Source organism: Amphibalanus amphitrite, unplaced genomic scaffold, assembly GCF_019059575.1.
Source record: "Amphibalanus amphitrite isolate SeventyFive unplaced genomic scaffold, NRLGWU_Aamphi_draft 000456F_arrow, whole genome shotgun sequence".
NCBI classification, from domain to species: Eukaryota; Metazoa; Arthropoda; class Thecostraca; order Balanomorpha; family Balanidae; genus Amphibalanus; species Amphibalanus amphitrite.
Genome location: NW_024881950.1, coordinates 1 through 54497, shown reverse-complemented (window position 1 = coordinate 54497; position 54497 = coordinate 1). Strand labels below are relative to the sequence as shown.

The 54497-nt window shown below is 47.0% G+C and overlaps 1 protein-coding gene and 1 long non-coding RNA gene across 2 annotated transcripts; both read right to left on the bottom strand.

Moving 5' to 3' along the window:
• Window positions 1-26819: 26819 nt before the first annotated feature.
• LOC122391827 lies at window positions 26820-49384 on the bottom strand. The gene is made up of 3 exons (XR_006258413.1): window positions 49274-49384; window positions 29384-29514; window positions 26820-27743 (listed from the first exon to the last, which is right to left on the bottom strand). It is a non-coding gene; the product is annotated as an uncharacterized LOC122391827 (long non-coding RNA).
• A 93-nt stretch (window positions 49385-49477) lies between these two features.
• LOC122391803 lies at window positions 49478-53934 on the bottom strand. Its single transcript, XM_043386055.1, has 2 exons — window positions 53820-53934; window positions 49478-49991 (listed from the first exon to the last, which is right to left on the bottom strand). The coding sequence occupies exons 1-2, from the start codon at window positions 53912-53914 to the stop codon at window positions 49724-49726; spliced, it is 363 nt and encodes a 120-aa protein (XP_043241990.1). The 5' UTR covers window positions 53915-53934; the 3' UTR covers window positions 49478-49723.
• Between the last annotated feature and the right edge of the window lie 563 nt (window positions 53935-54497).

Genomic DNA, 54497 nt, shown 5'->3' with positions numbered 1-54497 from the left:
CATACGCGATCATCCGGACATTCTCTGCCGTCAGGCCGAACAGGAGCCTCTCCATTTCCTTTATCTTCCCTACCAGGACATTTTCGAGGGACTGAGGTATATCCGTACCCCTCCCAAGGTGCCCAGGGATTTGAACTTTGCCGTCCCGGTGGCGTCGCAGAGTCTTTCTGGGCACGCCCCATTCCTTTGATGCCTTGTACAGCGTCATTCCTGATTGAACGGCTCTCAGCGCATTTCTGAGTGACACCTGCCCATACGAGGCTCGCGCAGTTGTCCTTTTCCTAGTCCTCATAGTAAGGAGCCTGTAATTAAAGTCAGAATACGATATTAGCAATGACGAAACGACAATTTCTTAAAGATGCCCACATGCATTGGGGTAAGACGCCCCGGGAGCCTCTTTCCCCGCACCCATTATGGGCATCTTACACACCAGCTTCCGGTGGCGCAAATGATCCGACTAAAAAATCCGGCGATCATGACGCACTGTTTTGCAGTGTTTTTTTTATGAGCGAAATGTACTAAATTTCGCCGGCAAATAACAAATTTCACGTACTCGCGGAATTATGGAAATAATTACCGTTTTTCAAAGGCACATTTAATCTAAAAAACAGCATAAAATGCAATAATGCTCACCCACGACGTGAATTCCAGCCACAGGGGAGCAATGCCGCTTCAACCCTATTGGCCGTAGTGTCTAACGGTGGCGGCCATATTGCGCAGACCAGAAACCGGCTGCCGCCTGTGTTGAGGAATAGGGAATTCGGGACCTCGATTTACGTTTGCGGCCGCCGTATCCGTTACGTTCAAGTTACGTAGATACGGAACCCGGCATCTTACGCAGAATTGAGTGGGGAACACGATCGTATCTTCAGAATTCCTCAAATTCACTCGCCTGACCTACATTTGCCCCGGCCGAGGGGGTTGGTTGAACCCACCTCGCTAATGCACCGCTAATTAAACTAGAATTAAGCGGTAAAGTGGTCGTATGCGGCAAAGTATAATGCAGAGTGACTGGTAGGAACCCGCTGTAAGGGTCTCAGGTCAACTGGTGACCTCTGAGGTCAGGTCAAGTGATCTAAGGCACGGGTTCGGTTTTTGGTAAATAACTTCGCCAAAAATGGCCGTAGAGCCGCGATTTTGATATCATCGTGTTCAGCTAGCTCAGGCGCATCGAGTGATATACTTTTTGTTCGGGTCAGGTCAACTTAGGGTATTGACCTCAGGTCAAGGTCAGGTCAGCACCCCCAGGTCACGAAGCTGGTCGAAAGAGGTCATGTCGCATATCATTCGATTCGGCAGGTCTTCCTGAGTCCATTGGTGGCTTTCCCGACTCGCTAGCTCAATTTGATCGGGAGTTATTGAAGAAAAATGGTGACCCTTGTGACGTCACGAATGACGTCACGCAAGGGCAACAATGCAAATATGAAGCATAGGACCTTGCAAAGAGTGCATGAAATCATGATTTTATATGCTTGAGATAGTTTCAGATCATTCTCGGCGCCAAAATTATACTTTATTCACGCCTTCCCGTGAGTAAAGGATATTTGATGCACGAGTGGGATCATTTAAACACGAGTGTGTAAATTTCACGAGTGAAACGAGTGAAATTTGCACACGAGTGTTTAAATGATCCCATGAGTGCATCAAATATCCTTTACTCACGGGAAGGCGTGAATAAAATCTATTTTAGTATGACTCCCCGTGTCGTTCAAGTTCTTAGCATTGAGTATTTCAGCGCTCCGGTCAGGATTATTAAAGGGTTTTTTTTTGGGGGGGAGAGTTAAAGAAAAAAGGGGCTTGGCTTTTTGGGGGGAGCAAAAATTGATTCACGCGTCAATTAAACGTATGATTTAGCGTATATATTGGTCACCATTCCATCCAACTTCTTATGGCACCGATGTAAGAAAACTCATGCATTTGCGCCTGCCAAAGAATCGTGTATTGCATTAAACCTGCAGTAACAAACCTATGGAGAGAAATGCTACGTGGCATACTAAACGAAGGTAACTGAACGGTGCAGTCGCTGTACGTCCGGGTACATCTACACTGCGGGTAACTGAACCGATCTGCTTCTAGATCTTGTCACTGATGTTGATGTGGAAGGTGCAGTTGGTGTACGTGCCACTGAACAGCTGATCAGAAAAATAATACAAAGAAATTCACAAATATGTAGAGCAAAACCAGATAACAATCACTGGCTTTTAGAAGAGCAGCTTGAATGCGCTCGTCAACAAGAAGCAAAACCTGTCGAGAGTAAAACGAAAAAATTAACGCGTGATTTATTTTATTGACGCGTGCAGTCTTTTCTGCACTGGATCTTTTACTTTGATTGCAGTAAAAAAGCCGAGAACGCACGGGGAATCATATTAAAATAACAATTTTCATATTTCCCCATTGACTTATAAGGGTTTAACGTATTAGTTCCTTATAGCTGATGATTTTTTAGGATTTCATCTTGTTCTCCACTCAATTCTGCGTAAGATGCCGGGTTCCGTGTCCACATAGCTTGAGCGTAACGGATGCAGCGACCGCAAACGTAAATCGAGGTCCCGAATTCCCTATTCCCCAGCACAGGCGGCGGCCGCTTTCTGGTCTGCGCAACATGGCGGCACCGTTGGACACCATTTGGCGGCCGATGCGCATTCCACATTATAGAGTTCAGTGATTCCAGCGGAGCGGCACGATTTTTTTGGGAGTGAACAATCCTGGCTTCTGCTTCAAACAAAAACTATAAAAAATACTTCACAACTGTTGGTGTTGCAGCTAAGGGGTAGTGGGCGTCTTACCCGAGGGGGCGTCTTGCCCCACTCTCCCCTACATATGTAATAAATCTGACATTTTTGTTGATATTGCTATTATCTTGTGCAGCAAGGTGTATATTCAGAATGTTGACATTCAGTGTAATAAGGCATTTCATGCCGATTCTATAATCAGGGCTGGTAAAAAAGCAAATTGCGTCCCCGACCAAAAAATGAGAGCGAAAAATGACCCCGACCTTTTTACGATTCATGTATGCAGGCTGCATGCAACTACGATGCGCGTTTCCTTAGGTTTCATTTCTATATTATTTTTTTTACGAGCAGTCATATGTACTAAACTGCTTATCAGACTCGCGCTTCGAAATTTCCAGTTTGTTAATTAAATGTCACGGCATCACTCGGTCAGCGGGTAGCGTAACAGACGAAGAACCCGGAAAGGGTATGGGGCGCTACGATCGTCGAACAGATGCAATAGGTGTCGCTATTGTATCTGTAGCTCACAACGACGACGGCTAGAAACTATCGACCCCGCATGAATTTACCATGTCCAACCGGTCCGACCCCGGTTCCGAATCTAGTCGTTTGTCTAGTCGTATAGCTGGCTACGACTGGTCGTCAATCAACCCCGCTTGAAATAGCACAGCCGACAGCGGGGTCGGTGTCTAAGCGTCTGTTAGTATGTGTTTGATCATCTAGTTTGATCTAGTTTTCGTTAGCAACTGTCGACGGTAGTTTTGCTGTTAACGGAAGTGAGTTGTGGCTACTAATTGTTCATAACCATGTTGTATTGTAGGTATGTATTAGGTATAGGGGCTTTTTATGTCCTTGTTAACCCGCGCCCTGCTAGGGGGGGGTGTTTGAACACCCCCCCCCCTTGTGGTTTTTCGCGAATATCTCAAAAACGGCGGCGCGGAGCGCCGCCGTTTTTGGTACACCTTATCATACATCAAATCTACACATTTTGTGAAAATTTCAGACCAAGGTCATTCAAGGTCAGGTCACCAGGTCACTTGAAGTGACCTCACCTCATAAAAAGTTTCAATGTCTGTCATAGCTACACCGAGTGACCGATCGCTTTGAAACTTTCAGCGATTGCTAAGAGCAATAGCATGTACAAAATGTATATCTCAGAATTTTGATATCGATGACCTAAGGTCAGGTCAATTTTGCGACCTCCCCATTATAAGTCAATGGGAGAAAATTGAAATGCGCCTCTTTTGGATGAAAGACATTACAAACACTCCCAAACACTGAATTACAAGTGGTTTAGACACACTGAACATGAAAATGGTGTCCGTGACCCCTGTTTATGCCCTGAGGTCATCTTAGGTCACGAATGGTATCTAACAGTTTTTCGCAAATAACTTTTGATAGAGGCATGCTAGAGCGATGAAAACGCCTTAGATGTGTTCAGCTCGACGATACGGATCGACTGATATGCAACATGACCCTTTCCGGTCAGGTCATGACCTTGACCTGAGGTCAAATTTTCAAGTTGACCTTTCAAGGTCAAGTTATAGTTCATTCGATGCGTCTTGACGAGAGGAACACGATGCCGGTAAAAGTAAGCTCGTACAAGGCTTGGGTCAAAAGTTATTGCAGAAAAACTGTTTCCGAAAAAAGTCGGCTATTTTTGCAGTTTTTGCCCCCTGCAGGCAAAACCGTTGACGTTAGGTCAAATCTGAGAACATTATTCAGAAAGGGCATTAATAGGGCTATCGAATGCGCTTTTCCGCGGCGCTGTAGCTCTATTGGTTTCCGAGTTATGCGTTGGCTTCTTGGAAATTGTCGACATTCGACCTGGAAATCCGTGAAATTTCGCCTTCAATTACCTCTGGTGACCTGACCTTTGACCTGACCAAAAAATTGACTGAAGTGATTTCCTCATTATTTTTGACGCTCTTTCGAACGCCGCCTTCCGCGTATCGCTACGTGGCCTAGGAGCCGAGTTAGAAGGGGGGGTGTTCAAACACCCCCCCCCCCCCCCAGCAGGGCGTGGAAATCCAGGACCCCCAGCAGGGCGCGGGTTAGAGCACTTCACGGATAGGCTTTTTAGGATCCGGCCCGGCCCATATCCGGCAAGTCATATCCAGATCCGCCCATTATCCGCCTTTCTTTGAATATCAGAATCCGGCCCACCCATGGCCCGTATTGCAGCCAAACTTACAAAAAATATCCGTAATAATCCGTTTCACCAATAACTGGTTTCACCCAAAACTGGACTAACAAATTCAATCTAAGGGACCAGACAGCCATACATCTCATAGACCATCATGGTTCCAAAAACCATGCATACATTGCATACATTATCCACTTGAAGACAAGTCTTGTGACAAGTGAGTGTCATAAAATGATGCCTATTACTTTAATCAAACCTCTGCTGCCGCTTAACACATTAGGTTAATTTTTAACTTCAATGTTGAATGTTAAAATTTTGATCCGTTTTGATCCGGGTTTAACCTTCAATACCCAAATCCGGCCCGCCCATATCCGTTCTTTTTTAACAAATTTAGAATCCAATCCTATCCGGTCCGCGGATTTATCCGTGGATAACGGATTTATCCGGCCCATGAAGTGCTCTAGCGCGGGTTAAAGGGGATATACGTTGTGGCTTCAATGATATCTTTTACTTGCGTTTAGTTTCTGCTTTATTTGTAAGTTATTTATTACTGTAAAAGTTTACTAAATGTGGTAATTTTGACCCCGGGTACTTGAACTTTTACTGGTACTGTGTCCCCAACGACGTCAATAGGACATAACACTTTACCAGCCCTGTCTATAATTAGCATGTGAAGTTGTAGAGATGTAAATGACTTACAAGCACGTAATCACTTGTCGTTTCGAATATAACTGGCAGCATCATTCTTCCTACGTTTAGCGTGTCCTAGCGTCTAGGAGTATATCATGATGTGGTTAACTTCTTTACGTTCGGATTCTCGACGGTGGATGCCTTTTTAACCCGGCACCGCCTGGGCTATTTCCGTACCCACGACAGCCTGGGGGGGTCGGATCCGACCCCGCCCCCCCCCCCTGTTATCTCGAGAACCAATGGTCGTATCGAGCCCCGCGAGGCGGCGTTCGAAAGGTCTCTACAAGACCTTCCCAAAGCACTCTTAAGATTTTAAGATTGAGGTCAACTTTCGGGTCAAGGTCAGGTCAAAGGCCAAATTCAGGGGTTTTGCATGATTAGGCTTACGGACAGCGGAATCGATAGCTGCTGCTCGAAACTCACCACAAATGACCTCAAAGGCCTAGTGAAGGTACTATGTGCGTATAGGGGTCATACTAAGTACGGGTCAAGGTCAGGTCAGGTCACGAAAGGTCACGGTTTTCACTTTCTGCTACATGGGCGTGCGACACATGTTTTATGGCTTATTTTTACGCCAAATCCAATGGTAATGGTTATATGTGACCCCAGGTCACTATGCTGGTGATAAGTGTGCATTGCAAGCATAATTTTTTTTTTTAAAATTTTTTTAAATTAAATAATTTTTTTTTTTAATTCAATTTTTCAACTTTTTATTTTTGACATAAAAATGCACTTTTCTAGACGAGCTTTGTCCCAGGAATCTAGTGGTGCCATTTGTTTTCACATGCGATGTTCAGAAGTGCCTCTAATTCGCGAAAATGCTTATGACGTCACCATGCCCTATGCATGTTGGAAAACGTGTTGCATGTTGGAGCTATTTTTTACAATTTGGGGGTCAAAAATCAAGATAGAAAGTTGAAATTTGGGACATCTAATGTTCTAATAGAGCTTTATAACATATATTCCGTTTTTTGGAAATTCTCAAAGTTTTAGATTTTATTAGCTGTTTTCCAAAAAATATAGTTTTTTGAATTTTTAGGGGTCAAAAACGCATTTTATGGAAAATCCGAGATAGCCATTTTAAAGAACTCGTTGAGTTGCGTCTTTTTGTCTCCTTAATTTGCAATTTGCTTAAAACTTCGATTTTTGGCGATTTTTTAAACATTTACCACTTTTTGACTGAAAATGCCATGAAGTTACATCACTAAAATCGATATATCTCAAAAAAATTCGAAATTTTTTTCTTAAAAATTGCACAGGAGACGTCAAATTGATGGGGGAGAAGGTATGCCAAGTTTCAAGCTGATAGCGCAAGCGGTTCATGAGTTATTCAAGAAAAACGGAGGGGGGTCGGATCCGACCCCCCCAGGCGGTCGCGGGTTAACCAATCATCCGTATAGACCAAATCTAATGCACAATGCATGCGTTTAACACGCGCACCGAAGGGGGGGCGGATATCCGCCCCCCCCCCCGAGGTTTTTTCGTAGATAGCGGCAAAACTGCGGTGCGTAGCGCCGCGAAATTTAGTACGACTATTTTCCTATCAATTTTACACATGGTGTGCAAGTTTGAACCTCCTAACTTTTATGGTCAGGTCACCAGGTCACTTTGAATGACCCAACCTCAAGTCACTTTTTGCAACTTTGTCACCGTGCCAGAGCTACAGTAGATGTCAGAGGCCTTTGAAAGTCGCAGGATGTTATAAGGTCATTAGTAGCTACAATTTGTTTATCTCGGAATTTTGATATCGATGACCTAAGGTCAGGCCAATTTCTCGACCTCCCCATTATAAGTCAATGGAGGAAAGATCAACTCCCTGTTTTTACCACTAAAACGGGTCGGAATGGCCCCATAAACCATACATGACTTCATATACGATCAACCTTCACTACCTTGAGGTCTGTTTTGCTGTTGGGCAGCTATTAGGTCATGTGACGTCATCAAAGGTCACCAAATGTTTTTGCCAATAACTCCGTACAGGAACAAGATACAGCCGCGCGGATGGTCTCTCATTGTGTTCAGCTCGCCAAGGCGCATCGAATGATATACATGATAACCTCGAAGTCACGTGACCTGAGGTCAACCTTTGACCTTCACCTTTCGAGGTCAACATATGTATACATCATTCGATGCGGATTGACGAAAGGATCGCGATGATGCCCTTAGTTTGGTCTTATCTTGACTAGTTCGAAAGTTATTCGAGAAAAACTCGCTCCATATCTAGCGCCGCCATTTTGACGTTTTTGACCCCTGTGACGTCATCTTTGACCTGACCTGAAAATGACTTTTGTAAAAATTGTAGACCTTGTCCGTGCGTATCCCATGCCGTTTAACGCTTGTCGCTATCTTGCTTCGTCCTCGAGATCTCAGGGGGGCGGTCATCCGCCCCCCGCCCCCGTCGGTACGAAGTTGGCGCAGACCCCCGTCGGTGCGCGGGTTAACCCTCGCCCGTATAGGGGGGGGGGTCGAACGGACCCCCCCATGGTTTTTCGCGAATAACTCGCGTAAAAAGCGGCGGATCGCGACGAAACTTTCAGTACCCTCGCGTTCATCAATTTCACACCTACCCTGAAAATTTCATGACCCTGACCCAAATGACCTTTGACCTGCGACCTACTTTTCGAGACCATGTTTGGCTGGAATCGCGATTCGGCGTATGTCGGCTCGCTTTAGCCGCGCGTTTGCAGTCTTTTCGTGGTTTCAAGCGTTCAAGCATGTGATATGATGTTGCTCCCATGCATTAGGGTGGGTGTCAAGGTCACCTGAAGGTCAGGTCAGGTCATTGACCTTTGATGACCTCGGCTCGCTTAATTTTTCGAGTTTTACATGTTTCTAGGCCAGTTTTTTAGCTGAATTCGAGTTTAGCAACCATATGAACATTTACGAAGTAGTTTTGGTGCCTTCGTAACATGTTACGAAGCTGTCAGAGGCGGTTGCCACCTACTCCAAATACCCTTACTGGCTGACCTGACCTGACCTGACCCGACCTGGCCTAAATACATGAAGACATCATCTGTGATCAAAACTAACATGATATTCGTGATCAGCACCCCGAAAAAACCATAGCAGCCACACTTTACGACGTTCTTTTTTTTTCCAGTTTATTAACGGCACGAACATTAATTGACATTCTTAACATTGTTAACAGGCTTACAAACTGATGTTCTACCCATGGGCGCCGCCACCGGGGGGGACGGGGGGGACGCGTCCCCCCCACTCACAGAATGGAAGGGGGACGTCCCCCCCAAACTCATTACGGAGCGAGCGAAGCGAGCGTAGTCGTTCGTAGGTTAATGCCGTGGTCACGCTTTTGCTAGGCTTATATCTCAGCAACCACTTGACCGACTTACATGCGGTAATTTTTGTAGGGTAGCTAACGAGCATCGGACTATTCCCGATGCGTGAGTGACCCCATATGCACGTGCCACGTGAAAAACGAAGAGGTGTCAGTGTTGTAACAATTTCAATATCTCGGCAACTACTGGGCCGCCATTGCGCTGAAAGTTGGCATGTAGGTAGGTATACCAACTAGGCAATGCATATCCATGTGCCACAGTTGGGGTGCTGCTGCACGTGCGCACATGCAGGGGTCGATTCCAGATCTCGAGAACGGCTGAACCGATTGTACTGAAATCTGATGCATGGTTAGGGACCGGTTAGTAGGGTGCCGTGCAAAAGTCAGTTGGGACCCATTTTGCACGTGCGCACGTGCCACGTGCAGGGTGCCGCTTCCAGATCTCGAGAACGGCTAGGCCGATTGCGCTCAAATTTGGCACATCGTTAGGGACCGGTTAGCAGAGTGCAGTGCACAAGTTAGTTGGAGGTATCCCCTCGCAATTTCGCACGTGCAAGGCCCACCCCACCCTCTCGCTCGCTCCGTTGGTCGCCCCAAAAGGCGTTTTACTGGTTGTTAATGTTATCCTACTCGAAATTTGATTAGGCCCTTCGGTCCAATGAGACCATTTCAGAGCCGCAAGTATGAAAGAATTAGTGGGAGACATTGGTCGGGGCAGCCACCCCAGTGAGCCACTTGGGATGAACCCGACCAATTGAACAGGCAGCCCAGCCCACTGGCACTCACTGCACCCAGCAAAGGACTATAGCTCCAGTGGAGCCATTCCCGCATGGGATAGAGTTGCCCGTCCAGCCCGGAGCAGGGGGTTGCGGCGTGGAGGAGAAGGATTTGACTGTCCTGAGGATGGAAGAGATGGAACGGCCGGTGCCGAATCTTAGAGGGTCCAGGAGGTTTAGATACTCAGTATATGGGGTGTGGGCCTACATGCATTGGTCTGACCCCTGCCACCTCGGCCAACAAAATCTCCAGCACTTATCCGACCCATGTCATCGCGGAACTGCCGATTTTTGATATCGTGATCAACGTGTGTCGTATAACACGACTGGCCGAACACGGGCCTAATATATTTCGTCTAACCAGCCAAGAACATGACTTTACACCAATCCGACCTCGAAGTCAAAATCCGAACATTTTCGAAGACTTCAACTCCGACTCTGGCCAAAACTGGCCAAAACAGTCAACTCCGACTGATTCCGGCTCCGACCCCACACTTATGCAGTCACGCTACACTAAATTTCCAGCTTCTAAGGAATAAGCTATACGGTTGACACTTGACAGGACCACAAAACTTTAAGGCGACTTGACTACTTGATTTGGTTTTCCTGACCTAAGGTTTTCTGGTATCAAGCTTGTTACACGGGCTGCAAAATTCGTATTTTGGAGCAGTTTTGCCTAATGTTTTTTTTTTGCCAATTTTCGCGGCGCTTCGCGCCGATTCGTGCACATCCCAAAAAGAGAGATTTGTGACTATACAACGCCCCCTCCCCCACGCGGGTATGCAATATGCATTACCTATGCAATATGCATTATCGATCATATTAGTGGCATACATCAGCAATTATACCGTGATAGAACACGAGGCTTTGCCGTGTCAAACTGAATCGGACATCAGATGTGTATATAGGTAGGTACTCGGTGGGAATGCGGTCTATAGCCATTACTTTAAGGAAATACCTAGCCTAAACTACTTTCCTCAAACCAGTTGTTTTGCCACAGTTTTAAGAGTTTTTAAACTTAAAATGGTCAGGAAATAATGAATATTTGCAAATGGATGTTATATTTATTTTTACATCACTATTTTCCATCTTTCGTAGAGGCTACTTACCTATATTGCAGCGGAAGCTGATTACGCGTTGACCAAGCATAGTACGTAACTCAAACCAGCTGAATGCTAGCCCGTTGGCTAGCATTTTTCCGTAAGGGAATGGATTCCTCGGTAAGAGAATGACAAAGTGTAATCTATGGGAATGACGTCAGAAACCTAAAATCGATACCGATATGTTTGGCTAGGGCGATCGTTGGGCCATAAAAGCTACTGATTTGTTCTCGTCTCAGCTCAAGCTACAAAACTGCTACTTCAGTTCAAAACCCTATGTTAAAAGTGGCATATTTGCTTTAAACGTTGAATCCATCCGACCGAAAAAGCCACGGTAAGAATGTCTACTTTTGGGTTTTCAGTCGGTCAGTCCGTCCCCCCCAGTCAAAAATCCGTGGCGGCGCCCCTGGTTCTACCCCAAAGTATCAATTACATGGCGCTCCGAGCCTTAGTTCCAACACGCCAGACCAGCGGCAAAGGCGCTGTCGGCTGGCCCTAACCAGACCCCTCGGCGCTACGTCCACCCACGCACCCGTCACCCCCTCCCCATCCCGGCACCCAGACCCACCCACCGGACATCGCCAGGTCCCCCCCCCCCTCCTTCACCGGTACCAACCACTGGACACATACGACCGGTGACCCAACGCTCGGCTAGACATCGGGCTGGGCAGGGAACAACAGCAATCAGCCACATATCACACTGTCACACCACATATCACACTTATTTTGTAAATTCGCCCATCAACGACCTGCGGCCTATGCCCGTAACCGTACAAAAACGCACCCTCCTTCTCGACAGGCTCGGCCGCCGCCGGCGCTCAGCACCGGGGCCGGTGGCGGAGGATAGGCCGCCAGTTTTTAAATCACGCTCAAAGACAGCGAACTACGAACGAAAAAAAAAAACAAGGCCGGGCCGGCGACGCGGGCGACAGCGCCAAAGAGGGCGCCACCACGGGAGGCCGGGGCAGCCAATCCACCGGGCGACGGCTGCGACGCCGCGCCGACCGTCGGACCCCGCCAACGACCCCAAGCGGGCGGGAAATCGCCCCCGCACAGGTTTTGAAGGATTTGGATAGGAATCAGGGTATAAGCTGTGCTTAAAGCGAAAGCGAAGTTAAGGCCGTGCATCCGAAATGATGACTTTACGACGTTCTAACAGGTCCCGATTTTCCCGCCTTTGGGGTCATTGACCTGACCTGCAAGGTCAACCAATGACCTAGGACCTTAAACGTGGGTACCATCGACTTCCTCTCGTCACGGGCAACACGCTCGTTTTTTCCGCGAAGCTCTAGCTCGATCAGGGGCGAAACGGCAAGGGGGGGTCCAACGGACCCCCCCCCCCCCTTATACGTTCGCGGCTGGAAAAACACCAATACGGGCGAGGGTTAAGATTTGAGCTTACCACACGCATCAACTTGGTTGAAGCGCCGCCCATTTATCACATAAGAGCTAACTCTTTTAGATACTTAAAACGTCTAAATGTTATTGTTCCAAGTGTCTAAATGTTACAAGTGATCACTGTGCACGATACTAACCGACTACACAGCTCAGAGAACACCTGTAACCGGTCTTCTGTTCAAAGCAAGTACGAGTCCACTCGGCTCGTATGGTCGACGAGAGAGACACTATAGGCACACGATAGACCGTCAGATAGCGGGCCTGCCGACTATCGTGCAACGGCAGTACATGCAACGACAGACACCGAGTGAGTCAGAGTTTGCAGCTCAGCACCAACCGCAAACAGCGGAAGTGACTTGTGCTGATAATTCAGTAACGGTCATCTTTCCTTCCAGTTCCAACGAATATGTGTGTGAAGTATAAGCACTTTGACTTCCTGTGCTATGATGGCTAGTCATTACATTTATTTAAAAAAACTATTTTCTGCTTTTAATGTTCTGACACGCCAAAAAGGAGCGCTTATAGGGCTAAGTTAAAAACAAATGAGCTGCTTATGAGGAATCGACTACGAGTGCCTACATTTTTTCAGCCAGCATCGGCCATAGATTGAAGAATCGGTGGGTTTTTAGATGATTGAAAGAATAAAACATTTCGGATTGGTAATATTACTAAGTGCTCGAGCGAGGAACATATTGAATATAATTAGATAAATAAAAAAAGTTGACCTTTTCCTCGACATCAAAAATGTAAAAAGCCGAATAATATATTTTAAAAAACGGTGAGCTTTCGGCCACTGGCCTTTATCAAACCAACGTGATAACAATGTAACACGTTGGTTGTAACACGTTGGAACATTGTTATCACGTTGGTTTGATAAAGGCCAGTGGCCGAAAGCTCACCGTTTTTTAAAATATATTATTCGGCTTTTTACATTTTTGATGTCGAGGAAAAGGTCAACTTTTTTTATTTATCTAATTATAATAAAACATTTCTTACATACACGAGAGAACAAAACTAGCCCATACACAGCTAAAGACAGGAGTTACAGAATGGGTGCAATATGACGGCTAGCGAGAGCGATTAGTGACCTATTGCACTCCGTCTCACATCTATTGCACATTGCCTCCGCTTACCTTAGAGCGGCATGACAACCGGACGGGTGAGGTGCAGCGTTACGGTGCCGCCCCCCCCCCCCCTAAGACCCCCGCAGTCTGACCGGTGTGTGTCAAACGAGGGGATCCACCGGACAGAGCCGGCACCGCCCGCGGCTCTCCTGACCCCGTTATAAGGCGTCTGCAGACTACAGTCGATACCAGATCATCGGAACGATCCACACAGAATAGCCATGCAGATGGTGAGGATCCTTCTGCAGAAAGTGTTGCTAGAGTGCCTGGAAGGCATTCATGCTTTTGCTATTCATTCCAGTCTGAAATCGTGCTTCATCTGCCATCTAAAAAAATTACTTTCATTACTTTCATCTAAGTAATGAAAAAAAAATTACAAAAGAAAAATTACGAAAATTACTTTCATCTAAGAAAGTAATTTTTTATAACCTAACACTGTGTATCGTCTGTTTTCAGTTTGTAGTCGTGTTCCTGGCGGCGGCTGCCACCGCTGCCCCTCAGTTCGAGTTCAGCGACCAGCAGCAGTTCATCAGTCAGCCCCAGTTCGTCGACCAGCAGCCCCAGTTCCTTGACCAGCAGTCCCAATTTGTCAGCTTTCAGCAGCCGGAGGTCCGCATTGTCAGCCAGAGGTTCGACCAGGACCAGGTTGGAAACTACGAGTACGCCTATGAACAGGACAACGGACAGAAGGTAAAATGTGAAAACATTCTTATACAAAAAAAAAAATAATAATCTATGGGCATTGGAACTTCTATTAAAAAATGATCGATACAGATAACACGATGACGGTAAGTGAAAATGTTCACAGTATCGGATAACATGTCAACACTGTAAAATCATTAAGTGTCAAGAGATATTCTGCAGCGATCTATGCAAGATGTGTCTAAATGTACGGACAGGTATTTTTATCATTTATCCTTGTTCGCAGGCTCAGGAGGTCGGCCGCGTCCAGCCGGGCCCGCAGCCCGACACTGGATCTCTGGAGCAGCAGGGCAGCTACGAGTACATCGGCGATGACGGCAACACCTACCGCGTCGATTACTTGGCCAACGAGGGTGGCTTCCAGCCGCAGGCCGCCCACCTGCCAGTGGCGCCGGCTCAGATTCCCGAGTACGCCCAGCTGAGGCAGGAGCACCCGGAGCTGTTCTGGGCTGAGAACCAGAGCCAGGGTACCATCATCAACGATCAGCAGTTCGTCCAGCCTCAGCAGTTCGTTCAGCAGGAGTTCAGCCAGCCTCAGCAGTTCATTCAGCAGGATTTGAGTCAGCCTCAGCAGTTCATTCAGCCTCCTGAGTTTGGGCAGTCTCAGCTGATCTTCTAAGATCATTATGTGCTCGTATCATTGTTAGGTGTCGTTTGTATCTCAGCTTTATGTTTTACATGTTCATTGTACTCACTACCAAATGGTTACGTTTTCGTTGATGTTTGCAATAAATGTTTTACTGAACTGATTACATTTTTATTTTATATTCCGCAAGATGACACTTGGGTGCCATAATAGCCGTTTTCACGACGGGCTATCCGGCGAGTGCACCTAATTTGACCAAATCTTCACCTGATCTCTTTTACATCAAAGATCTTTATTTTATGAATTTATTTCAGCGTTTTAATCTTCCAGGTGGTGGGGGACATTTTTTTGCCCCCCCCCTTTAGTTTTTTCAATATATCTCGAGAACCGCTGCGCCGATCGTCACCAAACTTTCAGTACCCTCCCGGGAGCAGCTAGCGCACATGGTGACCAAAAATTTTTTCCAAAGGCTATGATAGGTTGGCCGCTAATGACGTCAGAGTGACGTCATTTTTGCCATTTTCGACCCAAAAAAATGTTTCGCGGGAAGAGCTATCAGGCCTACAGCTTTAGAGATACAGAAAAGTGTTTCAGATATAAAAGGTGTGGAATCAAAAAGGCTACAAAACTGCTATTTCGGTTTTTCAATTTTTTTATTTTGACCCCCAAAAATCAAAAAATATATTTTTTGAATATCATAGCCAAAAAAACAAAACAAAAAGTTTTTTTGATTTTCGAAAAAAACGGAATATATGTGATAGTACCTACCGCCTACCAAATCTACATACCAAATTTGAGATCGATACCTCTTTCTTTGGCCAAGTTATAGCGAAAAAACTGTTCAAAATTGATGACGTCAAATTTTCAAACTCAATTTTTAGCAATTCTAGACCTCGTAGCGCAAAACAAAGACCACTGTTAGACTCCCCGTGATGAGCTGCATCGAATCAATACCCATTTTATGCAAAAATATCAACTTTGAAATTTGACCTTTTTTGACCTGACCTTGACTTGACCTCCACCGGAAAGTGACCTAAACCGTACCTGATGGTCTTATAACCAACATCATTGAGTTGGAAATGAAAAACTGACCATAAAACATGCATCGCATAACCTTAGTAAAGTTGGGCTCATGTGGTGACCCTTGGTGACCTTTGGTGACCTGACCTGTGACCTGACCTGGTATGACCAGTGACCTCTAATAGCAACATATGTACTATACAACTGACGCCTTATCGCTGATTTTCGACAAAATGTGTTTTACTCGGTGTTATAGTGCTTTCCCTAGAAGCCCCGTGAACGGTGAAACATTTTATCTTTGACCTGACCTGTGACGTCATCGGTGACCCCGAGGTCAATGAAATATGGTTTCTTTCGACAAATTTGACAGGGCTATCGAACGCCGTTTGAATTTTCCGGATCCGTCCAGTAGTTTCGGGGATACGGGGGGGGCAAAAAAATGCCCCCCCCCCCCACCGCGCGGAGGGTGGCTGGTAGGCCCACCGCCTGCCGGGTTAATCGATGATGCTCTCTGATAATATGACAAAGCAGGCATATAAGCAATTATTACAACCCTAGCTGATAGCTACTAAGAGATACACTAAACCTGATTTGACCAAATCTGCACCTAATCTGCACCAGATGTGAACCAAATGTGTACCAGATGGCCGTCGTGAAAACGGCTATTGTGTGTCGCCTCTCACGGAACAAAAGTTTGCTATACAAGCACGAAGAATACGTCATGTGGTGGTTGGTACTCGGTGCATTTATTACAGCCGACTTTCTAACATTTCAAAATTGTGTCGATCGATTGACCACAAGGTTGATCGGAACAAAATGCGTTTTATCGAAACTGGACTAATTTCGAAAGCCTTTGGTATTCTTTTCTAACCCAGTCCCACACATGACTGGGGTACCTATATCATCCATAGCACAAGTGCATTATGTGGGGAAGGGGGGTGCACAGAGCCCGCCCCCTCCCCTTCTATATCCGAAGCTACTGTTCAGATTCTCGAAATTCAAACTACATTCAATAGCCTTGGGGGAAAAAACGTTTAATTGAAACCTAATTTTGCTAACCTCAAGGTCACTGATGACGTCGTAGGTCAGGTCAAACTAGAATTGATCAACTAAATTATCAACTGAACTGTAAAACTTTTAACGACTCTGACATCTTCAGCCTTCAGTTTTCCATAAATCAAAAGGTAACAAGAAAGCACGGTAGCAAATTTACTTTTTCTTTCAAATGAATATCTTCTTTTTCTCCGAAGTTTGGATTTATTATTAGGAATTAAAAACAGATTTCTTAGAAACATTGTTACAGAATTAAACTTCAAAAATTTTGAGTTCAAAAGAGTAGAATGTATGCTAAAGAAGTATGGTCTGTAGTCTGTACCCTATATTACAATTTTTTAGGATAATCGGTTCAGAGATGCAGCGGAGGTATTTAACTGTAAGTGACGTCACGACGCATACAATTATTTTTGAAAAACACATTTTTTGAGAATTTTCAAGCTTGCACAAGTTAAGAAATAGCATTATTCGATTTGTCGCGAAAACTGATTCATACGCCTTTTTTATCAAAAGACCAACTTAAAAAAAAAAATAACTCGCTAGATATGACCTTGAATTAAACTGGGCCTGACCTTTATCCATAAATGGTCCATATAGTTAATTGACCATGCCCATTGAGTTATATGGGTAAAATGTCTCATAAAACATGCGTCGCACCCATCGTATTCAATAATTCGTCTTTATGGTGACCTGACCTGATCTTGACCTTCACCTCTGCATGACATTGTATGCAATTCATTTTATCTTGGTAGCCAACAACGCGTGGCCATCAATCACTGTATATTCTTCGCCAACTGGGTTCAAAAGCCAGTTATGTAGCAGCTTGCAGTTTTTACCGCTGACCTGACCCTGCAGCCTGTGAGCTATTCAGGCAAAGAAAAAATATATGTGATCAGAAGATCCGTCTTGTTTACATCCCTCGCCGGACCTATTCCTTTTCTACATACGCGGCGGCCGAGGGGATCGGGGTTGGTTCAACCCCCTCGCCGTTTCGCCCCTGATGGGGCTATCGAGTGTCGCGGAAAAAAAACGAGCGTATGCGCCGTTACGAGACGCAGAGATTGGTACCTGATTTCAAGGTCTCAGGTCAACCGGTGATCTCTGAGGTCAAGTCAAGTGGCCCAAGGCACGGGTTAGTTTTTTTATAAATATCTTCGTAAAAACGGTCGCAGCGCCGCGAATTTGGCATCATCGTGTTTGCCTCGCTTAGGCGCATTAAATGGTCTACTTTTTGTTCGGGTGAGGTCAATCTGAAGTGTTGACCTCGGATCAAGGTCAGGTCAGAGCTCCCCAGGTCACGAAGTTGGTTGAAGGAGGTCATGTCGCATATCATTCGATTCGGCAGGTCGTGCTGAGTTCAGTGGTGGCTTTCCCGACTCACTAGCTTTATTTGATCGGGAGTTATTGACGAAAAACTCTTATGACCCTAGCGACTTCATAGATGACGTCACGCAAGCTCAAAAACGCAAAAGTGAAGCAATGGACCATCTTGCAAGGAGTGCATGAGATCACGATTTCGTGTGCTTCGGCTAGTTTGATATCGTTCCCGGCGCCAAAATGGTAGTTTTCATTTTTCCCTTTGACTTATAATGATGACCGATCTGACCTAATGTGACCTCTAGGAAAAATCGAGATATACCTACAAGGTTTGAGACATTTGGTGGATCGTCCTGTAAGTTTAATCACCCTGTGAAAGCTCCTCTGGCAGTGAGGGCGTTGCGAAATTGCGACATCTGAGAACCATGCAGAGGTTCACTTAGGACGTCGTAGGTCAGTGACCTGACCTGACCTAAGGCGGTTGGTGTCACAAGATTGATCCTGAATAAAAAAAAAAACAGGTATACTACGTTTCACTCTATCCTCGGCGTGTTCGGAGCTATCGCAAAAAAATATCCCTATCCCATAGGGGGAAGGGAAAAGGTGGGGCGGCACACCGTCCCCTCGGCCGGCGAGGGATATCTTTCGTGTTCCTTTTTCCCGTCTTTTTACAGCCATCTGTTCAGAAGTAAGACACTAGGGACAGAACCTGCCCCCCCCCCCCCCGGGCTCCCTCCCCCAGCAGGACGAGCTGGCTAAATACTTAAATAGCCCAACGGGGCGCGCGTCATGGCCCCTCTCGTTCTCTAATTTCAATACTTGGAACTGGTCGAAATGGAGTATGGACTCTGCAGCTCGAAAAAGCTAATTAAAAAGGAAATACATAGTTGCGCAACCATTTTACCAACTAGGTAGTCAGGATGTGCGACACAGTTTGGCTATACTTGCAATGTGTACTGTACAGTATATAAATCGCACTCATACTCATATCAACTGACGAATCGTTTTCAACTGGCGTTGTATCACGTTGACATTACTGAGCAATCGAACATGTCTCATTTTCCGTCATTCCTTCCATCATACCACGCCACTTGTCAGGAGTGATGAACCACCAGTTGCCACTTTGCAATATGGCCGTTGCAGTGTGGACTTGCTCCTTTCACTATTTCGTCTTACAGGTGGTGAGCCAGCTGGGCAGCATGGGATTTCCTGGCTGACATCTACACCAAATAAAGTTTTCATTACCTAGCAATATATCCCATTCGCTCGCTGATATATTCCACAATAAGTTACTATCATTGTTAGCGATATTCAAGACAAATTGAAATGCAAAACATGAGCTGTATTGTATTCTCTATTTTTCATGCATGAATAATTTCGGCTTGCGAAGGAAATTAAAAAAAAATCGGCAGATACCAAACCTTGGAACTTGGAAAGGCTTTGCCCATGAACAGTCAATTCTAGTGCTTGTTTGAAAATCACTCACATAAATCTTGAGAGTAGGACACGTGTTTCCGTCATGGTTGATCAATTCATCATCCATGGAGCGAGGCAGTCGAGGCATGCGTTCAGCGTCGTCACTGGCACAGCCCTCTTTTAGGAGCGGCACACGCAGATTCACATTGCACCGAAGCTCTCCTAAACGGGTTTTCATACATATGCCGCTCAGAATCCCGTGGGCAGACGCTCTAAGACAGACAGCCGGTCGTCCGATCGAAGAAATACTGCACGCCGAGTATCATTTGTCAGGGGAAGGCCAGATTTTAGCAGATTAATGACAAATCTTTTAACAAGGTCGAATACTCTACAGTGAAGTTTCGAAACGCGGCCATTTATGTAACGTACTTCACAGTTCTGTTAAAATGTAGCAAGCGATTTATACAATTGAAATGCCTTGATTTGAAGTGTAATGAATAAGTACCTGAAATATATCGTGTACGCCATACACATTACGCATTGCGCATGCTTTAGTGTTTTTCGGCGTTTGTATTGCGGTCACGCTATAGTCATGCAAACCAATATCCAGGGGAATTTGAGGGAATTCTTCATGTCAAGCACCGACCATTCCGCTCTGGTATAAGCATCTCAATCATCCAGAAGTTACTACTGGGGAAATAACTGACGCAATGTGACACATCTTTATTTTCACAAACCTTTCCGGTCTTTTGAAATGCAGCTAAGCCACTTGTTGCCGACAAGATATGAAAGCACAGAAGGTGATGGCTTCAAGGCGGATAAGGAACTGAATAGCAGCAATTAGACAACCTTTTCAGTCCTCATATCTGAAGACGTCGACGTGATCTCGCTTATTGTGAGGTGTGATGATACTGGTATACAAAATAGATGGTATGGCGGGCCGCTCGGCATTGAACAACTGTGGGTACGGTTGGTCTGGTAGCTAGCATAAAGTTATTTTCACTTTTATCAAAAACTATTTCATTTTCTCGTAAATAAAGGAAGAAAATGTATGTTTTAGGTGTCCACTACCCAGCATATGCTCATTAATTTTACGAACCTATTACGGATGTTACCAATGATTTTTACAAATGATACCAATGATTTGTACAATGAATAGCATGAGACATAAAAATACGGACATGTAGTTTTTGCCCCGAATGACAGCATTGGATGCAACACAACAATGTCATTTTTTGTGGAATACCAAAATATTTTACATCAAACATAAGTATCGACGAAACGTTATCATTGTACTTTCTTTTCGCTCTTGCTAAAACGTAAGTGAAAGTGATAAAGCAAGGTGAGAGAGTGGGGAGGCAAATAGGGAAACTGGGAAGTTAGAAGTGAGTAAGGAATAGAGAGATAGAGAGAGAGAGAGAGAGAGAGAGAGAGAGAGAGAGGGAGAGAAAGAGAGAGAGAGAGAGAGAGAGAGAGAGAGAGAGAGAGAGAGAGAGAGAGAGAGAGAGAGAGAGAGAGAGAGAGGAGGTGGGAGGGGTAGATATATGTGAAGGAGAGAAGAAAGGATGGCGGGAGGTAGAGCGGGGACCGCACGGCGAGAGCACGGTATCGTTGCATGCGACCGGTACACATTCTAAGCCGAAAACCTGTCCCGGTTATAGCCGGAATTGTCGCCAAGGTCCCCAGATGTGCCTGACGCTAAAAATACTTTTGCTCTGCGAGAAGAGTTGATTCTCTGAATGCAAACACGACAGCGTAGCAGAGTAATTGATGGACAAGTACAATATGAGCGACCTAGTGTGCGCAATGCGCGTATGATCGCTATCGATGAAGGGATTATCATGTGGGTACAGACAAGGTTTTGCAACACATTCCTGCATGCATGCATCAAATGAGCTACTCCACAGGACCATTGTCTGTCTTAGGACAGTACTTCAACGGGGGGGGGGGGCGGGGCATCTGCTGAGCTGACCAAACAGCTTATCTATTGGAGAGAGAGAGAGAGAGAGAGAGAGAGAGAGAGAGAGAGAGAGAGAGAGAGAGAGAGAGAGAGAGAGAGAGAGAGAGAGAGAGAGGGGGGGGTCCGATTTCTGTGCAGATCAGCAGGGACGGAAAGTGTTATGCCAGCGCTTGAGGCGCCGCAATATGGTGTTTATTGTTTACTGCCACACATTTGATGCACATTTGATAAGCATTGGTGCATATTGGTCAAATTAGGCTAATTGTGTTTCTTAGAAGTTATCAGCTGGGGTTGCAGAGTTAGTTATAGGTATATCTGCTATTTCAAATAACACTATGCAACAAAAATGAAACATTTTCTGTTCCTGGAAAGCGACCGAATTTTTCTTATTCATTGGGTCCTATTATAACCGAAATGGGAATTAGTTTTGATCTGAAAATGCTTTTCCGGTTTTCAGAGACGATTTTCGATTTTTGGCCCCGAAATTCGGTTTTTGGCCCACCGTGTCCGATGTAATTGAGTAATCGACTCGCGGTAACTTTCATCGCCTTTCCTATGCCACAAGATTTCGAATGATATCTGGTTTTGCATATTTGCGTGCAAAAATAACGCCATAAATCTATGTTAAAGTAAGAAAATGTTGAAATTTTGTAAACATTTGACATTTTTTTCGATTTCATTTCAAAATAGAGGAAAAACTAAAGGCCCTATCCAAATTCTGAGCCCAGTTCCTTGAAGAGCATTTAATTTCCGTTCGGAAGGTACCTTTTTAGTGCATTTTATCGGATTCCTGTAGCGTCCAGATTGAGTTAACCTAAACACATATCCTAAGTCATATCACATAGCATTAACCTGATAACGTATGTTAACGCCATAGGATCAACGAGGGGTCAACTGAGGTCATGTTGTTGACCCCTTGTGACCTCGGGTCACACGCAGGAACTTACTTTTGAGCAGTCCTGTCGCTCAGAATCTTGATCTGTACCTCCATTTGTTAGAATGATTCTTCATGCACTGAACACATATTTTCATGGAAATGGCTGAGGGCCCGTTTTTCAAGTGACTCAATCTGGACGCCACAGTAAACCGATAAAATGCACTAAAATAGTACCTTCCGAACGGAAATTGAATGCTCATCAAGGAACTGGGCTCAGAATTTGGATAGGGCCTTTAGTTTTTTCTGTATTTTGAAATGAAATAGAAAAAAATGTCAAATTTTTACAAAATTTCAATATTTTCTTACTTTAACATAGATTTATGACGTTATTTTTACACGCAAACATGCAAAACCGGATATCATTCGAAAGCTTGTGGCATAGCAAGGGCGATGAAAGTTACCGCGAGTCGATTACTCAATTACACCGGACACAGTGGGCCAAAAACCGAATTTCGGGGCCAAAAATCGAAAATCGTCTCTGAAAACCGGAAAAGCATTTTCAGATCAAAATAAATGCCCATTTCGGTTATAATGGGACCCAATGAGTCCAAAAAATCGGTCGTTACTCAGGAACAAAATGCCTGTTGCATAGTGTAATCAGACATTATTCCCGATTAAAGCTCTCAAACAAATTCGTGATCTCAAGACATTTGTTGTAAAATGAATTTGGCGGAGATTTTGTAACGTTTTTGCGTTCGGCAGATGACCCGTCGTGGAAACGGCTAACAGGTATGGTGTTTACTGTTTGTTTCAGGTGAGGATAACATATCGTCAGCGACAGTTTTCACTCGGAGTTTTCTGAAAAAAAAGCTTTACGAAAGTCATTGAACTGCCTCTCACCCGCTATCGCACTCGTGGATTATTGGATTTGTAAACCATGGATTTGTCTTTCCCATCTTATTTGTCGTAGATGTTACAAACACGGTAATAGAGTGATGCGAGAGAAATCCAGTGAGTTCTGGAACAATGTGTTTACGCTTGTTTTGCAGAGGGACTACATATGAGACATATGGTACGTCTCGCTTCAGAGCTACGGCTGAACTCCACGCTGATTGCAATCCTTTATATCTGATGCGACAATGAAGGCGGTTGGAATATACTCCAATTGTAAAACATGAGTTGGACAACCTTGAGGCGCTGAGTAAGACGACTGGTCGCCTTGTTTGAATTCTGCCGAGTATGTTTAGGCACTGAAGCCCGGTTCACTCTGATTCATCCAGTGTTTCACTCTGGCACACCTGCGAAATGGACATGTAGGGGAAGGTGGGGTAAGACGGACCAGCTAAGGTTTGAGGCCGCATATCTTGCTACACTGCTCTCGTAATTCATATTATTTATAGTCTTCGGAATGCTCAATCCTTCCTCTGTTGATATGTGTAAAGACTAAATTTCAAATTAAAGACATCTAGGTGGTGGATGCTCTTAAAGAGGGACATGTCAAAAACTCAGACAAGAAAAAACGTGGGGTAAGACGGACCACCCAGCAGTGCCTGCTATCCGTTCATGTGTGTTACACTTCTGCTCTGTACTCTTGTAAGAAAAAGTAACCAGAATGGTAAAATAACAAAATGAGCCTTTATTCTTTACTCATGTGTGATGGAAGTGCAGCTAAAAGCTAGGAACATGTGTGTTGATTGTCGTTTGGCATGAATGCATGCTAACTGAGCACTTGCATGCATGGCTCACATGCAACAAAGACTCCTTCCTGAAAAATTAGCTTACTTAAACTTGTGTCAATGTTTCGGAAAAGAACTTTCCATATGCAGGGTACAATGGACCACCACAGGGTAAGATGGACCACAGTGGTCCGTCTTGCCCCAAATCTAAATTCTGTCATTATCATGACGTATATGTCAAATAGCCCAACATTGCAAAACCTTGCCTTTCCTAAAGTGTGACTATAACTAAGTTTATAACTTTGTTCTTCAGAGTTAAGTGCAAAATAGAAAGTAATCATGCAAGAAAGGCGCCGTAATTGAATCACCCGTAGACCTCTTATATTAGATCGGTTTGACGAAAAGCAACATTTTTCTCAATAACTCAAAAGCTATGCATCCTAGCAGCATGAGCTCGAGGTGGCAATTGTTACGAAGGAAAACAAACATAGTGAGTACATAAAGCAGTAGATACCAGCAGCGGTTCAGCCGGGAGGGCTGGTGGTCCGTCTTGCCCCGCTGGGCCGTCTTACCCCACCTTCCCCTATCATGTATGTGCGTCGGTAGAAATGTACATGTGTATGTGCGTCGGTAGAACGGCTAATTGAGCACGACATGGCTCAAAGTAAAGGCTCGATGCGGGGATGAAGCCTCAGGATGGAACCTTATAAAAGATGCAGTAAAATGTATTAGATTGCTTTTCTTTCTCCCATTGAAGAAACAGCTGCATACTAATAAGGTAATATACGCAGATGCATAAATATGGAAGTGTGTGCCTAACTATATCGGTAAGGACCTAATACACGTATGATCTGCTGATTTCGATGCATGTAGGTGGATCATAATTTTCAATGATCATCAAAAAAGAGAGTGAGAAATTTGAGTGTAATGGTATCACAAGGTGTTGACACAGTTTTTCCTCAGAATATTGTTGTAAGCACTGATAAGTACTAACTTCTGAGTGTTCCCAGCTCCGCAGTTCTCCATTGAAACTTTTGCATCTGCCCACTCGGATGCGACCACTGTGGCTCACAATGGCGTGCTTCGATGGCTGAACAATTACAGTAGTTATGTTGTTGAGGGCTAGTAACACAACTAAAAACTTGTTGCCACAACTAAAACACAGCTAAAAAACAACTCAAACTTATATACCAGTAAAACGCCTCTTGGGCGAAGAACGAGCGAGCGAGATAGCCCTGCACGTGCGGAAGGGCGAGAGGGTGCTTCCAACGGGCTTGCGCAAAGCACCCTTCTAACCGGTCGCTAGCGGTGTGCCAAATTTGAACGCAATCGGCCCAGCCGTTCCTGAGATCTGGAAGCGGCATTCTGCACGTGCGCACGTGCAAACGGGGTCCAAAATGACTTTTGCACGGCACCCTACTAACCGGTCCCCAACCGTGTTCCAAATTTGAGCGCAATCGGCCCAGTCGTTCTCGAGATCTGGAAACGCCCCCTGCACGTGCGCACGTGCAGTAGCACCCTAACCGCAACACATGGGAATGCATTGCCTGGTGGGTGCCTACCTGTATGCCAAGTTTCAGCGAAATCGCCCCAGTAATTACCGAGTTACTGAAATGGGAACAAATTTGGCACCTCTTATTGTTGTATTTTGCACGTGCACTGGGGGTGACCCACATGCATCGAGAGTACCCTATTTTGGGTAGAAGAATTGCTGCTACCCTACAAAAATTACCGCAAGTCAATCGCCCAAGCGGCTGCTGAGATATGAGCCTCTCAAAATTACTACTTTTGCAAAACAGCTTGAACACCCTTGACTTTTCACGTGGCACGTGCCACGACGGTCACTGAGATGTATCAAAAGTAGACAATTACGGGGTAGAAGGGATGGGGCTACCCAACAAAAAAGACCGCAGGCCAATCGGTCCAGCGGTTGCTGAGATATAAGCCTCTCAAAAGCGTTACAGGCCGGGCCGGGCCGGGCCGGGCCGGGCCGGGCCGGGCCGGGCCGCTCATACTGAGATTTTTCCGTTATATTGAAAAGACTCACTTCGCTCGCTGCGCTCGCTCGCTCGTAATGACAGGAAAACATCTTTTGCTTTACACATTGCGGGTTTATTTTCATGACACCGAAAAAAAATATTGGAGTGCAGGTTCAACGTTTGCGTAGAAAACGGATTGATTCAAGTTCGCATGTGAATACTGTATGTTTAACTGCCATTTGTTTTCAACAAATTCTTAATTTTTCTAACTCGAATCATAGACATTGGCATGGGAATGGGATACAGTTTCTTTCAGTCGTCGTGTTCCGCTTCTCCAACTGACAGTGCATGTATAGGCGTATAAAAACATCTAAAGCAAACACTTCATCAATATCAATCAACGGATACCATGTATCATCAGGAATGTATGAGAACATCAAGCCTAAAGGAGACGTAAAAGCCATGCAAGGTACATTTGCAACATCGATATACAAGCAGTGGTACAAAAACATTTCATAATACAATAACCTACCACAATTCCTATCGGCATCTAAAAAGTCCTCGGAAAAATCATCGAAAGAAAAATAAATATTGTTTTTACCGATGATATATCATTACAATGTTCAGTGGTACAAATACATACGAGTGTCAACCTTCGCAGCGGCTTAGCACAATGAAAGCATTTTCTAAGTTTTCTGCCTGAAAGGCTTGTGTTTATGACAATGAACATGAAATTTGTGGCGACAGAAGGATATGCAACGACAGTTTGACAACAATAGGCAACATACATGCAAGCTTTCCATTTAGATAGTCAGTGTATAATGTGTACATTATACCGTTACATGTGTACATTTAGCCCACCACGCCCAAATAGGGCACAATAACACATACACACCATCACTGATGGTTTAAAGTCTGCAGCTCTCCTGATTAAAGGAGGCCACTCCGAACCCAACTACCCATTCGCCGCGTTACCAGCCTATTACAAACCATTTCACATTGTCGCGAATCGTCACATATGCGTCAGATATGGTCACCGGGGCAGCGTATGTCACATTGAGTAAGCTTGCCAAGGCCGAGTGGAGACTTGCACTCCTTTCGCAACGTCATCAACTCGTCTCGACACATTGCGTCTGCGAGATGAACAAGACGTCTCCTAACTGGAACCACTCATCAGAGGGTGAACCGGTTATAAAGCGCTGGTTCAACCGGTCCATTTGACTAGTTTATGTAGTGATTAATGTCACGTGACATGAGCTATTGATATGAATCGATGCAGGCTTACATATCGGCTGTATGTATAATACTAGACTAGCTCTTGGGTCCCAGTTGTTACTCTCGGCCGTACCCCGACACTTTATATGCCTATTGCAAATGCATTATGGAATGTTGTAAACTTATGCGGTATCGTAGTGCTCCTTGCCGCTCTTACTATGCCACCAGGCCAGATGCCAATCGGATTATTTTAGTGAAGCCTGTTAACTTTCAACGTGTCTGAACCCTATAGTATACGGTTCGGCGGATACAAGGAGTCGAAGAGTTTAGTAATACTTTGGTCACCAGTCACCACCCTTTCTTGCACGCATCCTATGTTCGGTGAATTTTTACGCAACTGAGGCTATAAGCTGCGTCGTTGATTATTTCTTCTAGCGATCATTTGATAGACTCTAGTGGAGGCTTAACTCTGCTTTCCTCATCCCGAAGTCTTGCAGAAATGTCGTCCTTTCTCGTCAGGCGATGGGGGAGATTACTCCAGGGGTGTCCGACTCAGCCGTGCGGCGTGGTGGCCGGGTTGGACACCCCTGGAGCCTGCCGTCATGCAATAATGTCTCGCATGCTGAGCTCGGACAGGCTGAATTTGTTGAGCTCTGTCTGGATCAGGCCATGCACCCTCTCCTGGAATCACAAGGGTGGGGGCTGATTGTCATAACACCGCGCGCATGAGCGCACGTGATATGGGGGTGTGTTGTGATGCTCGTGACATTTAGTTCGAATACCTACCCATGTAGGGGAAAGTGGGTGTATTGCGCCCTCCTAACCAATTGCGCCCACCAACATTCCCACGGATTCAATGGCATGTTAAGAATTCTGTGTTCGAAAACATGATTTTCACCACCGGATAGTTCATTTTATGGCCCAAACTCTCCGATGAAACCAATCAGCAAGGCCTATTACGCCATCAAAGATGTTATGGCGTTTTCTTAGCTTTTTTGCAGTATTTTGAACCGTTGGCTATAAAAATTTGCGATATTTGTCTGATTTTCAGAGTGATATTTAGAAAGAAAAACCCTTTTTTCATTGTATTTCACTGAAACAGTAAACTTCTTTCAACATCTTTATGATAACTTCTACGCTTTTATTAAAAAGTACCTCAATTTTAATTGCGCCCATGGCAATTGCGCCAGGGGGGCGCAAATAGAATAATGGTGTAGCTATTGTATCACGACAATATGAATGCATCATTAACTAATTGCAATAAAGAAGGAGTTAAATGTCACGCTAGGGAGCAGCCCGCTGTCGTCAGTCCGCAAATTATTTCTCTCGTAAAACTTATAATGCAGCTGCCATTTAGGCTACGACTTGTGGTGCAATTGACAAAATACGACATTTTCAACATGGACTAAGACGTGAAAAGTGACAGCTATGATAAACAAGTAAAAACTGAGGTCATAAAGTTGTCGAAACGATAAAGAATTATTAATTTTGAGAGAAACGATTGAAAATTTAACTGCATAGGCGCATACGTTCACATATATCTAGTCGGTTACAGTAAACGTTTTCGTTGCACTTTTACAAGCGTACGGACACATGTAACGTTAACTACTTGGGCCAAAAACATTGCGATTTATATCTACATTTATTATTTATCCAGCCTGAATAACATTATAAATGTTTAAGTAAGCCGCAATGACATTAGACTGCCGGGGTGTATGCATTCCGTCTCATTCACTTAGCCATGTAAGTATAGGGCGCAATTGGGCTTTAATTGCGCCATCCCCCTGGCGCAATTTACAGCAGTTGTTGGCAAATGCGCCCTTTTGCATGTTTCTGAAAAACAGCCGTCAGAAGCAAACGAAACATTCTTAATTGATCGGGAGGCTCTTAAATCGTAGCCAATGAGTTCCTCTTTGAAATGGTTACCAGTGCATGCTTATATCTCCTGCGGTTTTCTTTTAATTGGCGTTTTTCCTTAAGGTGGCGCAATTCACCCTCCTTCCCCTAATCTTTTGCAACGGAGAAACGCAGGATGAGACACTCGGTACGGGATGATTATTTCAATTGAATTTAAGTGATTGTAAACATGATTGTAAAATAAACCAATTTTGTTACACCTGACACCAGACGTTGGAAGAAAAATTATTCCAAAATTTGGCCAAATGATAACGAGCGCAACCCATTATACAAATTCAAGCATTTACGTCTTAGAATACCTTAGCAAACATAGGCCACCTCTCGACATTTCAAAGTAACAACTACGTCAATCGTTTTTACCAAGACAATCACGAAATATCTCTCCTCTAACCAGACTCTCTTACCTGAAGCAGACTCTGGATGCGTATCCTGAACATGTTGATGAGGGACCTCTGGAGCCGGTTCACCAACCAGCTGAGAGGTCCCAGTCCGGAGAGGTTGACCCGCAGACCGCGCAGCTGGCGGATCATGAACACTGCGCACATGAAGAGGATGGACGTCAGAGGGAGCAGAACACAAATACTGCCCTCATAAAGGGACAGATCTTAGCGTAAATACAAAACGAATAGGGTGTTTGAAGTGGGGGCTATGCAAGCGCCCTGAGGGATGCTGGAGAAAATATAGCTTGATGACTGCAAGAGCCTAGGACAAATGTTTATACCTCACGAAGACGAGGTAAGAGGACCAATGTAGAAACAGTCAGCGAGAAAGGCATAAAAAGAGTCAGACCAGTGCGGCGCTCGGATAAATGATATCTGATTGACAGCATGGTTTTTGAGCGACGTTTTGAGCGAAGGATGGGAGGAAGAAAAAGCTGGCAGAGTGTGCCGAGAACACGGTAGATGTTAGAAAGATAAATGATGCAATGGCGATGGACACAACGCTAGGCTGAGATATGATAAGCACTCACGGTCTTCATTAATATCTTACTTAATTTATTTGATAAAAAATGTTTTACCACATAGCTATTTTTCATATAGAATGGCATTGTGCCTTAACCCTCGCCGGACCTATTGGTTTTCTACATACGCGCCGGCCGAGGGGGGGGGGGGCGGGTACGACCCCCCTCGCCGTTTCGCCCCTGGTGGAGTTAGCGCGTCGCGGAAAAAACGAGCGTGTGCGCCGTTACGAGACGCAGAGATTGGTACCCGATTTTAAGGTCCTAGGTCAACCGGTGACCTCTGAGGTCAGGTCAAGTGCGCCAGGGTACGGTGCAGTTTTTGGTGAATAACTTCGCAAAAACGGCCGCAGAGCGCCGATTTTGGCAGCATCGTGTTCGCCTCGCTCAGGCTTTTGTGAAACGGGTTTAGGCTAACTTTTCGTTAGCCTAAACCCGATTTTCAATTTATTTTATTTTACCCTAACTTTTTGGATAGCATAAATTAAAACTAGTGTATTTTGATAGGAACAGCCCAGATCCGAGTTTATACTAACTTTGGAGCACGTTAGCCTAAACCAGATTTACCCTAACCCGGCCAATTAAACGATTCTGTTAGTTCATATTTTATCCACTTCATACTCAAAGGCCTTCCTCGTCCAGTAAAAGATCTGGCAGCGATGTGCCACGTCGATTTGGAAGCACGACTGAGCTACAATTTCGGCGCAGCTGTTTGCACGCCGGAATATCTTTGAGCGTTATTGTTGCACGTGCAGTTTCAAGGATGGTGGTCGTTGTGTGTCTACAACAGGTAAGCTAAATATTGTTCTCCCTAATATATGATAGATAAGGTTAAGTAAACAGCCAGAAGAACTCCACCCACCCATATTGTTGTCACTTGTCTCCTTGTTTTGTTTTGTTTTTCCACCTACCTTCTTGCAAAAACTGCCTGTAGCTAGCTTGTGCCTGCCATGACATGACTAGAGTCCATACCGGTATCCCTTTTTGCTTTATCTTGGTGGCTATATAGTTGTGTGAAGATGGCGGATACTAGGCTCATGTGTTGTTAATGGTTGCATCACTTTTCATTTTGAAATGAAGGAGCAGGGCATTCTTACAATTGTAAAACTAACCATACTTTGTTGGAAGCTGTTCTGTTAGGTTGTGCATCAGTTGGGTAAAGGACGAGGCTCAAATCCAAATATTGATCGACCAATGAGAGGTTGGAGTGGGCAGGGCCATGACCATGTAACGAAAAAATGGATGTGATTTTGTGCATCCTAGCTTTCAAATGAAAAAATAAGACATTAGCAAGTTGTAATTCACACAAGGCCTGTACTCACTCAGCGCACAATTAGCTGGCGGTCCTAATGAAGTAAGTTGTGACTCAAGGCCAACCGACGTTTGACGGCAATTGCTGATTGACAGAAACGTGCCAGAAAAAGTGAGTAATTAAGAGATGGTAAATAGTTATTATTTGTATTAATTTGTTTACAATATTGTTAATTATAGCAAAATTAATTATTATTCAATAGTTACTATTTGTATTTAATGTTTTAAAAATAAATTTCTAAACTTTTTACATAGTGCCGATCCATTTATGTAATGGCCAGCTGATTGTCTGCCAAAGTGGACGCCCAGAACCTGCAAAAAACATCGTCATTTTCGGGTGAATGTGCGTACTTTCGTCAAGTATTACTCGTTAACTATCATTCCTTTGGTAATGGAAGCTTTTTCTCTTCAGTGGGTGTACTCAATACTGCAAGTATTGTCCCGTTACACTGAATGCACCCCGTCATAGCGGGGACTGCATTTATGCCCATATATGGTTATAGGTACAAGATCCATTTATTGATCGATCAATGTTTTTATTTCTGCCTCATAGTTTCCCCAATTGGCATGCTTCTTGTAAAACACTGATTGGCAGTGCTGCTAGCAGGTGGCAAAGAAAAATGATGAAGCTAACCACACACAAAAAAATACAGCCAAAATAATGACTGTTTTTTATGCAAAACATGCTAAAAGACAATCAGGAAATTGATTTTTTATGGAGGCAATCTGGTGTCAGAATCAAACTATTGATTCCACAAACATTAGTTTGTGTTTTATTTTTGATAGTTTGGCTATTAACAAAATTGCATAGGCGTAGGAACAGGAGGGTCAGGTGGGCAAGTGCCCACCTACTTTTTGAGGTGGGGGCCGGGGGCTTCAGGGCCTCCTGTAAGGGATTTTTGCTGGAGGGGGGGGGGCAGAGGCTCAAGGAGCCAAACCTAGGGTTCCCTCAAGTCCTGTTTTCTCATCGGATTTAGGCCACTTATTTTTAGTCATAGCCCTGACACGATTATCTTTTCTTAACTAAGAAAAATAAAAATAGTAGCCTATCTTATCCATGCTTTGATATTTATTTGTCACCCTTTCACATTGCCCGACCAGGTGGTTACAAAAATGAAATACAAAGGAAATACGAACCTCCCAATTTTAATGCTATCTTGCTCAAAATTTTGCGCTGAACCTGAATCCCCTGTCAGCATTTGGGGCCTGGGGGTAGGTCTGGTCAGGTAAGCTCAGGTCAACCAGTGTCCAGTAGCTAGCCTAGGTGTCATGCCAGGTAGCCAAAGTAGGTGTCAATCACCACTGAAAGGGAGCTTCGTAACATGGGAAGCTTCGTAACATATTTTTTGGCACCAAAACCTCTCTTGAAAATGGATCCTAAATTCGACATCTGCAAAAAGGACACTAATACATGTTGAAACTTGAAAAGGTGAAGCAAGGTCATCTAAGCTCAGTAACCTTGACCACCTGACCCTAATGCTACCCTGACACCTACCATAAGGCATGGTATTACAATCATTCCACAAGTTTGCGCGTTTTTTTAAGACAAATAGTCTGAAAACGCGTCGATAATGTGCGCTAACACGCAGAATCGCGATTCTGCCATGCCATGGTCTCTAGAAACACGCCATAGGTCAAGGGTCATGGGGTTCGGGGTCATATAATTGTCATGATGTGTGTAATTTTGATTAGCTCGTGAATGCGAAAAGTTTCGCCGCGATCGGCCACCTTTTACGAGTTTTTTTTTTTTTAACTGAGGGTCATGGGTGGGTCTATCCGACCTCCCAATAAGCGCGACGTTCAATTTCTCTCAAACACTCAGGGTATATTTTAACAAACTGACTGCGTCACATTTGGGGCGCAGCCCCCTGCCTTTGGGACGTAGCCCTCGCGAAATTTGAACCACTGCGTCCCACACTGAAATGACAGGGTGTCAGCGGAAAAGTGCTAGCAAAAATAAGTAACATGCCTCGGTCTTTTACTGTGTAACAGATGTTGCTTTTCGATTGCTTTGTGCCCTGATTTACTATGTACCTAAGCACAAACATACCCTCTCCATTCCTTGTGCCTTGCTCTATCCTGAAGTCGTACACCTTGTTATATCCTCCCCTACTATACCCCTAGGGTATGTGCCCTGCCCAGTGTCCTGTCCTTACGTCTTGTACCTTGCCCTGCCCTTCCTTCAGGCCCTGTGCCCAGCCCTGTCCTGCCCTCAAATCCGATACCTTATGTACTCTGCCTTGAAGTTGTATGCGCTGTCTTCCCATCTTTACGCCCGTGCCCTGTCCTACCCTAGCCCGCGCCCCACTGGGGTCTGCGTATAACACGCCCTACTGGGGGGGGGGGGGCTATTCATAGCCCCCCCTCCTAACTCCGAAACTACTGGGCCGATCGTCAAAATTCAAACGGCGTCTGATAGCCCCGGAAAAACTGTCAAGCGAAACCTAATTTTATTGACCTCGAGGTCACCGATGACGTCACAGGTCAGGTCAAAGTAAAAATTATTAGCATTTTGGCTTGTTCACGTTTTGGGCTCTGGCCGCCGTCTTACAAGTCAGATCAGGCTCATTTTTGGTTCACACACTTGTGAATAGATGCTCTAGATATTCTGAGGGTACCAAACTTGTACTTTGATTTTCAGGTCAAGGTCAGGTCATCACAGGTCACGAAAATATCATATCATCCGTCGGTCACGTGACACATGTTTTATGGTCCATTTAGGCCAAACCTTTCGAATTTGATATCGTCTGTGTCATTCGAGGTCATTTTGAGTCAAATTTAGCTCAGGTCAGGTCACTTTCAGGTCAAAAAAGGTCAAATTTTGAAGTTAAAATTTTTCAACAAAAAAGGTGTCTATTGGATGCAGTTTGAGCTCAGGAACACGATGGTGCTATTTATATTGGCGTACGATGTCAAATTCGTGCTGAAAAATTGATTTGAAAAATTAATAATTGTTAATTTTTTGCAATAATGCGTATAACTTGGCCATTTTTGAAGATATTTAGCTAAAACTTGCTAGAGTTAGTCATAATAATGCGTTCTATCACATATATTCCGGTTTTTCGAAAAGTCAAAAAGTTTTTGAAAAAAAATGTAAAAATATAAATTTTGAATTTTATTATATAAAATTTTCGAAATTTTCAAAATTTCGAAAATCCGAGATAGCAGTTTGATAGCGCAGTCTATTCTGCGTCCTCTCATGCAAAGAAATTGGATCTAGCTTAAAAACTGAGCTCTTGGGAGCGATTGCCGTGGCTCAATGTTTTGCGTCGAAATCGGCCGAACATGACGTCACTCTGACGTCATTTCCGGCCGACCTATGGTAGGTACGAAGTTCAAATTTTGACACAAGGTGTCAAATTGATGCAGCCGAAGGTACTGAAAGTTTGGCGTCGATACGTCAAGCGGTTTGGAAGTTATTGCAGAAAAACGGGAGGGGGGGCTATAAATAGCCCCCCCCCCAGTGGGGCGCGGGCTAGTTTGAGGCCCTGTGCCCTTCTCTGCCCTCAAGCCTCGTACACTTGTCCTGCCATCAGACCCCGTGCCCTGCCTTGCCCTCAGGTGCTGTGCCCTGTCCTGCCATCAGGTCTTGTGCCTTCCCATGCCCTCATGCCCCGGCCCAGCGTCCTTCCTCAAGCCTGATGCCTTGCCCTGCCTCAGGCCCCATGTGCATGCCCTGCCCTCAGACCCTGTCGTATTCTGCCATTAAGCCTTGTGCATTGTCTTGCCCTCAGACCCCCGCCCTCGCACTAAGCTGCTGTGCTCTGCCCTGTCATCAGGCCTTGTGCTGTCCCATGCCATCAGCCCTGTGTCCTACTCTGCCCTCAAGCCTTGCACACTGCATTTCCCTAAGGTCTCGTGTCCCACTGCTCTCAGGCGCTGTGCCCTGCCCTGCTATCAGGCCTTGTGGTGTCCCCCGTCCTCAGGTCCCGTGCCGTTTCCCGTCCTCATGCCCCTACCTGTCCTCACAACCTGTGCTTTGTTCTGCCCTCATGCCCTGAGCCTTGTCTTGAACTCAGGCCCTATACCCTGTCTTGTCATACATTCAGGCCTTGTGCCCTACCTGTGTCCTTATATCTTGCTCTGCCCTTAGGTACTGTTTCTTGCCCTGCTCTAAGATCCTGTGTGTGTGTGTGTTGCCCTGCCATCAGGTGTGGTGTTCATCAGGTGTTCTAAGGCCCTGAATCTTGCACTACTTACCAGCCCTGTGTAATGACAGCCTCAGACCCGCGCCTTGCCTTGCCCTCGGACCCTGCAACCTACCCAGTCCTCACGTGCCTAATGTGTCTTATCTTAGCCTCATGGCCAGTGCCTGCCCTGTCCTTAACCCTAGAACGCCTAGGGGGGGGGGGGGTTGTATCAACCCCCCCCCCCCCTGAGGTTTTTTCGAAGTGCACGCTAAACGGCTTGTCGTAGCGGGCTGAAATTATCAATACCCTCTGGGGCAACCTTTGCGCATCTTTTGCCGAAAAAAATTGATCGGGTCATGTCAGGTCACGGAGTTATGACGTCATAAGAGGTACAGCCTCCGGCCGACAGTTACCAAACGTGTGCGCCGAATCCCTCGGTTTTCTGCCGGTGATACCCACATTGTTTGATGGATCATGATGAAACTTCCCATGCATGTTGGGGCAAGCATTGGCTATCGTGTGGTGCAAGAAAATTGACCGGGTCAGGTCAGGTCACGGAGTTATGACGTCACAAGAGGAACAGCGTCCGGTACTATTTTTGAAAAGCGCCCGAACCACTATTTTGCTAATTCTTGTCACCTCAATGGGAATATGCAGCAATATTAGCTTCTATAGGGAGCAAATGGACCTCCCAAATCCGAAAATACAATCAGATTTCAAAAATTTAAATTTTGATTTTTCGAATTTCTGCCGCCGACTGTGACCTTGCCGACTTCCGGCGCTCCCAACGCGCCATTTTTAGAGCTAGGGAAACGAAATACATAACAAACGATAGAGAATTGATCAAGGAACACGATAGTGAAGGTTTCAAGTCGATATCTCCCACCGTTTTGCCGCAATCGCCGCCGAAAGTTGAAAAAAGTCTATTTTTCCGAAAATTTGACCTTTGACCGGTCAAAAGTAGGTCAAATGTTGACCTAGGACCAAAAAATATACCACCAATCGCGAGATCTCGTTCAGAGCAATCCGTTGGTTTTTTCCGCTAAGCTCTACGACCTTCCGTTTCGAAACGCCAGGGGGGGGGTCGTAACAACCCCCCCCCCCCTGGTCGTTCGTGTTATGAGAAATGGCCTGGTCGTGCGAGGGTTAAGGCTCAGACTCTGTGCCCTGCCCTTCCCCGAGGTCCTGTTTAGAGATGTCAAGGTCGAGCCCGCAGGCCCGGCGCGGCCACCGGGCCTAATACCATTACCAAAACGGATTTGCAATGGTCTTTTGATGTTACAAAATATGTGATAGAATGACTAATAGTAGATTGGCAATTCATAGGCGGCGTCAGAGCACCGAAGTTGGGAGGTGAAATCGACTTCCCTTTCTGCTTTCCTGGAACCGCCTATGATCCATCTCTTGTGATCACTTGTGAACCTCTAATACCCGAAAATAATGTTGATCCACCCACAGAATGAATACCTACAGTTATAGTGCACCAGCATAGTGATCTTCACCCAAATGACTCACTTCGTGAATAGGACCTCCCAATGGACCTTGCGATGCCCTGGAACCGCCCCTGATCAGGGTATCAACTTGAAAATTTCAAATGATGTGCCTAGTTTAGTTCTAAAAAAGTCACAAAATTTCAGCATCCTATCTTTAGCCGTTTCGAAGATATTCTCGAAAAACCTGAGGGATGGATGAAAACAACAACTCCCCTGCCACTAAAAGTGTTAACTGCCTGCCCCCCCCCCCCCCCCGCCCGTGACGCGATTTTAGCTCCACTGGGGGCCAGCGGCATCACTTGCAGGGGCCACGGCCCCCAAGTTAACATGCTAGAGGGGGCCCTGGCCCCTGGGGGCCAACCATATGTTTTGCCGCCCCCCCCCCCTCATACACTTTTTACTCGGGACCCTCTCGTCTCGAGTTGAGAGGACGTTGTAATCTTCCAGAATAAACAAACTCAGTAAAAATAAGTTCCACGTATCTCCACGCACGGACTCCAGGGGACCCTTGTTGATCCAAGGAGGCCCTCTATCCATACTCGTCAGCGGAGGCCCCTGAGACTGATGGCCTGAGAGGTGCTAGTGTATCTGAGGAGGCCGGAGGCCCCAATATCCAAACTGGTCTGGGAAGGCCCCTGACACTGGTGGTCTGAGAGGCCCGTCTATCCACACTAACTAGTCAGAGGATGTCCCTGAGACTGGTGGTCTGGGAGGCCTCTCAATTTACATTAGTTAGAATAGGCCCCTGACACTGGCGGTCTGGGAGGCCCTTTACCCTCACTAGTCAGAGAAGGTCCCTCTATCCTCAATAGTCAGAAGAGGCCTCTGAGACTGATGGTCAGAGAGGTCCTAGTGAATCTGGGGAGGCCCCTCTCCACATTGTTCTAGGGAGGCCCCCGAGACTGATGGTCTGAGGGGCCCTTTTATTTATACTGACCACAGGAGCCCCCTAAGATTTTTGGTCTCAGAGGCTCTCCTGTTTATACTCACCAGAGGAGGCCCCTGGGATTGATAGTCTAACAGGCCCTTCTATTTATACTAGCCAGAGGAGGCACCTGAGACTGGTGGTTGGAGAGGTTCTACTATTCGTAATAGGTAGAGGAGGCCCCTGAAATTCAGGGTATCAGAGCCCTTCCTATGCATACTAGCCAAGAGAAGACCCTGAAATTAATTATCTGAGAGGCTGATCTATTCATACTAGCCAGAGAAAGCCCCTGGGATTAACCCTCGCCCGCACATGCCATTTTCCCATCCTAGAACGCACATGGGGGGGGGGGGGGGTGCCACCCCCCGCGCCATTTCGTTCCTGTTGGAGATAGAGCTTTGCGGTAAAGACTAAAAAGATTCTTTGGGAAAAGACGAATCCAATGATGCCCAGTTTTACCTTTTCAGGTCAGGCATTGACCTTCCAGGTTAGGTCAAACTAAAAAATGTTACTGTTTTGGGTCACCGTTGGATATCGAGTGCGCTGCTCATCATATACCGATGACGATGCCGTATTTTGGTGCCAAGCCAGCTAGAACCTCTATGTCACTCTATCCGACCAGGTTTTTGCTGGTGAGGTCATCTCAGGTCAAGTTAGGTCAAGGTCAATGATATGTGTTTGTATATCTGTGTGTGTCTGTGTGTATACTGATGTGTGCACCGATTGTTTATGTGTCCATATTACATGAGATCATGAAATGAGAAACTTTTACTAAAAATACAGTCAAAGAAACTTCACAAAAAGTAAATTCCGCTTGCCTAAAACGCAATGTTTCCAGATGACCTAGGTTGACCTTGACCCTAACCTTGACATCTGTATATCGTCGAACAACATGTTCACTGATAGGGGGAGGTAAGACTGGGAAAAAAGGCCGAAATCAATGTGTCAAAAGCTCACAAGACCCATGGCCAACGCAAGATATTGGGTATTTGTCATTTGGGTCATGACATGACCTGATGAACAAGGTCATATCTCGGAAACCCAAAACCACAGAGACTTGACATTTTCAGTGGACATCGAGAAAGGATAGAGGAGCAGCTATACGAAAAATCAGGCATCTAGCTCTAAAAATGTTGAGTGCAGAGCAGAAAAAACTACCTGGAGTGGCAACCACCCCCCCCCCCCCCCATGTGCGGACGAGGGTTAATGATCTGAGAGGCCCTGCTATCTGTACTTGCCAAAGGAGGCCCCTGAGACTGATGGTGGCCAGAAGAGGCCTTCGAGACTGATGGTCTGAGAGGACTTTCTATTCAAACTATGCAGAGGAGGTCCCTGAGAATAAAAGTCCTAAGAGCCCTGCGGCGGCACTGGCCGTTAAAAAAAAAATCTGGCCATATTTCGGCTCGGCAGGGCCCCACAGAGCTCGTGAGAGCACCTCGAGGGCTGCTAACAGTGTCCCAAAATTTGTAGATGTGGGTGGGAAACGACATCGAAATGCAAATCATTTTCCACTCTCACCTCCAGTTTTCAAGCCCAATTTTCCACTCCCAATCCCACCGAGAAGGAGCAATTGCGGGAATGGTTGTTTTACATCTGTCACAATTGTAGATAGATTAATGTTTTTGATCATTTTCCAACTCTTTGGGCCTTACCTGACCGACAATTTTCACTCTCATCCTTTTTTTGGTCAGCAATTTTCCCCTCTGACACCCAAGCAAAAATATGATTTTAGTACACTGGCTAAGTAGACACGCTTATCTCCATAAGGGTGCCACACCAGCTTCTGAAGGCTCCTTGTAGGCACCTAAAGGCCCCTTCCGGCCTCTAACGGCTCCACCCGCCTGTAATGGCTCCACACCAGTGTTTATGAGCGCCACACACCGGCGCCTTTGAAGGTCATACCTACCAGTGTCTCTTAAAGGAAATAGTTCACTTTTCACATGTTTTTTTTTTACTGGAATAGCAGTTTCGTACTTTGTAGCTTGAGCTGAGACTAGCACAAAGATGATTGGCTCTTTGTGGCTTTTACGGCTCAACAATCACCCTAGACGAAGATATTCCATTTCTCATTCCAAAAAATTCCAATTCCTTTCAGAGGAATGCGCGCTTTGCAGAGGAATGCAGTCACCTCATCGTCAGCCAATCAGCATGGGTAGGTTTGAACTACACAATATGATTGGTCAACGCGTTGTAAAGTTCCGCGATAAACATAATTTTATATAGAATATAGTTCTTCCTAGATTAAAATATGGAAAATAATCCTTCATACAAAAAGGTTTTATTTTATTTTCTGATAATTATGATCATGAAAATCATTAATCTGTAGTAAAATACAAATTTCAGGAAAATGAACAATTTCCTTCAAGGCCCTATATCGGTGGCTCTGAGGGCCCACACCGGCGCCTCTGGGGCCCACACACGTGTGCATCTCAACTCTCAAGGCTCTATAGGTGCATCTGAAGGACCCACACCGACACCTCTGAGGACCCCACACCAGTATCTCTGAGCTCTAAATGCCCCACACCGGTGACGAGGAGTGAGGACACACCGGCGCCAGAGAACACTAACGGCTCCACAAGGCCACTGAAGGCACCACACAAGCTCTCACTGAGCTCTAATATCCCATACCGGCCTCTGAGGGATACCGGCCTCTGAGGGTCTGAGAGGCCCGTCTATCCACAGTCCACACTAGTCAGAGGAGGTATAGCATCTGAGACTTCGGACTATTATTCTCAGGGGCCTCCCATGCCTAGTTTGAATAGAAGGGCCTCTCAGACCATCAGTCTCAAAGGCCATTTCTGGCCACCGTCAGTCTCAGGTGCCTCCTTTGGCAACTATAGATAGAAGGGCCTCTTAGATCATCAATCCCAGGGGCTTTCTCTGGCTGGTATGAATAGAAGGGCCTCGCAGATTATTAATTTCAGGGTCGTCTCTTGGTTAGTATGAATAGGAGGGGCTCTCAGACCCTTAAGTTCATGGGCCTCCTCTGCCTTTTATGAATAGTAGGTCCTCTCAAACCACCAGTCTCAATTGCCTCCTCTGGCCAGTGTGAATAGAAGGGTCTCTCAGACCATCAGTCTCATTGGCCTTCTTCCGGCCAGTATAAATATAAGGGCCTGCTAGACCATCAATCCCAGGGGCGCCTTAGGCTAGTATAAATAGAAGAGTCTCTCAGACCATTTATCTCAGGGGGCTCCTGTGCAGCTGTGGCTAGTATAAATAAAAGGGTATCTCTGACCATCAGTTCTGACTAGTGAGGGTAGGGGGATCCCAGACCACCAATGTCAGGGGCCAATTCTGACTAGTGTGGATGGAGGGGCCTCCCAGACCACCAGTCTCAGGGACCTCCTCTGACTAGTGTGGATAGACGCCAGACGAGCCTCTCAGACCGCCAGTGTCAGGGGCCTCCCCAGACTAGTGTGGATATTGGGGCCTCCTCAGATCCACTAGCGCCTCTCAGGGCATCAGTTCCAGGGGCCTCCGCTGACGAGTATGGATAGAGGGCCTCCTTGGATCAACAAGGGTCCCTTGGACTCTGTGCGTGGGGATTCGTGGAACTTATTTTTACCGAGTTTGTTTATTCTGTAAGGTAACCACGTCCTAGACGAGAGGGCCTCGAGTAAAAAGTGGGTGTGGGGGGAGGGGCAAAACACATGGTTGGCCCCCAGGGCTTCCTCTGAGATGTTAGGGGGGGGGGGCGTGGCCCCCGCAGTGATGCCGCTGGCCCCCCAGAGAAGCTGAAAAGAAAAATAGGTCCTCTCGGCATCACTTATCATTCTGCTAGGGACTTCATGGTGGTGCGCCGCCCCGCATGAAAACTGCGCGGCTTGAATCAGGCATCAGTACACGTGCAGAAACTGAGCCCACCTGTGCAGCCTGGTTGAGTGGCTCTAACCAATCGCTAGCCAGGATGTTGCGCCGGTAATACTTATCACTGATAGTGGTTTTCTGTGGCGTCATGAACAGCTTGAATATTACACAGCAGCTGAACATGCTTCAGGTCTAGATTTTGGCCGGATGTTTGACGCCGGGCGACGCCGTTTGAGCTGCTGGCAGCCCACACATGGTCAATTTGACGGCTCAACGGATATCGCAGCTCGAACGGCTTCACATCCGACCAGGCCATCTCATTCATCTCTTCCTTCGACCAGTGGACACGCCCTGGCCTAAGTCCAAAGGTGGTGGACTGGTTGTTTTCCCGTCAATTTCATTGTCTTTTTCAGTTTGAAGGGCAGCAAAACCAAGCTAAAGGGCGGGTAATGGTGAATCATGATGTGGGACCTCTTATTATCTGCCTTGGTAAGAATTCGAGTCTGTTTGCGTTTCCCTGTCGCTATCTTGACAACTCTTCTCAATACTTGGCAAAGGGCGCCTTTTGCGATCGAGGCCGGACTGAGTCTGCCACCAAGTCCCAGTCTGTTACGCCTCAGGCAGATGTGCTACTGGCTGCTGCTGATGTCCAGCTGCTGACAGACCAGCTCCTGGCTCATGCCACCATGCCACCAACACTTAGCCTTACTACGAAACGAGAGACTGTACTCCCTTCTCTCCACTTCCTTGAACGAGAACTATCAAATGAAACCGTTGGCGACTCGACTCTTACTCAGAGCAAGAGTCATTTCGCAAGGTCAGGTCACTGCTGAGTTGAGAGCAGATACCAGAGATATGTCTCATGGAGCTGAGCTGGCGGCCGCCGCGCCGGTGCACGCGTACTTGCGCTCGTGACATCCGTGCTGGGGGCACTCGTATGTGAACCGTGGTGGCGTTGCCTCTGTGACCCAGGGGCTACCTGGCCGGCTCGAATACGCGGCGATGGCGGGCAGGGCGCCCGAGTTCGATGCGGTCGTTGAGTGCTTCGGTGCTTATACGCGGCGGTTAAATCAGTTCTTTGTGGCGCATGATATCGGGAGTGATCAAGAAGCAAAGAAGCGGGCCGTGCTGCTTTGTGCGATCGGCGCAAAAACGTTCGGTCTGCTGGAAGATCTTATTGCTCCAGCCACTGTAAGTGAGAAAACATACGATCAGCTGGTCAGCGTTTTGCAAAGTCACTTCGAGCCGGATAAATCTGAAATAGTGGCCAGATTCCGGTTTCATTCGTGCTTCAGGAATGACGGTGAGACAGTTGCTAATTTTCTAGCGCGGCTTCGTAAGCTGGCTAAAGACTGTTCGTTCGCACCTAATGTCCTTAATGAAATGCTGCGTGACCGTTTGGTCTGTGGCATACGGAACGAGTTGCTGCAACCTTGGTTCTCAGTGAGCCGGGGCTGACGCTCCAGTCGGCGGAGCAGCTGGCCCAGGCACACGAGTCGGCGGCAGCGAGTGCGGCTGAGCTCAACGGCGGTGCTGAGCAGCGAGCAGATGGAGCCTTCGTTCATCGGCTGACTGGTGCCCGGGGTCCGCTGCGGCTGCGTAGCAGTTCTAGGGGTGCCGGTGCTGCCCGCGCTCCTGCCGGCTACAGGGACGGCGGTGGCGGCGCAGCGGACTCCAGAGCTGGTGGTCGGCTGCGCTCTCAGCATGACAGGACGACGCCCGGGCCAGCACGGCGGCGAGCTGTTTCAGGTGCCTGAGGTATCATCAGCCGGACACGTGCCCGTTCATCGATAAGGTGTGCTACAGCTGTGGCCTCAGGGGTCACGTCCGAGCTGCCTGCAGGAAGAACCAGCAGCACCTCCGCCATGTCTCGGCTGATGGCGACGCGTTACAAGGGTCGGACGCGCAGGAGGGTAGCAGAGAGGACGGCACTACGCAACCGAGGAGTTCTAGTCCCGGGACCGGTGAGGAGGTGTACAGCATTTTCACCGTCCGGACCGGCCTCGGTGTCAGGCGACCGCCGCTGATGGTGCCGGTAGCGCTCGACGGTCAGAAGGTCGAGATGGAGCTGGACACCGGGGCGACTCTGTCGGTCTGCTCTGACGCCGGGTTTCGGCAGCTCTGGCCCTGTGGAGGGCCGAAGCTGGAACCGTGTTCGGTGAAGCTGAAGACCTACAGCGGTGAGCAGCTGCCAGTCATGGGGCAGCTGCTTCGTTCGAACGTTCACTGCAGCTGCCTGCAGTGAACGTTCAGTACGGCGGACAGGCTCAGCGACTACCTCTCATCGTAGTCGAAGGTGGTGGGCCCTGGCTGTTCGGCAGGAACTGGCTGGGACACATCAGGCTCGACTGGCCCTCCATCTGTTGAGTGACTGCGGAGACCCGTGTGCAGCCCATCCTGGACGAGTTCGCTGACGTCTTCAAGGAGGAGCTGGGCTGCTATCGAGGCGGGGAAGTCGCATCGACGTAGACCCGGACGTCCAGCCTAGTTTCTTCAAGCCTCGCACCGTACCGCTGGCCTTCAGGGAAGCTGCGGACGCCGAGCTGGAGGACCAGATCCGTGGCGGACTCTGGGAACAGGTACGGCACAGCAAATGGGTGGCTCCCTTGGTGGTTGTCCCCAAGGCTGGGGGTCAGTCAATACGGGTGTGTGGGGACTACCGCTTGACCGTCAACAGGGCTGCTAAGGCAGAGCAGTATCCCTTGCCGCGTGTGGAGGAACTGTACTCAAAACTGTCGGGATGTACCATATTTTCACAGATCGACTTGAAAAACGCGTATAATCAGCTTCCGCTAGATGAAAAGGCCCGCGAGTATCTCACGGTAGACACCCCGAGGGGTCTTCTTCGACCCCTTCGGTTGACCTTCGCCTATTCGAGTGCAGTGTCGCTGTTCCAACTTCCAGCGGACGCTGGAAACTGTCCTGGCTGGTATCTCCGGCGTTCGGGTCTTCTTGGACGACATTGTAGTCGCGGGTGTCGATGCCGCTGCGCATGACGAGGCCCTCCGGCAGGTTCTTAGACGGCTGGAGGAAGCGGGTTTTAGGGTCAACAAGGCCAAGTGTAGCTTCGGCGTCAGCAGCGTGACCTATCTGGGGCTTAAGATAAGCAGCCGTGGTGTGGAGACCACCGACGAAAAAACGGCCACGATTGTCCGTGCCCCGGAACCGCGGGATGCTAAGGAACTGCGTAAGTGGCTTGTAATCAACTACTATGGGAAATTCCTTGAGAACCTGGCGAGTGTCTTGGCTCCGCTCTATCGTCTTCTAAAGGCAGATCAGCCCTGGCAGTGGGCTGAGGCAGAGAAGTCTGCTTTTCGGAAAGCCAAAGAGATGGTAGTTAGCCCTCCTGTACTAGCCCATTTTGATCCCGCCCTTCCGGTGGTTCTCGCCTGTGACGCGGGACCGGTCGGCATTGGCTGTGTGTTGAGTCAGCGGACGTCACAGGGCGAGCGACCTGTGGCCTACTATTCGCGCACGTTGAATGACACCGAAACTAGATACTCACAGACTGATAAAGAGGCATTAGCTGTAGTGACCGGCTTTAAGAAATTTCACTATTACCTAGCGGGGCGAACTTTCACTATACAGTCAGATCATAAGCCTCTCATAGGCCTCATAGGAGAGCAGAAACCTTTGCCCGTGATGGCGTCACCTAGGATGGTCCGCTGGGCTCTGATGCTTGGGGCCTACTGAGTACCGGCAAGGATCTAAGCAAGGCCACTGTGACGCGCTTAGCAGGCTGCCTTCGTGCGAGGAGGCTTGTTCGAGCGTTCCAATTCCGGCTGAGACTGTCCATTTACTTGAGTTCATCGACTCATCCCCATTCCCCAGTGAATGTGTCCCAGATACAGCGGTAGACCGCTCTGGATCCCGTGTTGTCAGCGGTACATCGATATGTCAGAGATGGCTGGCCGGATGTCAATAGTGTTTCCCTCAGCCCTGATTTTCAGCCGTACAGGTCCCGTATAGGTGAACTGAGTGTGCAGGATGGCTGTGTTTTGTGGGGGTCACGAGTGGTGGTTCCGCCGCAGGGACGGGGTGCCATGTTAAAGTTATTACATGAAGGTCATGCTGGCGAGTGTAGAACCAAAATGTTGGCTAAAATGTATGTTTGGTGGCCAAAAATCGATGACGACATTCGTGATATCGTGAAGTGTTGTGTGAAGTGTCAGGAACTGAAGGGCAGGGCCCCTGACGCTCCACTGCATCCTTGGCAGTGGCCGACTCGACCTGGCAGCGAGTCCATGTAGACTATTGCTCGGCTAACGGATAGATGTTTCTGGTGATAGTCGACGCCCACTCCAAATGGATGGACGTCTACCCAACTCGTTCCTCCGACTCACTGATCACGATTGAAAAATTACGAGCGTCGTTTGCGTGCTGGGGAGTGCCAACAGTGCTAGTGACAGACTACGCCCAGTGTTTTGTATCACAGCAATTCAAAACGTTTTGCAGTGTAAATGGGATCAGGCACTTAACGACACCCAGCCTATCACCCAAATCAAACGGCTTAGCCGAAAGAAGCGTGCAAAGCTTCAAAAACGGGCTGTACAAACAGATCTCGGGGTCCATTGAGACCAAGGTCTCTCGATTTCTGTTTAGGTACCGCACAACACCGCATACTACGACCTCATGTACGCCCGCCGAATTATTTCTGGGTCGTGTGCCACGCACTCATTTAGATGGTTTGCTACCAGATAGGCAGGAGCGTATACGGAGACAGCAGGAGGCTCAAAAGACGTACCGTGATCGAAATGCCCGTGAACGATGTCTGAACCCGGGTGACCCTGTGTATGTGCCTGCTGTCGATAGATTGCAGGGATTGGAGCGTTGTCGGTGGGCGCCCGGTCGTGTAGTGTTCGTAGAGGGAGTTAAGGTCACTGTGGAGCTAAATGACGTAAGGGTGATTGTGCGGCACGCCGACCAGGTTCGTGAGCGATATTCAGCTGTTCCGCATGTCGCTAACGATCCTCTCCGTTCCAGAGTGACACCGATACCTGCTCCTGATCCGGTCACGGAGAGCGCCGCTGCATCTGCACGGCATGCTCCCGTTCCCGGACAACTGGCCTCCACTCCCGACCGGCTGCCGGCTCCTGATCGAGCGCCTGCTCCTGGCCGGCCGCCTGTTCCGGCGCCGCCAGGGCTGACCGGAGCGGTGCCCGCGCCGGGTGTGACCACCGTCCCGCCGTCCGCACCCTCTCCCAGCGCGCCGCGGTACCGGCTGAGAGACCGGTCCACCCTGCGGCCCCCAGACCGATACGTGGCGAGCTATGAGTAGGCGTTTTGTTTCAGTTGTTATTTGTTCTGTGATGTGCGTATTTATTTGCTTGTCCATGCTGTGCAAGTATTCGGGGTGGAGGAGTGTCATGGAGCTGAGCTGGCGGCCGCCGCGCCGGTGCACGCGTACTTGCGCTCGTGACATGCGCTCATGACACTCGTATGTGAACCGTGGTGGCGTTGCCTCTGTGACCCGGGGGCTACCAGGCCGGCTCGAATACAGTTTGGACCGAGACACCGTCTGTGATAATATGCATTCATCCAATTTTCCAGCTTCCACATTAAACAAGAAACTGTGCGAGCAGATATGGCGAAAAAATAGATGTCCGGATAATTTCGTTACACCCTGTATGTTCTAGTGCAAACTAATGCTATGATGCTAGGGGAGCGGCTGCAGGCTGGCGTAGCGCGTGCGGCCTTACGGTGGTTGGGTGAACGTGCCACCTTCTGCTGTGGGGTGGGTGGGATGGGGGAGGTCCTCCTTGACCCCGTGCCGGCCCCGCCACCTGTGCTGCGCCATCTTTGGGCTGGCGACGGTGTGGAAGCGCGTACCTTCCGTCAGTTTTCCAGGCATCTGAAGTCTGAACTCGGCGCTGGCCCTGTCGTCGATGTCTGCGCGTGAGCCGTGACGGGTGCCACAGCCTGCTGGCACCGGCGGGTACGTGCCGTGTACATGTGGTGCGGACTGCGGGACCGACTTGAACCACTCGAAGCCAACGGAGACCAGCCACCCTCATTCGCTCAGATTTATGTGAACGACCCACGAGCCGAAATACTGATGCCGAGGACCACGCACGCATTGTGGCATCACATAGAGAACACCTATTACATCCGGGAACGACTCCGATCGGCCATTTTCGGGAAATTTGCCGTCCGCGGTGAATATTCCTGGGAATATGCTCTGAACGTATCAGCCGAATTTGATGTTAGTGCCGGACCCGTGGACTCGGAACTGCGTCACTAATGCCTGTTCATAAATGTAGCGCGGCGTGAGCCATCCATGGACTGCGTGTTTCTTTTTTCCAACCAAAGGTAAGCACTATACCTGAAGATGCTTCTTTGTAACCAAACCAAACAAAAACTAACAACCTAACCTAACCTAACTTGACCTAACCTACAGCCTACAAACCTACAACGCGCCAAAAATTTCAGCCGCCGGCGGGATTCGAACCTTCGGTCCTCTGAACACGGGGCGAGTGCGCTAACCAACCACTTCACCTCGCAGACAGCTGGCCGGATAAAGGTATTGTAAGTCACTTGACAATGACGCACTGGGATATACTCCGTATAGCGCCTTCCTTTGATTGGAAAAAAGAATTACTTACGCCCGTGGACTAGCCTCTTCAACTCCGTAGCAGTGTCTCCCAATCTGCGGAAAGTTCAGCTGGTCGCATGATAACCGTGGCGAAGTTTTCTGGCTCTGTTTCAACGGCTCCTTCATATTCCCTTCATATCAGCATAAGCCAGATTTAGGCTAACTTGCAATTAAACGATCAAAAATGTTAGCGTAAGTTTCGTTAGGGTAAATTAAACGGTGTTTTATTTGGTTAGGCTAAGCCCGAAAAACGCGTATTCATGCGCGTCGAATGATATACTTTTTGTCCGGGTCAGGTCAACTTTGGGTGTTGACCTCAGGTCAAGGTCAGGTCAGCACCCCCAGGTCACGAAGTTAGTCGAAAGAGGTCATGTCGCATATCATTCGATTCGGCAGGCCTTCCTGAGTCCATTGGTGCCTTTCCCGACTCGCTAGCTCAATTTGATCAAGAGTTATTGACGAAAAACTAATTTGACCTTGATGACGTCATAAATGACGTCACGCAAGGTCAACATTGCAAAAGTGACGCATCTAACCTTGCAAGGAGTGCATCGAATCACGATTCTGTGTGCTTGAGATAGTTGGACATCGTTCCCAGCGCCAGAATAGCAGTTTTCATTTTTCCCCATTGACTTATAATGGTGAGGTCACGAAAATGACCTGACCTCATATGACCTTTAGGAAAAATCCGAGATATACAAGTTGTGGGACTCATAATGGATACTAGATCCTGCAAGTTTCATTTCCCTGTGACATCTCCTCTGGCAGTGAGGGCGTTGCGAAGTTGCGACATCTGAAGACCGTGCAGAGGTTCACTTATGACGTCATAGGTCAGTGACCTGACCTGACCCAAAAATGCGGTTGGTGTCAAAAGATCTGGCTTGGATCAAAGGTCAGGTATGCCGAGTTTCAACTCTCTATCGCCAGCGTGTTCGGAGCTATCGCGAAAAAAACCCTATGGGGGGCGGCACCCGCCCCCCCCCCCCCCTCGGCCGGCGAGGGTTAAAAAACGTCTGTTCAGAATTAACCGCAAATGAATGTTTTCATGCAGTGCCGTTACGTAAATAAAACAGACCTTGCAAAATGGGTGACTTGCTGAGGTCCGAGGTCTGGTGCACTCGGATGAAGGTCTCGATCTCGCCGGCGCACACGCTAACATCGCCCTGGTTTTTGGCAAACAGGACCTGAATAGGAGGACATCGAAACACATGAGTCATATCTACGGTAGTGAGGGGGGCTATCGATCATCGAATGACAGCACATCAGTTTTTATTGCCGGTAGGTATGTACAGGTGAGTGTCACTTCACGGCTCACAGCCTTTTTGCGACCAGTGCCCAGAGATACATGGGCAGTGGTAGAGCAACTTTCAGTGGCTATATTTGCTCGTCATACTGTTACATAAAAGGTGGAAAGTTGGTATCGAGCTACAATCCAATGTCTTGAGACCTGAGGTCCTATAAACGATCACGACACGGTCCAAGTGATTGCTGCATGGCTAAAAACGGCCAAAAACGTGAAAAGTTTTCAATTTGGACTCGGTGTGTCCGCTGGCTCGTCAAGCGCGACATCTACGCTGGAACATGAAATTGGCGACAGACCGACCTTAGCCGAATAGTCGTAGCAGAGTCGGACCTGCTCCAACACCAGTTTAGCCTCGATGGTAGCGCCATCACAGTCGCTGTCCATTCGAGCTTCTCCTTTTCGCCGCAAGGTGGCCAGACCCGAGATCTGTCCGTTGGTGAGTCGCACGTTGCCCAGCTCATAGTCGGCGATCGAGAGGTATTCCTCGCCCCTGAAAACATAGAGACAGAAAATATATGCATGAGTAATGGTAGGGTGACGTCTACATATCCGAATCTCCTTTGTATGGCATAAGGGAGCTTTTTTATCCCGCGAGTTGCTGGGGGGGGGGGCGTTAAACGCCCCCACTTTTTTCGCCGGGCCATAGCATAAAAACGGCGCGCCGCAGGCGCGCCAAATTTTGGGTACCTGTAGGGAATTGATTGAAGTTTATTGTGACAAAGTTTAAAAAAAAATCGGTCGGAAAATTTTTTGAGATATCGAGGTTTTAGTGACGTCATGATTTCTGAGTTTTCGACCAAAAACGGCATATGTTCAAAAAATCATATAAAATCACAGAATAGACATATAGACATGCCGTAAACGCCATTAGACTGCCAATACCATGGAGAATCAAATGGCTATCTTCGATTATTGATTATCGTTCCGCATTTTCCAAAATCTTGAACTGAATCTTGACAATTTCTCGTGACTACTTCACGACCATGATACATGAATTTCTTAAATTGAACTTTTTTAGCCAAACACGTACACATATGATAAAATGAATGTCACCATCGTGTTCTACGCCCCAAATTACCCATAAAACATGTGTCACATGCTGCGAATATCAGTTTTGATTTTCGGGGATATGTGCCTGCCCGGTTGACCTGACCTTGACCCTGACCTATGCTTGACTGACCCCTGCATGGAGCTGACACTCTTGTAGGCCTTATATGATGGATTGTGCACCGTTTTGACAGAGTTTATGACGAGAGGCGCCCATTGCGAAGTCCTGAAGTCCATGCTACTGAAAACCCGATTTCAGGTGTTTGACCTGACCTTGACCTGACCTGTGACCTCAAAATTCAACTTTAAAGTACTCATCTGAAGCGTCTCGTCGCGTTCTTTCGTTTGCCGCCTCGTGCGTTTCGCTGCGCCTGTTGGTTCTCGAGTTATCGGCTGGGGGCGTTTAACGCCCCCCCCCCCAGCAAACGGTGGGTGGCGAAATACCCCAGCAACTGCCGGGTTATTTGTTCGGAACTCTCTTCTACAGGCATAGATTTCCCAATTACAGGAGAGAGCACCTGCTCCTCCTCCTCGTCCTATCCCCCCCCCCCCCAGGCTACGGCTGAAGTGGGAGCCTACCCCACACCTGATGAGGCAGCCGGGAACGACGCCCCCGGAACGGCTCGACACAATTACCAGCTCTAGGTACTGATCAAACGATAAAGGCAAAGAAATTTCGCCCTTTATATCTTCGCAGATCGAGACCAACCGCGGACCTCTATAAACCAATGCCCAGTTATATGGGCCTACCCTCCCACATTCTTGTTCACACTACCAGCCTGTCCGGGCTAGCAGTCACCCAAACTATACACGAGCAACCCCGAAGATGTATGTTTGTACTATGTACGCCCCTCACGGGTCACCGTTTAATCAGATGGTACAGGTGTGTCCAGTGTCTAGGCCATAGACTCCCTCTCCTCGACCACTACGGCGCAACAACAAACAACGATCGAGTAAACCCAATGTCTCATTTGTTATAAACTTTGTTTCCTAATTTCCCGCTTGTTTTTATACACATGATGACGTGATATCAGTCGATATCGACTCTGACTATGACGTCTCGTAACTGGTTCTCTCCTTTTTCGTCACAGGGAGTACATATAAGTAGATTAGAGATAACTACAATGCCCCGGTTATAATTCATGAATGCTTAACCCTCGCCCGCACATGGGGGGTGGTTGCCACCACCCCCCCCCCCCAGGTAGTCTTTCTGCTCTGCCCTCAACATTTTTAGAGCTAGAAGGCTGATTTTTCGTATAGCTGCTCCTCTATCCTTTCTTGATGTCCACTGAAAATTTCAGGTTTCTGTGACTTTTGGTTTCGGAGATATGACCTTGTTTTTCAGGTCATGTCATGACCCAAATGGCCAATTCTCGACATCTTGCGTTGGCTATGGGCCTTGTGAGCTTTTGACACATTGATTTCGGCCTTTTTTACCAGTCTTACCTCCCACCTATCATGGAACATGTTGTTCGACGATGTACAGATGTCAAGGTCAAGGTCAAGGTCAACCTAGGTCATCTAAGATAATTACGTTTTAGGCAAGCGGAATTTACTTTTTGTGAAGTTTTTTGACTGCATTTTGGTAAAAGCTTCTCAGATCATGATTTCATGTAATATGGACACATAAACAATCGGTGCACACATCAGTATACACACAGACACACACAGACATACAAACACATATAATTGACCTTGACCTAACTTGACCTGAAATGACCTCAGCAGCAAAAACCTGGTCGGGTAGTGTGAGAAATAGGTTCTAGCTGGCTTGGCACAAGAAAACGGCATCGTCATCGGTATATGATAAGCAGCGCACTTGATATCAAACGGTGACCCAAAACAGCAACATTTTTTAGTTTGACCTGACCTGGAAGGTCAATGACTGACCTGAGAAGGTAAAACTGGGTATCATTGGATTCGTCTCTTCCCAAAGAATCTTTTTGGTCTTTACCGCCAAGCTCTATCTCCAACAGGAACGAAATGGCGCGGGGGGGTGGCAACCCCCCCCCCCCCATGTGCGTTCTAGGATGGGAAAATGGCATGTGCGGGCGAGGGTTAACCCGGCAGGCGGTGGGCCTCCCGGCCACCTTCCGCGCGGTAGAGGGGGGACATTTTTTGCCCCCCCCCTCGTATCTCCGAAACTACTGGACGGATCCGGAAAATTCAAACGGAGTTCGATAGCCCTGTCAAATTTGTCGAAGGAAACCAAATTTCATTGACCTCGGGGTCACCGATGACGTCACAGGTCAGGTCAAAGATAAAATGTTTCACCGTTCACGGGGCTTCTAGGGAAAGCGCTATAACGCCGAGTAAAACGCATTTTGTCGAGAATCAGCGATAGGGCGTCAGTTGTCTAGTACATATGTTGCTATTAGATGTCACTGGTCATACCAGGTCAGGTCACAGGTCAGGTCACCAAAGGTCACCAAAGGTCACCACATGAACCCAACGTTACTAAGGTTGTGCGATGCATGTTTTATGGCCAGTTTTTTCATTTCCAACTCAATGATGCTGGTTATAAGACCATCAGATACGGTTAGGGTCACTTTCTGGTGGAGGTCAGGTCAAGGTCAGGTCAAAAAGATCAAATTTCAAAGTTGATATTTTTGCATAAAATGGGTATTGATTCGATGCAGCTCGTCACGGGGAGTCTAATAGTGGTCTTTGTTTTGCGCTACGAGGTCTAGAAAAATTGAGTTTGAAAATTTGACGTCATCAATTTTGAACAGTATTTTCGCTATAACTTGGCCAAAAAAGAGGTATCGATCTCAAATTTGGTATGTAGATAGAAGGCGATAGGGACTATCACATATATTCCGTTTGTTTCGAAATTCAAAAAACTTTTTGGATTTTTCGGCTATTATATTCAAAAAATCTATTTTTTTATTCTTGGGGGTCAAAATCCAAAAATTCCCAAAATCCGAGATAGCAGTTTTGTAGCCCTCTGCATTCTACACCTTTCATGTTGTAACATTTTCCTGTATCTCTAAAGCTGTAGGCCTGACAGCTCTTCTCGCGAAACCTTTTTTTGGGTCGAAAATGGCAGAAATGACGTCACTCTGACGTCATTAGCGTCCAACCTATCATAGCCTTTGGAAAAAATTTTTGGTCACCATGTGCAATAGCTGTTCACGGGAGGGTACTGAAAGTTTGGTGACGATCGGCGCAGCGGTTCTCGAGATATTTTGAGAAAAAAAAACTAAAGGGAGGGGGGCAAAAAACTGCCCCCCCCCCCACCGCCTGGAAGGTTAAATGGTGGTGCTCTTACTCATTTCGTAGCACGCAGGAGACGTTCTGCAGAATGGTGTCGATGTAGAGATTGGGACCGGCCAGCTCCCCGGTGGCGCTCAGTACCGTGAACATTCATCCGGATCAACGCGGAAACTCCTGAAACGAGACGGAGGAGTGCGTGTGACATCAGCGCCTGAAAGTCCGGAAACGAGACAAACGGTACCGTGAAACTGAACATAACACTCATCCGGATCAACGCGGAAACTCCTGAAACGAAACGGATAAGTGTGTGACATCAGCGCCAGAAACTATACTGAAACGACATAAAACAGTACCGTGAACTTCATCCGGATCAACGCGAAAACTCCTGAAACGAGACGGAGAACTGAGAAGTGTGTGAAATCAGCGACACTATATAAACGACACAAAGTGAACATGGCAGAGAAACTCTGAGGCCCTAGACATAATTGTGAATGAGACAATCAATATTCATCCGGATCGGCGCGGAATCTACTGAAGCGAGACAAAACTGTGTGTGAAATCAGAGCCAGGCACTCCTGAAACAAAACACAAAACAGTACTGTGAACCAGAACATTATCTCGGCGCAGAAACTGAGCAAGATGAAACTGCATGTAAATATCGGCGCAGAAGCTCCTGAAACGAGACAGATCTATGCCTGTGTGCAAAAGCAGCGCCGGAAAATCCTGAAACAAG

What these genes read in the sequence shown, in the direction of transcription:
- LOC122391803 (XM_043386055.1), bottom strand. Translation starts at nt 53,914, where the DNA reads ATGTTCACGGTACTGAGCGCCACCGGGGAGCTGGCCGGTCCCAATCTC. An exon ending in TCCTGCGTGCTACGAAATGA is followed by an intron (nt 49,992 to 53,819) that starts GTAAGAGCACCA and finishes CTATGTTTTCAG; the next exon opens with GGGCGAGGAATACCTCTCGA.